At 36.4% G+C, this 68,377-nt stretch overlaps 2 protein-coding genes across 2 annotated transcripts; one reads left to right on the top strand and one right to left on the bottom strand.

Annotated features, from left to right (window-relative positions):
- Positions 1-8,514: 8,514 nt before the first annotated feature.
- KBTBD3 (kelch repeat and BTB domain containing 3) lies at positions 8,515-28,273 on the bottom strand. The gene is made up of 3 exons (XM_063095524.1): positions 28,069-28,273; positions 14,135-14,379; positions 8,515-10,214 (listed from the first exon to the last, which is right to left on the bottom strand). The coding sequence occupies exons 2-3, from the start codon at positions 14,365-14,367 to the stop codon at positions 8,612-8,614; spliced, it is 1,836 nt and encodes a 611-aa protein (XP_062951594.1). The 5' UTR covers positions 14,368-14,379; positions 28,069-28,273; the 3' UTR covers positions 8,515-8,611.
- A 138-nt stretch (positions 28,274-28,411) lies between these two features.
- AASDHPPT (aminoadipate-semialdehyde dehydrogenase-phosphopantetheinyl transferase) lies at positions 28,412-53,404 on the top strand. Its single transcript, XM_063093919.1, has 6 exons — positions 28,412-28,648; positions 30,354-30,579; positions 44,622-44,743; positions 45,349-45,510; positions 49,242-49,316; positions 51,308-53,404. Exons 1-6 carry the CDS (start codon positions 28,466-28,468, stop codon positions 51,470-51,472), a joined length of 933 nt encoding a protein of 310 aa, XP_062949989.1. The 5' UTR covers positions 28,412-28,465; the 3' UTR covers positions 51,473-53,404.
- Positions 53,405-68,377: the final 14,973 nt, after the last annotated feature.

The raw sequence follows: 68,377 nt of genomic DNA, 5'->3' as shown, positions 1-68,377 counted from the left end.
CAGGTTAAACAAGCACCAAACTTGGAAGAAATGCAAAAATATTTATCACGTGCAGTGGAATCTAACACTATAAATACTAGGATGACCTGTTTAATATTTATGCCTAAAATCTATTTTAAGATAGCTCCCACAGGTTTCTTAAGTTTTTTGTGAATATTATTAAGTTGACTCTCTTGGGTTTAGGCTCATTAAGCGTTACAAAAGGCTTCAAAATTACAAAATTTAATAAATACAAAGTGACTTTATCCTGGAAACATGGGTTTTATAAAAAGTAATTACTACCAAAGACTGCAGTTTTAAATAATTAATGTTCATTCTACCTCAAAATTCAATATTTTTGTATTGGTTTCAAAAACCTCCAAACACTTTATAATCATTTTGAAACTTTTTAGATCCATAATGAAAAGTGTATTACTTTTTTAGGATTATTTTCTCTGGAATATATACATATAAATCAATTAAAATCTGTATACTAGCTAAATTGCTCCAAATAGTTTTTGACGAAACATATTTTGTAACTTACACAGTGAATGCATAAAAGCCTTTGGCCTAGTATTATGTAACTCTTAGTGATTGGAAAGGGGACAAACTGGTACTTTAAATGCCTTTTACAATTTATTTCCTGTAAGAATGGAGATTAAAATTTGTCATTGAGGGGTTTCTGTCTTTTGTTTTTCTCCTGTAGGAGAGGAAAGGGGCTAATTCAAGCAGGTTCAGAATTAGGGAATGAATTTCAAATGCCAATGCATCAGACTGCGATGATCAACCATTCTGTTTAATGACTTAAAAGGAAAGCTTCACTTGGGACTGGTGAGTATTACAATGTTGACTAAGAGAGGACACCTCTGAGTGGAGGTAAGCATCCCCAGCAAACTTGTGGCAGGCTAATTCCTTAAGTTTTTAATAAACTCTGTGAAAGGCTTCTGTTTAGGGGAGTTCAATAGAAGGGAATGGGTCAATGTTTGAAGGCAAAGTGAACTGCAGAAAGCTGGAGGCACATGGAAAGTTGGAGGAAATAAGGAAAGATATCTGGGGCAATAAGTTTGGATCAAGGACTAACAAGTGAGCAAAAGAGATCTTCAGAAATTCGAAGACAGTTGGCTTTATGTAGTCATGTGGGATAGGGACAGAGTTCATTTTCAAAGGTTGGGTCTCCTGGGCTGTAGTCTGGAAGAAGGACTTGAGAGAAATCACAGCTCATATCATAGAGAAACCAAAAGCATGATAGAAAATGGCACTGTCCAGAGAGAAAAGTCATAGGAACTAGAATTAAGAGAGCATCTGTTCAATGCAAACACTTAAAAAACCCTTTCATGGTACCACTTAATCTCCCAGACTTTGGCCCCCTTCACTAGTTCCACCTCATGAGCATCAAGATGAGGTAGGAAAGCTTACACCCTGACAACTGATTGGTCCTTGCATGCCTGGTGACCACTGAGGCAGGGTTGGCCAGTTCCTGGTCCTGTCCATTTGGCTAGATTTTGCTGCTGTCATTTGGGGCTCAAGGACATTTTGTTCTTTCTTAGCTCTGTCAGGGCCTGAAGGTCTCTTCTCAACTATGACTCACCTGAAGTCTGGTGTTACTCTATTCATTTCAGACCAGGTTGTCTACCTTCATGTCTATGTTGCCAGACATATCCCAGCTACAGAAGCCCCTTCTGACAATGTCCCCACCTCCACCACCATAATCTCAGTAGCTCTGAGACCTGTCAGAGTGACTCAGGAACCCAGGACACATGGAAAGGGAGAGGCAAGAAAATGAGAGCCCTGGCATCCACCTTTCTCTACCTCTTTTATTTCTAATAACAATAAATACAGGCAATATGTATTTTTTTCTGAGGTACATTTTAATAAATTAATAATTATTTCATAAAATTGAAATGTTTTATTACATGTTAATATGGTTAATATGGACCTGCAAATTGCTGATGTTTTTTTCTCATAACACATGGCAAAAGCCCACATTCCATTAATAGAGAAATGAAGTAAGTTACCTGTGTATGCAATGTGAATAGCTTTGGGAACTATCCTTTCCTCCCCGCTACCAAGTGGGAAAAGGTCATTGAAGTTGTTATGCTATTGTAAGAGAAATGGGGGTTGCATGTATACTAATGAAACTTGCAGTCATTGTCTTATCTATTATTGCCTTTAAAAGGAAACACAGAATTAAGTATTATAATTAGGATTCACTAAAAACAAATAATCCCTAAACACTAAAAAATTAGGTAGATGACTTTGAATCTATAATTTATCTTTTAAGAACCAACTATATATATACAACTATACAATCATTATGCATGCTCTTCAAAGGTGGGCAATGCAGTATGTAATGCAATTTCACTCTCAAAAAAATGCATCTGATTAACTTTTCTGCATATTAAAACAAACTAAAGTTGCACAAACTACCAATTTTCTCAGACTTTGAACACAAGCCAGATATCAAATATTACAAGAGAATTAATACATACATAAGATAACTAAAGTACAATATGGTAGCATTCTAAAATGTAAAATCCTAACATAAATGAAAATAATTTCCTTTGCATATGAAGCTAAGTTGCACAATGTACTGATATATCAAACACATTCAGTAACAACATAACTATAACAAATACATTTTGCTTCACATATTGGCTCAATAGAATATTAGTTTATTGGATGCCTTTTTTGTATGTCAAACACTGTGCTAAATGCTGTCCAGAAATGATGAAGATATGTCCCTATTCCTAAGAGCTTCCAGTTAAATGAGGAAGACAGACATGTAAGGAAATATTGATACTACAATGTGACACTCATTAACAGAAGACTGTACTCTGAGTTATTTAGCAATTTGTTACCCTTGTGATCAACAGCATAATTTTTTTAGCTAGTTAGAACCTTTATGGTTGGGGATGTTGTAAAAGTTAATGAAATGAACAAAGCTACCTGACCCACAGAGTTCTTTAATTATGGTCTTGTTTTACGAAAATATCATGCTCTAACCAACTGGACTTACAGCACAGATGAATCTCCAAATTTAAATTATTATTACCAAAAGGCTGGTCAATATTGATTTCTGAGCAAATTGTCCTCATTAACCACAAAGTATGTGATTGCTTTGTTTGGTTTCTATTTTTTATATATTTTCTGGAGTCTTTTTTAGAAGTATTTTTAGAATTCTGAAAACCATACCTAATGACAAATGATTGACTTATTAAAATTTGGCTTTAGAATTCCTTTCCCAGAAAATGTGCTTGTGATTATGTTGATTGTGGAGGGTAGATAGGAGAGAGATACAGCAAGGCTTAGCCCAAATGGGATTTGTAAGAGCTAGAGAGCTAGGCGAGGGAATGCAATGTCTGAATTATCAAGTACTCTGAGAATAGACAGTGAGGCAAAATCCATACGTGAAACAGATTCTGCTGTGACAGTAAAACTCAATCCACCAAAAAAGTGATAGAGTAAGGAAAGATTCTCTGAGGCAACTGTACAAAAAGAAAGCATGTAATCCCAGTCATTGTGGAAGATGTTAAGGTGCTAAGCATTTGAACAAGAAGGAAAATGAGGTCTTGGTTTTGGAGAAATGGGAGACATGATATGATTTCAAACACTTGAATGATTGGCACGTGGAGACGGCAACCTAGGACCAAGGGCTGGAAGTTATTACAGGGAGGCAGGGTTACTTTCAGTGTTAAGAGGATCTTTCTAATAGAGCTGTTCAAAAATGAAGATATGACTCTTTACCCCTGAAAGAACTGAATTAGAAATTGGAAAAAAAAAAAAAAATCGTGACAGGAATGTTTTAGAATTTAGTGGAATTTTCTATACCAGGTTGGAAGCTGCTTAGATTCCAAGGTTATTTTAAAATTTGAATGAGCCTATGATTTAGAAGAGTTATCTTTTGATAAATGTGTAATAGTATCATCCTGTGGTTTAATTCCCTATTTTGATATTAATTTTGATTAAGCATAATAGAGTCATCAAATATAATTTGTAAACACATCTAGGTTTTTAAGATATAAAGGCAGTTGTTCAAAGTATAGAATATTTAGGGCTGCCCCGTGGCGCACTTGGGAGCGCAGCAGCGCTCCCACTGCGGGTTCGGATCCTATACAGGAATGGCCGGTGCGCTCACAGGCTGAGCGCGGTGCGGCCGACACCAAGCCAAGGGTTGCGATCCGCTTACCGGTCACAAAAAGACAAAAAAAAAAAAAAAAAGTATAGAATATTTAACTAAACTCACATTTGACTATATAAACACATTTCCACGGAAATAGGAACAACAATTCAGGAGAAAACTTTAGGTACTGATCTTTCATTTTCTATTCACTATAAATCAAAAGTGCACCTATGGTAATTAGAAGAAAAAAATCCCAATTAACAGCTCACTATAAATGTCAGCACCATTTACAGACTTTTCCTGAGTGATTAGAAAAAGAAAAGAAAAAAGAAAAAAATCCCTTAATAAAAAACACTCCTCAAATGAGGTAATTTTGAACTCAAGTTCTATTGAAAAATCTTGAATATGCAGAAACACTGAAATAAAGTTACTCAGAAAGTCTGAAATGCTCAATAAGTCGGAGGAGGAAGCAATTCATCATATATCAGAAAACTATTGAGGTCAAAATAGAATGTAGAAATCTTAGGTCATGATATCCTGTGTTAGAAATTATTGGAGTAATAATCTGCCACATGCCACAGTCTTTAATAACCACTCTTATTCTAAAGTACGATTTTATAAAGTGGAATAAAGTTGTTTCTTACACTGAACAGAAATCTGCTTCTCTATATATTCCAGCCCTTGTTTTTGAGATTGCCTTCCAGAGCTGCCTCCTGGAAGACATTTTTGAGTCTTACACTTTCAATTCTAAATATTAGAGAAGAGTTTCCAAAACAGTGGACCCAATTAAACTGAGAATGATGATCCTAAAGTAATATTATATATTCAACTATATATTCAATCATTACATTATAGTGTCTATTGCTTCCAAATCTCAAAACATAAACAGATGTGTCCCTCTGTGCTTGACTCTGATTTTCAAATGGTATTTCTTAAGCTAAGCACAACGAACACATATTCAATTGCTCTTGGTATCTGGGAAAAGTGGAATCATATCACAGCACACGGTCACTTTCAGATAATATTCTAGCCTGAAGGGTAGCATGAATGAATAATGCTGTGATAAGGACCTCTTTCCCTTCCAATACCAGAGTTGTATATTAAGTGAATGTAGTTAATTTTGATTTTGCAAATATTCTTCATTTTACTTAGCCTCAAAGGCTGTGGATGAACAAAAGATGCTCCACATTTTAACTCCAGTTTGAAGATTGCTCTAGGAATGTCCATTAACTTTAAATTGATCTCATATGTTAAATTTAATATTTTTTATATTTAATAATGCCATATACCTACTTTCAATTTTAGAAGACATTACACATGTTAAAACATTTTGCATGCATAATCCAAATGTAGTGGAGCAAGATAAACAATAATGGATTTAAAAATGTTAAACGAGCTTTTCCACAGGAATTAGAGTAGTCTGGATAAGGAGCAAAATTATTTTGTCCCTTACACTACAGCACTGACTGAAGGATATGATGAAAGGAAAACAAACTTGAAAAAAAAAAAAAAAAGACTAAGGGATCTGGCATAAAGGGATGACATTTTCTCGTATCGAAACTTACAAACAGGAAAAACAGCTCCTTTTGGAGGTACTGAGAATAGGCTTGAGGAAGCACTGAGATTTGCATGTCAGAAATCCAGAATAAAGGGTGAGGGCAGAATGATATATATGGTTCTTAGACAATGAAGCCAGTGATTAGCAAGACCAGAGGATGTAACAAGTTTAGTCACTGACCTTGTGTGTTGGGTTCCTTGAGGACTTTGAAGATGCATAGAACCGTTTTTCAATAAGGCAGACAGATCAAATGAAAATGCTACCTTTACAAGAGATGAAAAATTAAAGAGAAGTCAGTTAGTGGAGCCAAGCCCAGCACATATTGCTATGGTGACAAAGAAAAAGAACAGTAATAAAGGAACAGTTTGGAGTTTTATGACTAGAGCTTATTTTTCTCACAGTGTTGACTGGTGAAGTGCACAAAGATACAGATGTAAAGGGAAGAGGCAATAAGTGAGAATGACTGAAAAGTAATCCACAGCAACTGTAAAAACTAAGGCAGAAAAACTTCTGCATTAGAAAATGTATTAAATCAAACACAGAGGGAGACACTAGGCCTTAATAACAAAGATATTTCTAGAAATATAACCAAAAATTGAGGGTCAGTGAGAAGAATGGTGGAAATCAAGATGGTACAATAATGAAACAATATCAGGAGGGATTCAATTTTGCTTTAGTTTCTCCTTTCTGGAAGAGATGAACAATTCTTAGAGTTGGTGATTAAACAAATAACTATTTTTAACATACTCTATTTATATATGCTTAAATTAACTGTTCAGCAAGTCCACTTATAAGGTCACTCACTGTGTTATGGTCTTTCTCAAGTAATTTTTTGTTGTTTTGCTTTTGTTTTATTTTTGGCAGCTGTTGGTAAGGTGATCCGAACACAACCTCGGTGTTTTAATAATTTTTTTTAATTCCAAACATACACATACAAAAGCCTCTGCTGAATTTTATTTTTTTCTTAAACACACACACATAGAACAAAGGACAGAGCCAATTAATCATGTGCTTAGATAGGAAGGCCACCAATTCTACAGAATACTTTTAATGTAACTGTCATCTGATAAGGAACAGTCCCTGATTTTGAAATTGCATGAAAATGTACTCTAATACTCTATTCAATTTTGAAAAATATATTTGAAACTTGCATAAATACAGTAAAATAAAAGAACCTTCATTTATGTATATTTACATTTATGAACACACTTCTAAAGAATATGTACATTTAAAACAGATGAACATTTACTACTGAGTGTAGGAAACTACATTTGGTTCCAGAGAATTCCAATCTACATATTACCTGAGATTTAAGTCAGGGGTCTTAAAACATAAAATGACTACTGAATATCTTTTAAACTGATTAAAGAAACATACCCTACTGCAGAGCAGAATCATCTAGCTGAGAACAAGGATAGCCAATACTCTTCCACTGTTTGGATTAAAAATTAAACATCTAAACAGATGCAGGTTGTGAATACTACTATCAATTCCAAAAGCCTAGTCACTTTTTTTTAACTTAGAAAGTCACTCATTATGAGTAATTTACTCAAGTAGTAAACCAACGTGGTGCTTTACAGTTGGTATATATAATCACAGAAAATTTGATATGGTAGTAATTTAAAATTGAAATTTTATTTATTTTTATTAAAAAAGATGACCAGTAAGCGGATCTTAACCCTTGACTTGGTGTTGTCAGCACCGCGCCTTCCCAAGTAAGCCACGGGCCGGCCCCTGAAATTGAAATTTTAAATTAATTTTTTTTTTTTTTTTTTGACTGGTAAAGGGATTGCAACCCCCGGCCCGGTGTGGTCTGCACCACGCTCAGCCAGTGAGTGCACCGGCCATCCCTATACAGGATCCGAACCCGTGGCTTCGGCGCTACCAGCGCTGCACTCTCCTGAGTGAGCCACGGGGCTGGCCCTAAATTAATTCTAATTAATCGAAATTTCTCATTGTAGCTCAAATTTGGACAAAGTGTAAAAAATGTAACAACAATGATCCACTTATCTAGAGGTCAAATTTTCTACATCTTCAATTATGTTGGAACATGGCAATGATACAGAAAAAGTATTTTAGGACTACCATACCAGAATCCAAGAACTTTACCTAATGGGTTACATGTTAAGATAAACTCAGGCCTGGTATCCTTAGAACTACTAATTAAATTAAAAATATTCATTTACTAAAATTGCACCCGAAAATACAAAGAGAGATATGATGCTAGAAATTGAAACCAACTGACACTGAAAACTAATAGAATCAACAATTTTAAAAACATTTAAGTAACTGCCAGTGGCATTATGACATTATAACATGATACATGACGCTCTTAATGAAGAGTTGAATCATAAAAAAAGTTAAACTATGTTTAGTGTATTGTTCAACAGGCTGGGGAAATATAATGCATTTCAGAAAAATTTCTGACCAAAAAAATGGAAAAAGAAAAGAAGTGCTTAAAAGAAGTTAACCAATGATCAGAAAGGATAGGAATGCAACAACTCTTTCACCTACAGTAACAAGGTAGGATTCACATCCCAAATTTATTTTTCATTTTATATAATATAGAGTGTAAATAATTCATTTTTACTACCTCAAGAGATTTCTCCCACATAAATAGTACCAATCTGTGAACTTGGATTTGTTTTTACTAGTCTTTCATGGATAAAGTGCTTTAAACATCAACGCATCAAAGCCTATGACATTTACATATGAACATACTAAATATTCTGGATTCTCCAAGATTAAATTATTATATTCAATATAATTTTTGGTAAAATGTATTTTGTATTTTAAGTTTCTGGAAACTGTTTATTCATATATGACACACATACATATTAATTCTCTAGTAGCAGGAAATTTTTATTAAGACCTTTTTACCAATCATGGTTAACAAATTTACTGTAGGTTACTAGAACTGGAATAATTTTAGAATATCGAAGCACATACTACTTTTAGAAATGATTAGAAAACCATGGGTCCCTGTATTTATTAAACTGAATCACCTGGCAGTGAAATTCAGTTAAGGCTCTTGGCATTGGTGAAACTTCTTCCCACTCAGACCTGCTGCTGTGGTAGACCTGCACTTCATCAGTGATTTCGTCTGGTGCATAATCACCACCTAATATATAAATTTTATCTTCAATTCCAATTGCACCTGCATTAAAGCCTGCACATTCAAAAGATCCTTCACCCTTCCAAACACAAGTATCTGGACAAAAACTATAAACCTTATAGGTGGAAAGGTCACATATATACAGAGTACAGTTTACTGGGACGGCTTTAATCAGTGTTGCATGGAAAAACTGCCCAAACTCTGCTACTAGTTCAGACCACTGATCAGTTGTAGCATTGTACTTAAAAAAGCAATCAAGTGATGGGTTAAAGGCATCTGTAATTTCTACCTCTGATCCAAGAACATAAATGACATTTTGGCATGCGCTTGCTTCTGGATAGTATATGCCTCTGGGTAACGGGCTAACAGATATCCATTCTTTGGAAAGAGGGTTGTAAGATTCAACATCTAAGAGACTTTTAATGTCCTGAGATCCTCTAGTCTTTCCACCTATAACAAATAATCTATTGAGAGCCATAACTGATGCATGCATCGTTCTTGGTGTTTTCATAGTTGATACCAAGAAGAATTCATTTTTGACTGGACAGTAGCACCAGGTTTGATCAGTGGCATCATGGTATGTTTCAGCAATATGAAGTCGAATTGTTCTACAACACTTCCCTTTGCAACCACCTGTCAAGAATATTTTCTCTCCATAACTAGACAGACTAGATCCTGGCAAATCAATTAGGTGTGACTGTGGCAGTATTTTCCATGAATCCATTTTAATATTATAGCAAAATGTATATTGATTTTCTCCATTTTCCTCAGTTTTGTGAATAAATATATATTTTTCAGTTGTGGATGGTCGGGCATCAGGGAAAAGTCCACCAGAACCTTGTACACACTTAATTGAATCCATGATTATGTCAAAACAGTTTGTGCTTTTGAGTAAACACTCTTCACTGAGCAGACAGTCTTGAAGTGTCTCCTCAGATAACTGATGCAATCTTACTTTTTTAATCAAATGAGGCAGATGCTTTTGCCTTGATTCTAAGTTATGTTTAGTCCAACTAAGGACGACCTTCAGTACTGTTTCTTCTTCGGGAACATTTAATTCATCTGATTCCAGACATTTTTGCAGTATTCCAAAACTCATCTCTAAGAAATCACTGGATTTAAATAATAAAGAAAAATGATGTTGTACAAAGTGTAATGCATGATCAAACAAACGGGTAGAGCCATAGCTATCTGATATAGATAATAACTGTAAACAATTGACAAGATTCATACTTTTTATTAAAAAGTCACTGCAAGCTTTGGATAGGAAGGAAACTTGAAGAAATGACGACAACTGGAAGAACATTTCCACATTATCATCTGTTATTTTTGTTTTCCCAGTATAGGCATAATCGAGAAACGCTTTTACTGCTCTGGAGGACAAATTAGTAATGGTAACACTTCCGTCATCTCTTTCTTTCATGTTTACTTCAAACATAGCCCTGCAAAAATAAGGAACACAGAAGAACAAGTAAACAGAAATATTTTATTCCATAATTATTTTCAATATTACCTTAAAGAGGTTTCCTTTACCCTTACGTTGATTTAAAATATATTTACAAAATAATCTTTTAATAATCATACTAGTAAATTATTTTAAAATCTAGATTATAGACCATATTACTTATCTGCTAACAAACATATTACCTAATTCCCATATTAAAAATATATACATTTCAGCTGAGCTATAGCAACTAATCCAAAAAAGACTATAAGAAGTTCAAATTTTTTATACTGATTATTCTTATATATTATTCATAAAATTAGGGAAAAATCTCTTTAATGGAAGAATTTCTTTATGGGTTAACTTGCATCAAATGTGCTTATGATAACTAAAATTACTTAAAATATAATGCTTTTGGGTTTAGGATTTAAAAGTCTCTTTCAAATGAATCTTCAATTTGACAGTAATGAAACAAGGAAAATGGCACACAGTGAGATACCAGATGTCTCCAGTGAACCTGTCTGTGTGGGGAATTCCACCAAATAAGACACACTTCTAAAAAGACACATTTTATACAATGGTCTAGGAAAAAAGGAACATATTTATAAAACTAAATAATAACAGCATATCACACTAAGTCAAAAAGCCAAAAAATAAGGTTTTGTGGTAATAGTCACAGAGCGATGGAGATGGGTTCTCACATCTGAATAAGCAGACCAGCTTGAAAGTTCTTCATAATATGTTCTATTTTATCCCCAGATAAAAGTTGTTAAAGTTGACAGAATCTAAGCAATTGACAATTTCTTTGATTCAGTTTAGGCAAAAATATAAATTATTTGTAAATGTGTGGACAGGGACTAAAATGCATTTTATTATTGATTAGGTTTAATAATGGTTTGTATTTGTGCCAGTGTTGTCCAGGATACCTTTGTGAGTACTGCATCTAAATGCCCAAGCACTTTGGGAGAAAACCAATCTACTTACTAGAGTTACTTCAGAGGGTGACTAAACTATTTAAGAAGCACAGCATCCAACTGAAAAATATAAGGAGCATTGCAAATAAGGAGTACCTCTTAGCAAAATGAAGGATGACAAAATGACTTACTACTAGGCTGTTCAGTAGTCCTTAAAACAAAACCAAATAAATATAATTAAAAAATTGTGTACATGCTACACATTATGCAGGGTTTATAAAATAATCTATACCAAAAGTAATATTAACCTGTGATTATAATTATATTAGATTATGAATACATTGATAGTCAGTTTAGGGTAATATTAAGAGCACAACTTCTAGAATCTGGCTGCCTGGGTGGATACAGCTATTCTCTGCCACTTATTAGCTGTGTGACCTTGGGGAGGTGACTTAACTTTATTGTGCTTCAAATTCTTCATCTGAGAATGGGAATACCAGTAGTATCTATCTTACGGGGTTGAGAGGATTAAATGAGTTAATCAATGCAAAGAATTAGCTGTTATTGTTATTATTTTAAGAAAGCAAATGTTTTCTATAAGATTCCATATATTTTTAATTTACCATCAGCTTTCACATTTTCTTAGAGAAGACACAAGTAAGATCATATTTCTATACTTAATCCTACTCATCTTTAAAGTATCCAGTTAACATCTATCTCGAATTTACTATTTTATCATAAAGTGATAATAAAATGTCTGTGATTCTTTTTCAATTTCTTGTCTTCCATGACTTTACATCTCAATAATAATTTTCATTTTCTAAAAACATTATAAAGTGAATTTACCATGCATTGTACACTTTTCTGACATTTTTATTTTACATTTCCCTTCCAATATTCTAGTGAGTTTAATCATAACACAAATATTATAAATTAGTGGCCTATGTAAGAGTGTAAATTATCAAATTTCTATCTACAGTTGTAAATATTTTTATGTGAACTGTGCACTCATTTAACAAAATACTACATATAATAAAGAATCTGTCATTTGTGTTATTTAAAAGACAGAAAATTTTTAGAAAATATATTGTTATAACAGTAATTTTAAAAATTAAAAGCAGACCCATAAAAAACTAGAAGCAAGGTGAACAAAGTACTATGGACAAAAATTATGTGCATGTACATTTAAAAAATGTATTTTATTAAATGTATTTTTTAAAAAGTAACTTCAACAAGAAGAGTAGAGGACTGCAAATTCAAATATTTACATGAACTTCTTATTTTATTAGCATGAAAACATAACGGAAATAAAGTTGTATGTTTACACCATATTATTTCCATTTTTTGCTAGGTTAGAAATAATAATCATCATGATAGCAGCTAACATTAATTGAATGCAGTGGGCATTGTGCTAATCATTATTTACAAATTATTTCATTTAACACACATAATGATCCTAGGAGTTAGGTCCTATTTTTATTATCTTAATTTTTTACAAATGAGGAAACTGAGGCCTAAAGAGGTTAAGTAACTTGCCTAAGGTCACATGTCTAGTAAGTGGTAGAGTTGGGATTTAGATTTCAGGCACATGTATTAAGAGGACAAGTATTTAACAATGATACTACACAGCTTCCTGTGATGAAGAGATGACACGAAGAATATGGGAGCAGAAAAGAGTTAAATGGAAGAAAACCTGGATTAGAAGAGAAGCAGGAAGACACTGGTAGAACCTGAGAATGGCAGAGTACAAGAACGGTTAGGGACCCAATAGAGTTCAAAGAAGAATAACTCAAAGTACCTGTGATAAGAAATGAAGAGATGAAGGCAAACAGCTAGTTTAAGACTGCTGTAGCCAACCTGTCCTCCAGTAAACTGTGATGCAGCACTGAGCCACTGCTCACAAATTCAAAGCAAGAAAGCCTATAGGAGCAGGTGTTTAGCAAGTAGTAGATCTCAAGAGATGTTTGCTGAATGAAGTCCAGCTTATAAGAATTACTCCAGAAAGCAATAAGGGTGAGGTCTAGACATTGGTAAAAAAATAGGTGTTGAATTAAGGATAAAAAACAATATAAATTAACTTGCATCTAGGTGTTTCTATATCTTAAATCTTACTCCATTTTTATCATGTTTATTTATTGGAGATTTAAACCCTGCCCACTTTGAATTAAAATTGCTTCCAAAATTGAACACAATGCAAAATACTGCAATTAGGATTTAAGTTTATTGCAGTAGGACTATAAGAGCTGAAGGCCAGGGTGTCAGCATGAGAGGCCTGTCTGTTGACCAAAGGGCTGTACAGGATGCATTACCTTGATACAATTACCACAGTACTAAGATCATGTGTCTGATCCTTAACCTTGCAAAATCAGAAACCTGCTGTCATCATAGCAGATTCTTGCACTGTCATGACTAAGACATTCCCTGTAAGGTGATCTACACTGGAAATTAAAATATATTCAGAAGGCTGCTTAGAATCAGAGCAAGTTGGGTGCTCTTAAAAAACGTTTCATATCTAAGAAGTACTTTCCCTTACTAGTGATATCTTTGCCAATGAGAGGAGAACTTTTTAAATTCTCTGGATTAGAGCCCCTCCCATTAGATAATACAGGGCTATACTACACAACTAAAATTTATTTTCCTCTCAGACTAATTTTCTTTGAACTTTCTTTCCATTTTTGTTTAACTTGTCTTTTGCTCATAGTACAGGATCCCCAAACAAAGTTGACCCCAGATGAAAAAAAATTTTTTTTCCCCCAGAGCATTTCAAGGGACCAATATTCCACAGAACTTTGGGAAATGCTGGCTTGGGAAGATCCAAGCTTTAAAAAAAGATAGCATTAAACTCTCCTACTCAAAAAATTGCTAATCTTTGTTCTAATTAGTTTTTTTGTTTTAATTAAAAATTACTATTGCATGCTTCTGTCGGAGAAAAACTGAGTATAGTTATAAAATATAACTTAATTATCTATATCATAAAATCTGAGGCATAGACAAGGTAAAGTACCTGAAAAAGTCACTGCATGCTGCTAACACACAACGATGACATGGGATTATTTCATCTTTCATGATTATTTTGAAATCATAAAAGACATTTTGTTCTCTAAAATTCTGTAGTACACTTAAGATTTTCTGTCCATGATCTTCTGACACAAGGAAGTTGTTTTTCTTCTCAGATGGAATTCCATTACATGAGCTTTGTTGACTGAAATCATATGAATTATCCATAGCCAATTCCATCCGTTCTTAGAACTAGAATGAAAAAAAAAAATTACTGATGTAGTACAGAATGGAAATTTTCAGACTCCAAAATTTGCCCTCTTTTTGTCAATTACATACAATGCTCACTAAGAACAATCATAATATAGTAAATCTTGTTATAAACATTTATTTTTATGACATTAAATATAAATTCCTTTATAATTTCATAAATGTTGAGCTCATTGGAATAAAAAGTATACTATCAAGGGATAATGCTCAGCTATATAAATGTGTTAAATGGTAAAACTTACAAGTTGTATAAATAGCTTACATAGGATCTCAATACATGACTGGTCTTATTGTTATACATAAGAGGTGTTATTTCTATAGTAGTTAGTATTTGAGTATATACCCAACATATCCCCCTCCCATCCCATCCATTTTCTTCTGGTAGCAAAGCAACTGTCAAAATGCTGATTTGGAATATAGACTACATACCTTCTAAGATTTGACTTTTACAAGAGAATTGGTTGAAAAAGATCGGAGTGCCAGACTGTATTAAATAGTTGTGACCTTTTGTAAGGTCCAATATGGTAACCATAAGCCATGAGTTATTTGAATTTGAATTACTTACAATTAAATACAATTAAAAATTCAGGTCCTTGGTTGCTCTAGACATATTTTAAGTGGTCAGCCACATATCGTGAGATAGTTAATTTTATGTGTCAGCATGTCCAGGCCACAGGGTGCTATATATTTGGTTAAACACTTCTGGATATGTCTGTGAGGTGTTTCTGGGTGAGATTAGCACTTAAATTGGTAGACTGAGTAAAGCAGATTGCTCTCCCCAATGTGGGTAAGCCTCATCGGCTGAGTAAGAATTCTTTCTCTCTGTCTGACTGTCTTCAGCTGGGATACCATCTTCTGCCTTCAGACTCAGACTGGAACTATACCATCAGCTCTCTCAGGTCTCTAGCTTTCTCACTGCAGGTCTTAGGACTTCTCAGCTTACATAAGCAGGTGAGCCAATTCCTTTTCTCCCTGTCTCTGTCTCTCTCTCTATATATATATGTATATACACATCCCCTATTGGTTTTGTTTTTCTGGAGACTTCAGACTAATACATGTGGGCAGTGGCTATTGTACAAGGAACAAATATAAAACATTTCCATGATCACAGAATGTTCCATTAGATAGCTGATGTACTGTGTGAAAAATAGTTTGCTTGTGTGTGTATGTGCATGCGTGTGTTCAGGGAAAGTAATAGGATGAAATTGGCCATACTGTCAGAAAAATAAGTTATCTGCAGAAATAATTTTGTGAGTAGTGTTCTAGGTAATTGTGAGGAGGGAGACAATTAAGAATGGGAGTGGGTGTCATGAAGGGAAAGAGATAATGACAGGTTTGGGGGCAGTTCTGAAGAAAAGCAAGCCAAGAAACAGAACCAATAGGAAAATGTGTGTGTGTGTGTGTATGCGTGTGTATATATATATATAAATGTGTGTGTTTATATATATATATATATATGCATGAGTATATGTATATTTACACAGAAATAGATTATAAGGAATTGGCTCATGTGATTATAGAGAATGAGAAGTCCCCAGGGTCTATAGTTGGCCAGCTGGAGATCCAAGGAGAGCTGATAGTATGGTTCCAGTCTGAGTCCAAAGGCCTGAGAACCATGACAGCCAATGGTATAAGTTCCACTCCAAAAGCCAACAGACTTGAGACCCAAGAAAAGCTGATTTTTTGATTTGACTCTAAAGGTAGGAAAAGACTGATGTCCCAGCTCAAACAGTGAGGCAGGAGAAATTCCCTCTTACTCAGATTTTTTATTCTATTCAGGGCTTCAGTTGATTGGGTGAGGCCCACCCACACAAGGAGGGCAATCTGCTTTACTTGGTTCGCTGATGCAAATGTTCATGTCATCCAAAAATACCCTCACAGACACACCCAGAATGTCTGACCAAATGTCTGGACACCCATGGCCCAGTCAAGCTTACACATAAAATTAACTATCACAACAGTTCAAATCTTTACTTAAGAATATTGATAACATACTATCTAGGATGGAAAAAGAGTAGCCCAAATTGGAGTGAGGTGTAAAGATAATTATGTATGGCTAATGTACCAGGACTAATTCTTCTCCTCACAAGGCATACTTCTTAAGTCACTTGAAGACTATTTTTTAAATTATACATGGTTTTTCCTCCTTTTCTAATACCTATAAAATACAAAGAATTGAAATATTGGCTTGTCTGAAAAATCATATATTTTCCCAAGAGCATATGATGTGGTAAAAGCAAATAAGGCCGTTAGCCTGAGGTTGTCTCTGTAACCAGAGGTCTTATATAAGCAAACTGGAAGTTAACTTGGAAAAATTTCTTGTAACTTTAAAAAAAAAAAACAACCAAAAACCAAAAAGTGAGCCTTGGCCAATCACAAACAGCCAACAAGCCAATTGGTTATACAACTAGGGACCTCCCTTCAGACCATATCCAAATAGGGCAAATGCCTTGCTGTAGCCAATCAGGCAATTTCTCTACTTTGCTTCTTTGTTAAGCCTATAAAAACTTAACTGCTCACACTGCTGGACTGGAGGTCTCTGAATCTCTACTGGCTCTAAGTGATGCCCGGTTCATGAATTGTTCTTTGCTCAAAATAACTCTTAAATTCACGTAAAGTTTTTCTTTTAACAATGTGAAAAGGAAAAAGGAGTATGGCTTTAGAATCAGATAGACTTGAGTTCCAATGCTGGTTCATCAATTTACTTGTGATATATTAGATTCAAATATCTTCAAAATCTTTGATTCTCATTTTTTCATCTGTAAAATGGGAATAAACTATACCTATATAGTTGTGTTGTTGAGAAGATTAAAAATAATACATGATTTAGCACATAATATGTGCTAAACAAGTAGAAGTTAAAACTTATTTTCTATAAGAAATTTAACATGAAAGGTAAGCAAATCCTTTAAATGACATTAACCAAAAGGTTCACACTTATAAAGTGGTATGAGAAGGGAAAGAAGTAGCTCTCTAATAATTCCTAAAGGCTTCAAAGCAAAGTTAAACACAAGAGCCATCATTGTAAAGTAGTTTTATCTGGAGTGTCAGAATCACTGGAAAGAAGAAAGAATAGGTGAGAAGTTTGAGCCAGCCTTTCTAACCAACTCCATGATGATGGAAAGGAAAGTTTAAAGGGAATAGCCAGGGAGTATTTGTACTATGCAAAAGGGCACACAAAGCTGGTAAACAGACCGTATGATTTTAATTAGTCTACATTAGATAGACAGGCATGAGTCAATGTTGTGCAAAGAATCAAAGCATCTTCCCAATAGCACAATGTGGCCCGGCTGTCACTCCTGGTCTAGTTCTCCAGCCTAACAATGGGCTGGAGCATCTATAACCTGTAACAGCAATGTAGAGGTCTCTCCACAGCCTGCCTCAGAGAACCAAAGAATTGTTTGGGACACTCAGTCTAAATCACCTAGACACTCCTTGGAAATGCTACATATTTTCATCAGCTAAAAGATATGTATTTAAATCCCTCTATGTGTTAGAGAAAGTTAGATGATGAGGATCAAAAGATAAATGTATCTCCTATAACCTTACATTCCTTTGGGTTTCTAAAAGGTCTCTTACAGATTAGGATCATAGATGTTGGCAAAAATATTTGATCCATCATCCTAAAGCAGTAATTACTACCCTAACTTCCAGGCCATCCAGCTGGGGAGGAATGGGCAAAGGATGTGGGTAGATACTGAATATTTGTTTCATAACACTTTAATTCCATACGTGACTGATATGTATATGTTGTATATGTGTGTGTACACATATATACACATACATATAATTTAATTTTAATTTTCAGTTTTAATATATATTTTTATTCATTGTGCATTTAAGATTTTCTCTGTTTACCTGTTCTATAATGTGGCCATAATTACTACTGGAAACTACACAGTTTAAATAATATCATCCTAAATTTCTTTTCTCCCACAATTTTTAACTAGTATAATTTACACATAAGTATTTATAGATAATTACACATACATAATTCTATAGAAATAAATAATTTGGCACTTGTACTGGATTAAATCAAGGTTCATGGTACATGAATAAGAAGTAAACCCAACGATATATGTATTTTTTATTCCCATGAACAGTAACATAAGTAAAACAACTTTATTATAAGTTTTCAATTATCAAACTAATACATTAGCATTATGCACAGATATTCACTTTTATAAAGTGGTTAAAAGTTAAAGCCTGCCATGTTTCTTTTACACAGACTGGCCAAGCAGAGAAGCTGAAATTTTCTGTTTTCTTAATTTAATTTGAGTAAATTTCTATTTTTAGACTTTGAGGAATCAAAATAATTATAAATGCTATCAAAGAGAAAGGGTGCTGGAAATTGAATAACAGGGGGACTCAATCCACATGATATGATAAACTAAATCCAGTGAAATTGATAAACATCACTCAAGGAGCATAAGTAGAATTAGTAGAGAAGAGTGTCCAGGATGGAACACCAAGGAGAATTAACCTTAAGAGACAGGCAGTTTAGTTGAAAAATTATTTATGAAGCACAAACCAGATGCTGGTCTAGATGAACTGAAAATATAGTGAAAATACAATTTGCAGAAGACAAGATAAGCATGTTATACGGCTGAGGAAGAACTCATAAACAACAGAGACAGAAATGGAGGTAAAAAAGGAGAGTTGGTAGAAACTAAGGGAAGAGAGTTAGGTCCTAATGATTAAACAGAAGTCACTGATGATTTAGGGGTGGGGTGGGGATAGAAAAGATTACAGTGGGTTTAAGAAGAAATAATGAGCACAAAAGTTCAAAGAAGAATTAATACGAATTTTATACAAGTTCTTCCAGGAAATAGAAGAGGTAACACTACCCAACTAATTCTATTTTTTTGTTGGTGGCTGGCTGGTACAGGGATCTGAACCCTTGACCTTATAATACCATGCTCTCTCCAACTGAGCCAACCGGCCAGCACACCAACTAATTTTATGAAGCCAGTATTACTGTGGTACTCCAAAGAAAGCAGCCTAAGCAAACAAACAAACAAAAAATCTAAACCCTACAACTAGAGACTAATATTTCTCAAATATAGCTACAAAAATTCTTAAAAAGATATTAGCAAAAAGAATCCAGCAATTTATAAAAGGAATTATACCCTCTAACTAAGTTTATGGAAGGATGTATCAATCAATGTAATCCACCATATTAGAAAGCTGAAGAAGAAAAATTACATATCAATTGACACAGAAAAAGCATGTGACAAAATCCAACACCCATTCACGAGAAAAACACGTAGCAAATAAGGAATGAAGGGGAAGTTCCCCCTTCAACTTGACAGACAACATCTACAAAAAAACCTATAGCTAACATTATACTAAATGGTAAAACACTGAATGCCTTTCCCCTAAGATGAGAAAAACGGCAAAGATGATCACTCTTACCACTGCTGTTCATCATAGTGCTGGAGTCTGTAGCCAGCACACTAAAGCAAGAAAATTCAATAAAAAGCATGTACATTAAAAAGGAAGAAATAAAACTATATTTGTGTGGATGTCCAGATAGTCTACGTAGAAAGTCCCAAGGAAAAAAGCCTCACAGAACATACGTGAATTCAGCAAAGCCACGTGATACAAAAGCAACACACAAAAATCAACTGTATTTCTATATACTAGCAATGACCACACGAAAACCAAACTTTAAAATATAATAGCTCAAAAAAAAAAAAAAAAAGAAAACAAAACAAAAAGAAGTACTTAGGCATAAATCTAACAAAATATGTACAGGACTTCTATGCTGAAAACTCCAAAATACTAACAAAAAAAAATCAAAGAAGAACTAAATAAATGGAGAGACATGCTATGTCTGCTGACTGGAAAAGTCAACATAGCAAAGATGTCAATTCCCCCAAATTGATACACAGGCTTAACATAATTCCTACCAAAATCCTTGGAAGATTTCCTGACTGGAAAAGTCAACATAGCAAAGATGTCAATTCCCCCAAATTGATACACAGGCTTAACATAATTCCTACCAAAATCCTTGGAAGATTTCCTAATAGATATAGATGAGATTACTTTAAAATTTACATGAAATGATAAAGAAACTAGAATATCTAACACGATTTTCTTTTTTCTTTAAAAAGATGACCAGTAAGGGGATCTTAACCCTTGACTTGGTGTTGTCAGCACCATGCTCTCCCAAGTGAGCTAATCAGCCATCCCTATATAGGGATCTGAACCCATGGCTTTGGTGTTATCAGCACCATACTCTCCCAGGTGAGCCATGGGCTGGCCCTCTAACATGATTTTGAAAAGAATAATAGTACAGGAAGAATAAGTCTACCTGATTTCAAGACATTATAGCTACAGTAATCAAGACTGTGTGAAACTGGTAAAAGGACAGATACATACATCAGTAGAACAAAATACAGAAATGAAAAAAATAGCCCACACAAGTACGTACAGCCAAGTAACTTTTGATAAAAATGCAAAAGCAATTCAATGGAGGAAAAATAATGTTTTCAATAAATAGTGCTGAAGCAAATGAATATCCATGGACACGAAAATGAACCTCGATTTAAACATCATACTTTATCAAAAACTAACTCAAAAGGGACCATAGACTTAGATGTAAAATATAAAACTATAAAACTTTTAGAAGAAAATATAGGAGAAAATCTTGGTGACCAGGGATTAGTCAATGAGTTGTTAGACATGACATCAAAAGTACAATTCATTAAAAAATAAGTTGATGGGATTGTATCAAAACTAACATTTTTCTTCTATAAAAGTCCCAATTAAGAAGATGAAAAGACAAGCTACAAGCCAGGAGAAAATATTTGTGAACCAAATCTGATAATGGTAGACTACATAAAAAACTCTCAAAACTCAATAGTAAAAAACCAAACAATCCAATTAAAAATGGAGAAATGGCATGAAGAAATATTTCACCAAAGAGAATATACAGATGGCAAATAAATGCATAAAAATATGTTCAGGTGCTGGCTGGTTTAGCTCAGTTGGTTAGAGCATGGCCTTGTAAGACCAAGGTCAAGAGTTCAGTTCCTTGTTCTGGCCAGCTGCCAAAAAAAAAAAAGTTCAAAATTATTAGTCATTATGAAAATACAAATTAAGACTAAAATGAATTACCACTACCATCTATCAGAAAGGTTAAAACAGAAAATAGTGACAACACCTAATGCTCCAGAGGGTGTACAGAAACACTGAATCACCCATATGTTGCTGGTGAAAACAGTCGGGCAGTTGCTTAAAAAACTAGACATATGCTTACCATATTATCCAACAATACTGCTGGGTATTCACCTTAGAGAAATGAAAACTTATGCGTGCAGAAAAACCTATATGTGCTGTTTTGTAACAGCTTCATTTGTATAGTCAAAAACTGGAAGCAACCAAAATGTTGCTCAGGTGCATGAGTAAATAAACTGTGCTACATCCATACTATGGAAAACAACTCACCATTAAAAAGGCACAAATTGCTGATACACATGACAACTTATACAGATTTCAAAAGCATTATGATGAGTAAATAAAAGCCAATATCAAAAGTTCACATACTGTATGATTCCATTTATATAACATTCTTGATTAAAAACTGTAGACTTGGAAAACACATTAGTGGTTGCCAGGGGCTGAAGGTGGTGGAGGGTGGGGGGTGAGGGAGGTAATTATGCACAGGGAGACCTTTGTAGTGACCTACAGTATTCTGCATCTTGATAGTGATGATGGTTACAGGAATCTACACATGTGAGAAAATGACATGGAACTACACACACACACACACACACACACACAGCACCAACATCAAATTCCTGGTTTGATTTTGTGCTATAATTATGTAAAATGCAACCATTGGGGGAAACTGGGTGAAGAATACATGGGAACTCTCTATGCTATGTGCAACTTCTTGTATATAATTATTTCAAAATAAATATTAAAAGATAAGAAATTATCAATTCAATTTGGAAACTAATTTGATATTCCTGTTTTGTTCTTGCTCAAAATATTTACAAATGCAAAGAAAACATCACTTTATTTTTGAGATGAAGAGGCTCCTCAGTATTTTAAAATAAGTAGAAAATAAAACAGCATAAAGGTACCCAAATCAGAGACTTTCAAAGGGATAAAAATAATATTTCTGCATAGTGGCATAAGTTTTGAGAACATCAACTTAAAAAACCCCAACCACAAACACTTTTTCATTAACTTCAATGTCATTAAAAACATGTATGTAATTTAGATCTTGTGTTGGATTAAGTCAACTATTGAGGCTAATGGTTCATGAACAACAATTGAACCCAATGATGTAAGCATAAAGTAATTTTTATTTCTATAAATTGGTGTAAAAACAAACTTAACTAAACAATTTCAAGTATAAAAATAATAAAAAATAATAAATTATACTAATAATAAACTATACTAGGATCGTCCACAGCTATTCACTTTTATAAAGTTGTTGAAAAGTAAATCCTGCTGTGTGTATTCTACACAGAATGACAAATCCAAGAAGCTGAAAGTTTCTATTTCACAAATTTCGTTTGACTACATCTCTACTTATATTAGTGTACAGTATTTTGCAAATAACAAAGAACGTGAGATTTGGAGCAGGAGGGAAGAGGGCCCTAAATGGTCCATCACTTACTAGTGACTCCTACTTAGGCTCTCTGAGTCTTTGGCTTCTTAATCTGCAAAGTGGACACACTATCACACTGGACTGCTGTGATACGTAAATAGTATCATGAATATTAAATTAATATTATCAGTGGTATATAAATATTAATGATTAAAATCAATAACATTATTAACTGTTAAAAAATTCTTGATTCTTGGCAAAAGATTTACAAGCTAATCATTTTTCTCCAAATATTCTTCAAATTCAATTACAATATTTTATTGATTTTTAAGACACAAATTTTTTCACACTTATAACTGAAATTGACAGGCATCTTATAATCGCTTTGGTAGGGTAGTATCCACGACATATTTGTCATTACGTGTTTATTAAATCTGAAGAATGGTTATCAGCGTCTTGGAAAAAAATCTGGAGATAATAATGGATGCTCATTTAAGAAATGATATATCACTAATGCTCTAAACAGAGAATATTATATGGATAAAACATGGACATAAAGCCTCTTGAGTTGAAAGTGAATCAAAATTGTTAGACTTTGAATGTTAAGTTGTAGGAGTACCTCAGTCAATTAATTTTGCTTACATTTTTCTTTCTGTGTATGCACAAGGCTGTTATACGATTTTTTTTTAAAAAGGGGCTCTTTGCATAAGTATGAAAAATTCCAAGTGACAAAAAGTTGTGTCACAGTTAGGTTGGTAACTTTTTCTTAATAGTACATAAAATAATAATGTAGTTTATAAGATTGCCTCTCAGCTTCATTGAAATACCTTCCTGACGAAAACACTGAATTAATATCAAAATTATTCTTATTCTTTCTTTTAATGTCTTCCACTAAAATTCGATTTAAATAATTGAATAAATAAAAGTACAAGAGTCAAGCCTAAGAACCAAGCCTTTGATACAAAGTAATGACAAAAACACTGCTTGATAGAAGTAGCATATTAAACTAAAGCTCTGCTCTGACTGATCTGGGCTTTGATTTCACTGTGTCCTCCAGTGATATTACTTTGGTCACCAATGTTTCGATACAAAGCATGATTTCTGGCCTAGTCTATTCAGTATTTATTATAGATGCTAACTATTTGACAGGCACTAGAGATAGCAAGGAGAATAAAAGGCAGACATGGTCCCTGCTTCTTTGTTCAGTATCTGGTGAGGAAGACTGACAATAAATAAGTGACACAAATTAATAATTGTAAGTTGTTATAAACACTGTAAAGAAACAATAGGGAAATGTAAATAAAAATGAACAGTGGGGGACATTCAATTTCAGATAATAACGGTAACTGGGAACACTTACATAGTGCTTACTATGTGCCGGGCTCTGTACTACATGCTTTATATACTCTTCTAATCTTCAAAACAACTTTATAAGCAGATACTATTATTTCCATTTTACAGACAGGGAAAATGAACTTAAGTGATTTGCCTAAGATCACACAGAAAGTAAGTGGGGAGCAGGGATGTGAACTCAGACATTCTGTCTCCGATCCCTTGCTCTCATCTACTACATTACTGGGAAAGCCTTTCTGAGAAGGTGTCATTTAGGTTGAGACCTGAATGATGAGAAAGTAAGTGGCTGGTGAGAGAACTCATGTGTAAAGCCCTAAAGTGAGAAAGGAGTACTTCAGTTTTAGGAAATTAAAGGTGGCCAATGTGGCTGGAATATAGTTAGTGAGAGCATGTCAGGAGCTAGGGCTGCAGAAGGCAGGCTCGACCTCATGTAAGATCCTCCAGGCCACAAGGAGCTAGGCTTTTGTTCTAAGTGCAATAGGAACCTACTGATGACTTTAAACTGGACAATGACATTATCTAATTAAAAAAAAAAAATCTTTCTAGCTGACCTATGAAGAATGAGTTGAAAGAACATAAGATAAGCAGAACCCACATCGTCCATTTATTCAACAAATATTAGAAAGTTTATAGAGTAGCTATTATTGTGGCAGGTACTATTCTAGATATGGGGTATACAGCTAAGAGTAGACATGGTCCTTCACACTGGAGTGCACTTTAGAGTGGTGAAAACAAACACACACAACTACCCACATCTCCTACTGTAGTGGATTGAATTATGTCCCCCCAAAACTCATTGAAGTTTGAATTGTGTTCCCCAAGTTTTATTTATTAGAAACTTAGCCCCTACTGTGACTGTTAAGAGGGTGGGAAATCCTATTATGGTAATTGGAGCCTTGGTAATTGAAGAGGTGACTGGATTGTAGGACCATGCTGTAGTGAATAGATTAAAAATGGTGGTCAGGGGAGTGGTTCTGAGGGCTTTAAAAGAAGATGAGTGTCTTTCTCTTTACTCTCTGCTTCCACCAGCTTCCAATGTGAGATCCCAGAATCACTGTCAACACCACCACATGGACTTTGGACTTCCCAGCCTCAGAAACTGTAAGCAATAAATTTCATTTTCTTTATAAATTACCCGGTCTCAGGTGTGGATTGGAGCAAATGTGTTTCACGGGGCCTATTTTCCAAAGCCCTGTAGTCTCAGGTTTAGCTTAATCTTTTGGAATTACATATAGAAATGTTAACCTTGCAAAAGACAGGAAACTTTCCTCAGGCTAAAGTCTTTGTAACACAGCAAAGTTGCTGGCTCAAAGACAGACAAGTTACTTGACTGATATGTAAAATACTGGGGGAATTGCTGTAGGGAAAAACAGTGTCTGCTAAGATCAAGCTTTTGTTGGTGGATTGACTTAACCTTTTGCAAATTGCATTATGGAATGTCACTTTGCTTGTTCCACTGATGTTACCAGCCTCTACTGTTAAACTATTTCTAGCCATAACGCCACCTATGTTCTTTTCCTGTAACTTCCTGGTCTGGAGAATAAATGCGGGGAGAGAACCCCAGTTTGTGGTTAATTTCCAAAGGAAGGAATGCCTCTCTCTTGAGGGTTCCGGGAAATTAACCCCTTTGGGGTCTCTCACTGTTCAGAAGAAATGGGTTTTGAGTAATCCTTTTTGCGGCTCCATTACCCAGGGTAAGAGAGGTGACAAATCCATGTGAGGCAAAGCAACACTCAGGTATTCTGTTATAGCAACACAAAACGGACTAAGACACCTACATCAACAATTTCTTCCACTCTACTTGACATTTTTCATCAGCATGATTCTTGTATCTCCTATCTTTAAACAAACATCAAACAAAAATCTATCTTTTGACCTTTTACCTACCATTCCATTTTTCTATTCTTTAACCCAGAAAAACTTCTTTAAAGAACAATCTGTGGGGCCGACCGCATGGCACACTCGGGAGAGTGCGGCGCTGGGAGCGCAGTGTCGCTCCCGCCGCGCAGGTTCGGATCCTATATAGGGCTGGCCGGTGCGCTCACTGGCTGAGCGCGTTGCTGCGGACGACGCCAAGCCAAGGGTTGCGATCCCCTTACCGGTCACGAGTAAAAGGCAAAAAAAAAAAAAAAGAACAATCTGTGGGAGCATCACCTCCAGTTATCATCTCAACCCACTATAATCAAGTTCCTCTCTTTTACCCTTTTAAAACTGTCCTTGGTCAATGTCACCACATTACCATTTTGAAGTCAAATGCTCACTTCTCTCTCATCTCATTTAATCTCTCAGGAATATAAGGTGTTAACTAGTTCTCCCTTTTTGAAACACTTGTCTCAGGATCTGTGCCACAACACTCCTCAGGTTTCCTACCTTGCTGGACTCTCCTTCTCAGTCTAATAACTACTGCACATGAACATGCAAGAAGAACATGCAAGATAATGTACATATAAATGTTTTAGAAACATAAAAGTAATATGCCAAAATTATAAAAAAATCAGCTCAAAGACAGAAAGAAAAAGTTGTAACACGATGCTGAGACACACAAAGTTAAAATTGGAGAACTGAATTATGACTAGTAGAGTACCTATTTATTTGACATCTTATTATTTTCTCGTACTGTAGCTTTATTTATATATGTGCCTTATCTGCCTTGCCAGATTAGACTATAAGCTCCCTGCAAGTGGTAAGAAGACCTTAAATATGGCACCTGACATAGGCTTTCACTAAGTATTAACTGAATTGATATATTACGCCATTAATTCATTTTACTGTCCTTTAAGGGTTTGTGTGTGTTCAAAATCCCATCTACTTGCACAGGATTCAAGGGGGCTCATAAAATTACAACAAGTTAATGGAAACAAACATAGATTAAAACAGAATAGAATCCATCCTGAGGAGGATAGAAATAAGCAAGTAATCATGTTAACTGCTACTGCAGCCTTTGGCTGATATTTCCTGGCAGCCAGAAGAAGAAGGGAATTGGCTGAATCCCACAGTATGGCATTTAATCTACCACCAAGTTAGTCATTTGCATTCATCTGCAGAGACCAACTTTTCCCTGGACCAAAACCCGCAGGGGACTCTGATCGAGTGGGCTCTCATATAAAAGCCACCAACAGTCTACACGAAACTATGAAAACTGAGACATACATCAACACGACCCTTCAGAAGGTCCTGAGAAAATAACTGAGCAAAGGCACAGGGTAAATCTGAAGGGTCGCTTAAGTTATTTACTTGGTTCTGCTGCTGTTTAAGGAAGGACCGAATCACTGATGCCTCAACAACAGAATCCTCAGTTTTCTCTCTGAGGATCCGGCCCAAGTTTGACAATCCCAAAACAGCACCTGGGCGTTTTGATCCCGCAGTAAAGGGTCGGCATTAGCTGGCGGCCTCGGGTTCAGGCGGGGCCAGAGCCCCACACTGGGATAGTGTCTTAGGTCGGCCCTCAATGGAGGGTTTCATGGTGGGCGGCTGCTAAGGGTAGGGAGTGTCCTGGGTGAGGGTGGGTCTTCAGCCGATAGGGTTGAGGCGGAGGGGAGGAAGCAACTTAGGGCCGCCGCGTTGTACAACTCCAGGGGGCACCAAGGCAGTCTCCTCCTGGCCGCGGACACCTCTCCCATCCCCAAATATGAAGGAGCGACAGAAGCAGCCGAAGCCAAGGAAATCCTTTTCTGTGTGGGTCGTAGGGGCCAAGTCCCCGGGGATAAAGTGCTACCACCCCACTCTTCCCTCAGACCCCGGAGCTCACCCACCTGCAACTGCAGTCTCCGAAGTCTCCACCCCAGTCTCCTTGCCTCCAGAGGACTGGTTACGATTGGCTTGCCCGGCTGTCCCGTTAGTTCTTCCGCAAGCGTGAGTGGCGTAACGGTGCAGCTCTTGGCCTTGGTCCCTCCCTTCGCTCGCCTCCGAAGGCACGCCCCAATGACGTCACACGATGCCGCAGAGCGCCTTAACCGGCTTCCGTCTCCGCCCCCAGCCGTTTTCTCCGAGAGGAGGAGGCCGAGGCAGTGAGTGCTCTTATGGGAAACGTGCCGTTGACGCAGCGCGACGCCCCGCCCTCCGCGCACAGACGCCGGGAAGAAGGGGGTGGGGCCACGTTCGCAGCCGCGCCATTAGTCTCGAGGTGGAGGCCGGGTCCGTTTTCAGTGCATGGTTTTCCCCGCCAAACGGTTCTGCCTCGTGCCATCCATGGAGGGCGTGCGCTGGGCCTTTTCCTGCGGCACTTGGCTGCCGAGCCGAGCCGAATGGCTGCTGGCGGTGCGATCGATCCAGCCCGAGGAGAAGGAGCGCATAGGCCAGTTCGTCTTTGCCCGGGACGCTAAGGCAGCCATGGTACTACTCCAGGTCTTTGGTATTTGGAGCCCAGGAAGCAGATGTTGGGGGAGGTGGGCCGGCAGTGGACACCCCCGTCCCGCCCTAGGGTCGACGCCCGCGCTCTAGACCACTTGTGGCTGGCCCCGGGGCGAGAGTGGGCGGTGCTGCCGGGTCTCAGACGTGCGCAGGGCCTGGAGTCCACGGTCTTTGTAAGCGCCTCCGAGGCCTCGATCGCTGTAAAAATTAGCTCCTCCCCCGTGTGATTGAAAATAGAGACCCTACTAAACCGTAAAATGTGTGTAGGGAAATTTAACAAGTAATCGGTTTTTTTCGTAGTGAATGTTTTTATATTTTTATTTTTAAATGCTATCAAATTCTATTTTTTCTTTTCCCAGTTTCATAGCCCATTCTTAATCTGCCTGTTAAATATCCCACTACTGTCCAAGGCCACCCTGCACGCGGTAGGCCCTAGAAAATATTGACAGTATGACTTAGTTTACAAAGCCTTGCGCACCGTAGGACGGGAAGAGGGCTAAACCAGCTGCCTTTTACCAGTGAAATTGAAGCCCAGGGAGGATACAGTCTTGAGCATACCTTCCTGACTAGATAGCTTGGGAAACAGTATTTTAAATAGGTTTTTTAAATTTTCAGTTATGTATTTTTAAGCAACAAATGGAAAATTGGATTTCAAAATAAATACCTCTACTATATAATGCAGTTTGAAACAACCTTTAATTGCCATCACTTCAAAGATAGTTGTTTCTTGAAAATGTCCCTATACTGAGAGACCTTTCTAGTTGAAATGTGGGCTAGTTGATAATGTTTTGCGGGCATATTGATGAATAGTTTTTACACTTTCAATTTTAATTTGTAAGAAATTTTGAAAGGAGTGAATTTCAGAGTCTTGAAGTTTTTAAAAATCAGCGTTAGATGATAGCGTTATATAAAGGAGAAAAAATCCTGAGAGGTATTTTTTTAAATGTTATATACTTTGTCATCTTATATCTTCAGGGTTCTTTTGTGTGTTTTTAGTAATTTCTTTATTAATTAATGGAGGTGAGAGAGAGTAGAACAAGATAACGTCATGCCTTGCTAATTGTTGAAGGTGAGCCATAGATATGCAGGATCTAAAAATACTTGCACATATGCACAGATGTAGGCAAGGTAGGGCTGCTCACTGTAATTTTTTGTAACAGCCATCCAGCAAATCTAGAGCCAGCCTAAAATGTCCAATAATAGGGGAGTAGTCAGTACCCCTATTGTACCTCAATACTATGAAAACTGATTGCTGCAGTTAAAAGTGCACAGACGAGATGGGTATGTACAGATATGAAATAATCCATAATACTTCTAGATTAAAAAGTTTATACATGGTAGAATACTACATATAATATGATCTTATATATGTGTTTGTTTATGCATAGCGTTAGCAAAAACATGCAGATGCACATATATTTAAATGCTTAAAAGACTGGAAGGATGCCTGCTGTTAACATTGGTACTGGTTAAGGGGAAGAAATTGCTAAGTGGGACTTTATTTAAACTTCTTTCTACTTAGACATTGCTTAAATCTTATTGTACTATATTTAATACTGAGGTACTTTAAAAACTTTTAAAAATGAAAATTTTAGAAACCACAAAAATATACTTTGTATGTTACAGGCAATGTATCTGTATCTTTAGTAGATGTTGATACATACTACATGTTTTACGTATTTAACAGGCTGGTCGTCTGATGATAAGGAAATTAATTGCAGAGAAATTGAATATCCCTTGGAATAATATTCGTTTGCAAAGAACTGCAAAAGGAAAACCAGTTCTTGCAAAGGACTCATTGAATCCTTACCCCAATTTCAACTTTAACATCTCTCATCAAGGGGACTATGCGGTGCTTGCTGCTGAACCCGAGCTACAAGTTGGAATTGATATAATGAAGACTAGCTTTCCAGGTAGTATTGCATTTTTGTAGTATTGAATTTAAGTGTCTTGATGTCTCAGTTCTTGTCTATTGAGTAATCTCATGCCAGAGATATGTTATAGCTATTCATGTTTAGGGAAAATGTGCTCAATATTGAAAAATAATATATCTGAAAAGGCATATTTTCTTGAAAATTAAAAGACTTCTACATAAATAGTAGAGTTTTCTTTACTGGGGATCCATATAATGCTTTGCCTATAGGCAAAGTGAAATATAAATATTTTCTTTTTGAATTATACCTCAGCTTGTTTCACTTAAGCATTTTCCCATGATTCATCAGTAGATTGTTGGTTTGTTTTAAAAGATAATCTCTGGTAAAAAAAATTGTCCTTACAGACATAATATTTGTGCTATATCTAAATACAGCTGTTTTTAGCACATTTATATGAGTAAAGATGAAGATCAAGCATTATTAAAATATTTCAGTTACTTATATATTGCCTTAGAAGTTTATTATTGGTGGCTTTAGGAACTTCTGACATTTATTGGGGGTTGAGTATACCTGGGCAATTTTAATATTTACATACTAAATACAGGTTCTCTTAACTGCTCTGTAATTGTTATCACTAACATTTAGTGAGCACTTGTTACATGCCACAGCATTTTACTGTGTGCCTTACGTTTGTTCTCTGATATAATTTTCTCAACCACCCTATGATGAATATAGTAATATTTTTATCAGAAGATAAGTAAGTTTGAGAAAGCTATTAATAAGAGAACCCACATCTTCCTAAGTTTTTCGTACAACTGCCTAATATCCGCCATAGTATCGTTGCTTATCTTCTTTCAATCTGGAAGGCCTGTATTTCTCTCCAGCCCCCATTTCTGCATAGGTGACTCTTATTTGCTGGTTAGATTTCATTTTTTTTTTTTTTTTTGTCGTTTTTTCGTGACCGGCACTCAGCCAGTGAGTGCACCAGTCATTCTTATATAGGATCTGAACCCGCGGCAGGAGCGTTGCCGCGCTCCCAGCGCAGCACTCTCAACCTTACTTTTGTAAGCCTTTTGTGAACCTTTAATCTAAGCTTTTAGTTCTTTTTTTGTAGACCCTCCTAAAATATATCTCCTTTATTCCTATAGCATATCTCAATTTATTATTATTCATCAGAATGATTGTCTTTCCCTTGGTGCTTATAAGCTACATGACAATAAGAACCATGTTAGTTATGTTAGATTTTGATCACTAGTGCTCAATAAATATTTATCAAATGAAGAAAAAAACAGTGTTTCTATAGTGCAGGCTTCAGAGTATGCCTGTGAATCTCATCTCCCTTTTGTTTTTATTGTGTTAACCTTTCATTTTACCGCCAGTTATTCTTTCTCTGACTTGCTCATAAACCTTTCCATTACAGCTCTCTTCTCTAGTTGGCTCAGAAGGAGGCTCTACTAGTTATTTTGGAAACATTATAGTGGGTTCTTGACCTACTGTATTAGTTGGTTTCTGTTGCTTATAACAAAATACCTGGAACAGGGTAATTTATTAGAAAATGAAATTTATTGCTTTCAGTTTCAGAGGCTGGGATGTACAAAGTCCAGGGAGCACATCTGGTGAAGGCTCTCTGGTGGTGGCTTTACAGCAGTGCAGGGGTCTCACATGGTAGGAAATGGTAGAGCAGAGAGAGCCATAGTTCCTCATGTATTCTCCTTTTAAAGCCCTCAGAACCATGCCCACCATCACCATTAAACCTTGAATTTAATCACCTCTTCAAGGCCCCACCTTTCAATGACCATAATAGGATTTCCTGCACTCAACAGTTACAGTGGGAATTAAGGTTCTAATATATGGACTTTGGGGGACAGAATTCAATCAGTCCATAGCACCTAGACGCCATGGATAAGCTTCAAAGCATTTTTTCTTTTAACCTGAAATTGTTTGCTACATTTTGTATGAATGTGCATATATGTTTTTCTCAGAAAAGGGTCTGGTATTCAGCAGGGTCATGGAAGACTTATTCTAAAGAACCACTGCTATAGAGGATTCAGAGTGAGCATGGGAATGAATCCATATGTTTTTATAGCTTTTTGCTGTCCTTAACATGAACCTTTCCTAAAATCAGAAATCAACGGTCATTACTCTTTAGAATGCAGTCAGCACAACTGCATAGTAACAGCTGGTACACAGTTGGTTGTATCTACCTGGAAATATGATGACAGTGAGAAACAGATTTTCTTATTAATTGACTTGATGGGAAATGGCTATGGTCAATACTGGGTAAACAAATAATTTACTAATTGAAGCTTTTAATAAATAATGAGAAGATAGTGAAGTAAAAATTGAAGATTCAGTTTCCTGTTAATTATATTTTATTACAGCTTTTTTCCTCCAGCTCTTTTGATTGATCTTATTTGACTAATCACAATATCTAAGCCTTTTCCTTTCCTTAGACTATTTCATTGCCAAAAAGCTGTTGCTGTGCCCAGTTACACATAGAAGAGATATTTTCCAGTTGTCACTAGGATTGTTACCATGTCACTAATTTCTGAGGTATGAATGGACACAGCGTGCTTTCTTAGTGAGGATGGGAAGTAGACACTGGTTTGCTTCATTGGCAATTCATTTGAGTGAATGATTCAAATGAATGATTTACTTAAATTTTATATATATATATATATATAATTTTTTAAAAAAATTATATATATATATAATGACTGTAGTAATTAGTTTATTACACAGATTTTAATCATTCTTGAATGTACAAGCTCCAGAGGAGCAACTGGATCTTTAAATATACACAAATATTTCCATCAAATGAATTTTCACCCTTACATCCAAATAGATCTAAGAAGTTGAAAACATACAAATAAGAGCTGTTTGCTGTTTATTAATGGAGAAACCACATACAAACCAAAAAATATGGAAGAGAGAAAGAGAAGCTGAAAGGATGGAGGATAAAGGGGTGGGGAGATGTGAAGGAGTTGGGAACAAAGCCCATCACACTTTATGTACTAATAGTTCCAGTCCATTTAAATGTTGACCAGTTAATCTTAGATCTTAAAATACAGGATGCGGGTAGACTTTTAATCTGGTTGGGTGTAACTTTCACCTCCAATGTAGATCCTTTGGAATAAAACACGTACAGAAACAGCTTCTACTTACCAGAGTAAGTGAGGAAATCGAGCAAGGCATGTTCCTAAGAGTCTTGCTAACTGATGAAAGATAAAACTTAGAATAACAGAAATGGAAGTGCTGTACTTGGTACTGGGCGTTGTGACTAGATTGTCAGCTGTCATGACAGAGTCAGCTTTTGTGGGGCATCATTAGTATATTGGAAGAGTCAATTCCATTTTCCTATCTTGTATCTACAGGTAAGCATCATGTAGAAACTCAGGGATGTTTTCCTTTTCCTTCTTGTTGCATTAGCCATTTTTACTAAGTGCAGCTTATTTCCCTCTTTTTTCTGGTTCTCCCATTGCTGCTGTGGCAGTGCAAGAGAAAATATTGATGGATCCATTCTTTCTTCAAGTTGCATGTCCACTATTAAGGAAATTATTGAAACCACCACTTTATTCTCTGCTTAATGAAGAAAGTAACAGGAATCTTATACAAAAGTAACTGGTACTTAGTCAGCACTCAATATATATTTGTTCAGTGAATGTCCAGAGAAGAGGGTTTAAATGATAGTGGGGGTCTTAGTATAGCTATACTGCTAGTGCAGTACATTCCGAACTCTGGGGAGAATGATGTTTTCCTGGTCATCATAATTTGCTGCCTTTATTAAGGAGATTCTGGTTGGTTTTTCTTTCATTTTCTAAGTTTTATCTGCCATTAAAGGTATTTGTAGTTGTAAGTATATAAAGAAAAGATAGTTTTATCAAGTGTTCTATTTTGTTACTTTATTTACAAAACTAGGCAAGGTAGGCAAGATACAGTATAAAAATTAAGATTTAAATTTGGGAAAAGATAAAAAATTTTTCCCCATGGTTTTACATTTTCATGTTTACATTTTTATTAGCAGGACAAAATAACATAAAATATTTTGGGATTCAATACTAATTTTAATTAATTTCATCAACTTGAAATGACTATATTATGGAATTGCTCTCTAGAATAACTGTTAAATAGTAAGTATAAATTAAGTGCGGTAAGTATAAATTGTGTTGGTATTATATGATAGCTGGTAAGATTACAGAGCTTATTTCTTGTCTCCTTCCACCATATCATCTCTCCTGTAGTATTTAATACTTTCCTAATTGATTCCCCCTTTTCACTTTTGTCCTCGACCAGTAAGTACATTCTCAGAGTAGAGTGGTCTTTTGAAATATCTGTGGTTGTTTTCTTAAAACTCTTAAGTTGATTCTCATTGCTCGTAGAATAAAATCCAAGCCTCTTAATATGACCCTGTCGTCTTATTCTCATCAGCCTTTCCATTCTCTTATCTGTCTGCCACTCTCATTGCAAACTGCTCTCTCTGCTCACTATTTTCTGTCCACACTGGTCTTTTGTTTCCTTGAATGTAGCACACTTTTCTTGACTACCTGAGACTTGAAGTCTCCTCAGAAAGGACTTTCCTAACCACCTGATCTTCTTTTCCTTTATAGCTCTTCTCATTTGTAATTACAACTTAATTACTGGATTATTTATTATCTGTTCTCCCTCATGGAATGGGTTTAGGAACCATGATTGTTTTGTCATTTTCACTACAGTATACCTAGTACATAGCAGAGTGTCTAGTACATAGCAGGAATTCAATAAGCCGTTATTGAGTGTACAACTGATGCAGAGGAGTTCAGGGGACCTCTCTCCTCAATTCCTTTTAAAATATTTCTTAAATTTGTTGACAAATGAAAAGGTATGCAATCACAATGAAAAACTATCTAGTCATATCACATTCTAGTTGGGATATAAATTATTCTCATTAGTGAGTTTTGATTAAAAAGTTCTTTTGAGTCTTCTTCTTCACTTCTTTATCTACCTAGCTGCTTCTCTTCTCCATTTTCATCCACCTTAGATTCTCTTTTCAGCTTTGTTGCTGCTGCAATCTGTTCCGCTATCATTTGTGTTTAGGGAGATCTGCATTCTTCTAGATCTGGATTTTAGTTAGACAAATTTTTTTTTTTAAGCTTGGAGATTTAGAATCTGTAAGTAGCTTTAAAAAGTCACTCATCCCCTTGTACTCTGAATTTCTTACTGGAAAACCAAGTCTCAACTTTCATGCAGTTTTCCCGCTTCCCAGTTACAGGTGGGTGTTTTCCATTATGAATAGAATTTGACTGTGGAACTAGTATTTTTTGAGCAACTCCTATGAGTGTGACCCTGTGTTAAATGCTTTGTATATATTATTTTATTTCATCCTCTTAAAACAAGGCTATAAATACTATTGTTAATTTACAAAAAAGATTAAGAAATTTCCCCAGGTAACTTTAACTGCTGGACTCTACAGTATATGGCCTCTTAATATGAGCTTTTATTGGTACCTGTTTAAGGATTTGCAGATATGAAATGTATGAAAAATTCTCTGCAGCTAGGTTAAATAAGTTTATGGGAAGAACTAATATCTAAGAATATGAAAAATACAGTAAGAGGGGCCTTGTGATACCATTTTTTAAAACTTGTATTAGACACTGTAAACAAAAGTGAATGGTGTTAGGAGAATAGACAACTAGGAAAGTTAAGAACTAGAGTCCAGTATATATACATAATAGTTCAATTCAGTGGATAAAAGACTAGTTTATTTATTTAATGGTGCTGGTGGAATTGCTTAGCCATCTGCATGTAAAATATACTATAGACACGAATTCTGGAAGAATTAAAGATTTAAATATAAAAAAATTTACAATTTTAGCACAAAATGTAGGAGACTATAGCTAGGGTTGGAGTAAATCTTTTTACTAATTATTTTTTCAAACAAGACAGAATTCAGAACTTATCAAGGAAAAGATAGATATTTAATTGTTTTGAAAGTTTATATGGCAAAAAGTAAAACAAAATTCAAACATAAATAAACAGAATGGGAAACATACTTGCAACAGATTTGGTCGATAATATGTCAATATCCATAATATATAGGGAGCTTCTATAAATTGATTAGAGAATATTAATAGGCAGTTTACAGAAGAACAAATTCAAGCAGGCAATAAGTTATTACCCCAATGATTAGAGTAGTACAAATTAAATTAACAGAGATGCCAATCAGATTTGCAGAAAAATTGGAAAAAACAACTGGTGCTGGTGAGGATGTTGGAAAAGAACAATCGTACATAGGTGGCAGAAATATAAATTGCTGTAGGCTGTTTTGGAAAATAATATTAAAATTGAAAATACACATACCTTTTGATTTAGCAGTTCTGTTTCTAGTACTCTGTCCAAAAGATGTGAGAATACTAGTGGGTATATATGTAATGATGTTTATGTATAAGAACAAAGCCTAACAGGAGTTGATTAAATAAATTATTGTATGTGCATTCCACAGGCCATTATTAGCTGTTATAAAAGAATGAGTTAGTTCTACATTAACATGAAGGGACTTAAATGTATTGTTAATTAAGAAAATCACATCACAGAAAAATATATATAGTATATCCTATTTTTTAACACAAATTCCTCTCAATCTTTTTAAAAATGAAACAACTATATAAAGTAACTTTTAAAACTTAAAATGTTAGAAGAGATTTTAGAGGTCAGAGGAAAAGGACTTAAAAGAAATGTCTTTCTCTGAGATAAAAAATCTCCATGAACCTTTGGTAGTTGTTTGGGAGAAAATTAGCCTCATTACTAAATTCAAGTAAAAAATGCAACTCCACCCTGCCCCATGCAAGATCCTTAATCTCTCTTTCCCCAAAAAGTCAGTAATGAAAATAGAATCTGTACAAGAAACTAAAAAGACTAGTCAGTGCAGAAAATTGAATTGGTAATGTATAGTACAAACCTGAGAAACATCTCCAGGATGAAGAGGAAATGAATAAGAGATAAAGAAAACTGAACATAGAGATTCAGTTTATGAAAATACATGTTACTGAAGAAGACATTAAATGGATAAGAAACAAAAATGAACGATTTCATAGGAAACTGGAAAAGATTTGGGATTAGACAGATTGAGTTTCAGTTTAAAAAAAATAAACTTCTGGAAATGGATAGTGGCGATGATTACACAACAGTGTGAATGTGCTTAATGCTACTGAACTATACGTTTAAAAATGGGTAAAATTATATATATTTTACCACAATAAAAAAAGAAGAAATAGCATATAGAATAGTATAAGTTTTGTAGGGGATGGAATAGTTCTGTTACTTATCCAAATAATAAAATAGTTTATCTTGAAAGGAACTGAAGTCAGTTTAGCCTTAGATTTATTTCTCTTCCGTGATAGTAATAGAAATATAGAATGTTGTTTCTAAAATTGTGGTCAGCATAACAAAAGTCATCCTGGATGTGTATTAGAAATGTAGGTTCCTTGAAATCAACCCAGAACTACTGAGCCAGAATTTCTGAGAACACAAAGAGGGATTCTATATTTAAACAATTTTCGCAGTTGATTGTTAGGCATATTAATATTTGGGAAACACTGTATTGGATGTAATTTACAGTGCCAACAAAGAGAAAAATTGTAATCTATCCACTTTTTTTAATGAGTGAAATCATTAGAAAGCCATTAGATCCTTGCCTCATGTTATACAACAGAATCAGAGTTAAGTTTTAGTAACAATTATGGTACACACTAGAATTGTATATTTGAAATTGTATATCTGAAAGAATGATGCCTTTTTAAGCTTAAAGGGTAAGAAGAAACCACAAAGTCAACAGGTGTGAGTGTATATTAATTCATCTTTCATAAACCAGGGAATATATTTGTGGCAATATGACAGACATACATGAATATTATGATATAAAATTTATAAGTATTGCTAGGAAAATCACTTAAGCTTTTATAGATGCTGAAGGACCTGATAAAATAGTTGACAAAGAGGATTTACCTTTAATAATAATTACCACAACAACCCTAGAGCTAATATTTATTAAGTACTTGATAACTCCAGGTACTTTACACATTTATTGTTTAATCTACTCAACTTTTTGTCCCTCTTTTACATTTTAAGAAGTAGTCATAGAGATGTTAAATAAATAACATAGCTAAGAACATTTCACTCCAGGGACATAACACTAACGCTCTTAAGAGGGTGTGAGTATGTCTACTTATGTATAATTTAAATTGTGTGCATGTGTGTATTAGTTTCCTAGGGCTGCCTGACAAAGTACCACAAACTTGGTGTCTTAAAACAGCAGAAATGTATTCTCACAGTTCTGAGGCTGGAAGTCAGTCAGGGTGTCAGGGGGGTCATATTTCCTCTGAAGTTTCTGTGAAAGAGTCCAACTTCCCCTCTTCCTAGTTTCTGATGGTACCTTCTTGCTTTGCCTCCCATGGATTTGTCACCCCTTTTCCCTGGGTGACGGAGCTGCCAAAGATTACTCAAAGCCCATCTCTTCTGAGCAGTGAGAATCCCTGAAAAGGGGTTAATCTCCTGGACCCCTCAAGATACAGGCATTCCTTCCATTTGAGAAATTAACCACAAATTGGGGTTCTCTTCCTGCATTTATTCTTCAGGAAGTTTCAGGAAGAGAACATAGGTGGGGTTTTTGTTAAGTATAGTTTAACAAGTTTAACAATAGAAGCTGGTAAAATTCAGGAAGACAGGCAAGGAGGTGACATTCCCTAATGCAATTTTCAAGAAGTTGATCCAACAAAAGCTTGATCTTAGCAGACATTCTCTTCTTACAGCAATTTCCTAGTATCTTTACATATCAGTCAGTAACCTGTCTGTCTTTGAGCCAGCAACCTTGCTGTGTTACAATTCTTTATCTTACAGCAGAGACTATAGCCTGGGGCAAATTTCCTGTCCTTTGCAAGGATTTTTTTTTTTTTTTTAAAGATGACCGGTAAGGGGATCTTAACCCTTGACTTGGTGTTGTCAGCACCACGCTCACCCAGTGAGCCAACCGGCCATCCCTATATGGGATCCGATCCCGTGGCCTTGGTGTTATCAGCACCACACTCTCCCGAGTGAGCCACAGGCTGGCCTCCATTGCAAGGTTAATATTTGAAACTGCAAGGCTTTGGAAAACCAGGCCCTGTGAAGTACATTTGCTGTAAGCATACTCCACAGTACCTAACAATCATTGGCTTGTAGTTGCATTACTCCAGTTTCTGCCTCCACCTTCAGAGGGCTTTCCTCCCCATCTTCTCTCTGTCTGTCTGTCTGTCTTTATAAGGATGCTAGTCATTGGAATCAGTGTTCACCCTAATCAAGTGACCTTATCTTAACTTTATTACATCTACAAAGACTGTTTCTGCATAAGGTCACATTTGGAGGTTCTGGGTGGATGTGAATTTTGGGAGCCACTCTTCAGCCAAATGTAGGCCATCCTCTGGCCCCTTAAAATTTATATTCATCCCCGTTCCAGCATTCCCAAGTATTATTAACCCATTGTAGCATTAACTCATCTAAATATCATCAGCTCAAAAAGTCTCAGATCTCATCATCTGAATCTAAGTCAGATATGGGTGAGACTAGGTAAGATTCATCTTGGGGCAAAGTTCCTCTCCATCTGTGGGCCTGTGAAACTAGAAAACAAGTCATTTTCTAAAATAAAATGGTGGGAGAGGCATAGGATAGATATTCTCATTCTGAAAGGGAGAAGCTGGAAGGATAAACGGGTCATGTTTCCTAACCCGAGCACGGCAAATTCCTCTAGATTTTCAGGCCTGAAAATAGTGGCTGCATACTCTGTCCTCTGTCCCCTCTGGGGCTGCCCTACCATCTTGGCTCTCTTCCTTGCTCTCTGGAGTCCTTTGAAGAGTAACACTTGCAGCCCAGTAGTTCTACCTCTGTTGGTGTGTTTTGTTGTATGCTAACACCTGTATGTGTTGATATATGTACATTTAAATAGACACATATAAGAGCAACTAAAGTTTAGGACTGCTTAAATGATGAGTCTCAAGCCTAGGTCAGTGTATTTCAACCTAGTTCTTTGTCTGGTCCACATATTGAGGGCTTAGAGAGATCCGTTGTCAGTATCTTAGTCTGTTTTCTGTTGCTACGGCAGACTTCCTGAGACTGGGTAATTTATAAAGAAATTTATTTTTTATAGTTCTGGAGGTGGAAAAGTCCAAGATCAAGGGTACAGCATGCAGTGAGGGCTTCTTGGCGAAAGAGCAAGAGTGTGCTTGTTAGCTCAGGTCTCTTTTCCTCTTAGTATAAAGCTACCAGTCCTGTCATGTGGGCTCCACCTTGATGACCTTATCTAATCCTAATTATCTTCCAAGGCACCACCTCCAATCAACATATGAATTTGAGTTTTAAGTTTCTAACACATGAAATTTGGGGGACACATTCAAACTACAGCAGTTAGTAACATACAGGAGGCTTTGTGCATATAATTTGTGAAACCTGTACTGGCAACTCAGACATTTTTGTTTTATTCTGGGTTTGTATATGGATTAATTGCTGGACAAAGCTAAGTCAGGCATTTCTGTGTACATATTCACTCAAATTTTAGAAGACTGGCACCTCCCTTAGAAGCAACACTATATGTAATCTGACTATGGAATCCAATATTTAGAAAATGAAACTATTAGAATTTCTAATAAGATTTATGATCCAAAGCTAAATTTTGATACTTGAAACAAGCACACAGATGGACATTGCTCAACTCCTTCCCTTCCTTGCACCCCCCACCCCCAAAAAAAATAACTGGCCTATTTTCTTGAAGAAGAATGGTGAACTGTAACTGAAATGCTGAGATTTTGTTTGTTTGTTTTGGGGCAGCTGGCTGGTAAGGGCATCCGAACTCTTGACCTTGGTATTATAACACCATGATCTAAACAACTGAGCTGATAGGCCAACCCTGATGCTGTTGTAGATGCACATTGGTGACCTTGTTTTGGAGAGAGATTGATGTAGGTGGGCTTTAAAGTTCTGGTACTAGTAGGATTTTTTTCATGGGCCTGCAGTAGTAGCTAAAGGTACAGTACAGTGTTGGCTGTAAATTATTTTGTTGTAGGTTTACTACCATGTTTAAATAAACTTTTTAGTTGCTCTGTGGTATTGATTAGATCATTGCAGAACTCTTAGTTAATATCTAATGCTGGTTTTCCCTAAACATTAAGTTATAAGAAGGGAGGATCAGGTTTCCTAAACTTGGCTGGTGGTTCTATTATATGTTTTTCATTCATTTTATCTTTCTTATAAATATATTTATTAAGTTCTTAAATGTTCGATAGGATGATTAAATAGAACATTGCAATAGACAGAAATATGTGATGGTATTAGGAGAATTTGTGAACTTATATGTCCAATAATTGTGCTGTCTTCAGATAGTTTGAGGAACGATTTACTATTCTACTGATACTTCTTGAAATTTCCTAGGTAGACTATGTGCATAACAGAATATTCACCCACTGTGTAATTCCACTGTAATGCCACAGTGTGGTGCTGTTGTGCTTCGTCTGAATATTTACAAAATCACCTTTTCATGTTGCTGTTAAATTTCTTATTTTGTGGATTCGGTAAGATGCTCTCAAAAGTATAAGAAAATACACTTTTTTTTTAGCTGTACATAATGAGTTATGTGATTGCTTTCTAGTGATTGTGCTAGATTGCCTTTTATGTTAATCAGTTTTTTATTAGCATGCATATTTAAAAATTTTTTCCTTTATTGCCTTGTCGTATTTTGTTAAAAATCAGAGGGCTTCTTGGAGGTTATGAAATTAAAACTTGAAGAAAACAACAAACAAAATGACACTATACATGCATGACAACTGGCATATCTTTTTAAATTTAGGTTTTTGGATATTCCATCAAAACTACAGTTCCACTCAAAATATGTAATGCTGTCTTCCCAATCCAAGATAGCTATTTCTACCATTGTTATTACTTATGCTATTTGTGCCAGAATCCATTCAAGAGGAAACACTTTATGATTTATGTAGATACAGTGCTCCAGTATTTTAAAAAAATCTCCAGATTTACTTTAGTTTTGGAAGCTATCTTTCTTTACTTTCTTTAAGATGTTCTTTAGAATGTTATTTACCAAGCCAGTATGTACTAGTGATGGTGCATTGAACAAAACAGTTTTTATTGAGAGGCTTCTAGTTAGTTTCAGTAAGGTGTTGAGGAATAAGCACCAGACTATCAAAGGGGCCTATCAAAGGCATCCATAGCCTGAAAAGGATAAAAATCCCTTACCATTGACTTAAGATCACAGTTTAAAATATTTCAGTTCTCAAAGATGAATGAGGATCTTTGTCTTGATCTAAAGTTACATATACCATTATAGAATCATCAAGTATTTCCTGGCTAAACAAAAAGAAACTATTTTGATTCTTGAAGTAGGGTTAGTGGAAGAATCATAAACAGTTTTGTGAGTGAACTGATGTTTTATTAGCATGCATATTTAAAAATTTCTAACCTTGGGGTAACTATAGGAAAAGTATTTGGTTACTGTAGGAGAAACTAAACTCCCTTTGAAGGCAAGGACCATGTCTATTTTGCTCATCATGATATTCCAGCACCTAGCACTTAGATGTTTTTACTGAATGATCATAATGGAATTCTAATTGTTGGATTCTTATGGGATGAATTAGTGATTTGACTAAATGCCAATAAAGCATTAAGTAGGGGAATTTGACATCTTTTTTTCCAGACATTTCCTCATAAGAAGTGCCCATAGAGAGTGTGGAGGCAACTATCACCTTAGGAGTTGTAGTCGACAAGTTGGCAATGTCAGATTGTGCAGTTGGGTATTTTAGAAATGGAAGGTAGAGTAGACAAGCAGTGTTAACAGAAGTTGCAGAGGGACTGTCTTCAAAAGGCTTAATGGAAAATAATCATGAACTAAGGATACAGGGCAGTAGAGCATTTAGGGAGTAACTTACCAAAGACTAGTTAATATTCATTTACTCAGCTGGTAAGTGTTTGTGGTTCACCTACCTTGGGCCAGACTCTGTGATTAGCACTATTAGGCTGTAAGTGTATGAGGGCAAGAACCATGACCAATGTGTTTTTAACCATTGATTTAATACATATTTGTGTAATGTTTATACATATTCTGCATATTTGTAGAATAAATAAATGCATGATGATAGAAAGTTCCTGCCTAGTGGGAAAAATGGTAAAACACATAATTGAAATGTTTTGGGAAAATGCAATATGAGGAGTCCCACCATTTATTTTAATTTGCATCTTAGCCCTTAGTTCTGGGAATCGTATTCTTTGAGTTGTGTCTTTTGTCATTTATTTTTAGAATGCTATGTAATATTTTATTGTCTGTGAAACAGTGAAGCTAATTATATGTTTTAGATTTTTTTTTAACAATGTTATTTTATAGTAGCATCCACAAAACGATAGAAAGTAAAATGTTTTTATTCGGCAAAGTCATATTAGAAAACATGTTGAAAAACAGTTATTTTGAAGGAAATAAATATATATTAATTTTCCAGTCACAGCAATAACTTGGAATAAAAGAACTGTCAGCTTCCTACCAGTTCCTAAAAAAAATTACTATAAAAGAATCATCCCTTTTTTTATCTGTTAAATAATAAAGTAAAATTTTACACCCTAGAATGGTGTAGATCTGTTTTAGCATTTTTTGTTGTGGATTTCTGTAAATGTTCTGTCATATATAGGAAATTTCCTTTTAGTTATTTAGAATTTATAACAGGTTTGGCTGTTAAATTTTATCAAAATTCTTGGGGGCATCTATTGCTGTAACTGTGTAGTTTTGCTGATTAATTAGTTAATAATTAACAGAATTTCATGGATTCCTTTTAAACTACCCTTCTGTTTCTGGGGTAACTCCTGCTTGTCATGGTATTATTATTTTAATTCTCAAGTTATTTTGATTTGCTGATTTTTTTTTTTTAGGATTATCGTGACTGTATTCAAAAGTAAGATTGGACTGTAGCTTTCTATTTTGTGCTCTTCTTTAACAGTTTTAGTAGTAGACCAGCGTTTTGTTTTGTTTTGTTCTTTTTTTAATAGAACAGCTGTTTTTAATTCTGTATTTCCTCAATTGACAGGTCGTGGTTCAATTCCAGAATTCTTTCATATTATGAAAAGAAAGTTTACCAACAAAGAATGGGAAACCATCAGAAGCTTTAAGGATGAATGGACTCAGCTGGATATGTTTTATAGAAATTGGGTATAATTTCTTTCTAATTCTGAAAATAAAAGTCTGTAATGATTCCATTATCTATGCTAAAAATAGGACCCAGTAGGTCATATAGTGCTTGAAGTAAATGGGTTATTGCTTGAGCACTTTTTGAATTTTATGTATGCAGCATAACATTGTAGTGACATTTAAGAAAGTTTAATCTGTATTTAATGTTCAATTAGATAGTGTTTATTCTTAAAGCTAAAATAAGATATTTCATTTATCACCATTTATGAATAATGTTTTCTGTGTTAAAGGAACTCACACATAAGGCCTTATTTAACAACACTTATATAATATTTAGCACATGCCAGAAGACATTACTTCAAGCTCTTTATAAGTTAATTTAATTTCCTAACAACCCTATGAGAAAGGTATTGTTACTATCATTGTAGGTAACAGAGGAAATAGAGGCACAGAGAGCTTAAACAATTTGCGTTAAGGTCACATAGATGGTTTGTCTCCATTCTACTACAGTGTAAAAAAAAAATAGCTTATAGACATAACGTAGCATAGAGTTAAAAATCCAGATGTATTGGGCCTGTAGATTTTATACTGAATACGCTAAGAGAAAATGTCTCTCTGTATTGTAGGCACTAAAAGAAAGCTTCATAAAAGCCATTGGTGTTGGACTAGGATTTGAATTTCAACGGCTTGAATTTGATATATCTCCATTAAACTTGGATATTGGCCAAGTTTATAAAGAAACACGTTTGTTTCTGGATGGGGAGGAAGAAAAAGAATGGGCATTTGAGGTAAGAAATTTATCAGAATTTTTATAACTAAGAAGTTCCATACTTGGTGCATGTATATGAAATTATTTGGTGGAGGCTGGTCATTGAAATGAGACACAACTGGAATCTAGTCCTGGTGCTCTGAAGGTGAAGTCACAGATACTAGAAGAGCCTATAACATTTAAATGTAATTAAGTGATAATTAAATGTATCATAGTCATAGAGAATAGTCACAGTAGAATGGGAGGGGAAACGAATTCCTGAAATAGAGCTTTGCGTCTGTGAACAGCCAGAGGAAGCCACTTTGGCTAGACGTTGATGAGATTTGAAGAGATTTCAGATTAGGCTGATGGATAATGTGTGGGGCATTATTGTTATGGTTAGGTTTTGGCCTAGGACAGAGCCCTGAGAATATACGCTAATATTTAAAAGTAGAGTGTGGAGGAGATTGAGAAAGGAATGACCAGAATGGTAAGACATAAAATAAGAGGGTAGTGTCAGAGGATTAAAGGGCAGAAAGTATTTTGAGAAAGAGAGCTGTGTTAAAAACTGCTAGGATACCAAGAAAGGTAGGGATTCAGAGTAAATTTTACTTAGAATCCTGTATTTTAAAGGGTAGCAATTGTAAAAATTGTGAACAAAATTATTAGTGAATGTTTTCACACTTAAAGAGGCAAGCCTCAACCATATGAAAACTCTCTCCTGTGGAATCCTTTATTCTCAGTGATGCCCGATAAATGTTTTTACTGTACATTTAACATTTACCTTTAGCTCCTGCATTCAGTAGAAAGTAAGTTGTATGTTCATTGCATCATTTTTTATAACTGGAAGAAAATGAGAAACACCTAATAAAACTGAAGCAAATTATTGTTTTTAGCCTTTTACTGCAGCCTTAGTTATGATGCCTAATAATAATTTTTATTGATATGGAGAAAACTTGTTGTACATATTGTTATGGACATAATGCTCATATTCTCATGTTCAGAGGAAAAAGAATCTTTATAGTTGGGAAACATTTATGTATACAGAAAAGCTGGCTGGAAGCACTCAATGGTGTATGGCAGGCAGTGGTGGAAGGCAGTTATGTTTTTGAGTTAGAGGAGGGTTCAGATCTTAATACCAACTTTTTTTATTTTAGCAAGCATTACTTCTCTGAACATAGCTTTTCTCTTTTTATTTTTTAGCATATCCTCCTATTTTGTGAATTAATTGAAATTTTGTGATTAAACTAAATGTAATTAATTTTAGGATAGATTTGATCTAGCTTGTTTTAACAATTTACTTCTAGGTTAATTCCATTTAACTTTTTCTTCCAGTAAGTACTTTATTCTTTACAACTTGTTAGGTAAAAATTTCATTTTTATAAGATACATATTTTAAAGTGGTTTATCTTATGTACATTTTCCAGGTTAGACCAATAAAAGTTTTATGTTATGTTTAAAAGATAACTGAATTAGCATTAGCTGGAAATCTTTCTGGTTTTTCAGGTTTAATTCAAAATATTTTGAAGTCTGTTAGGAAGCCAACAACAATCACCTGAACAACCATTTATATTGTGTTATTTAAAGAAAGTAAAAGTATTACAGCTTTTCTTTTCAAAAGTAAATATAAAGGATGTTAAATGGAATTTCTCCTTTTGACATAAAGAGAAATGTTAGGTACATCTATGCAGTACTTACTAGAGAGCAGACTGGTCCGGTGACCACCACTTAAGCCAGCCTGTGTATAAGAGAAGTGTGTTTATGTGGGTACAGGAGGATGATCTTGCTAAGATGACATACCAGTAGGCCCATCTTTCTGAGGCCTCTAAGTAGAGGAAAGATCATTAAGAGAGTTTGTAGTTAAACGTGGCTTGTGTTCCCAGGGGTTTAGAGATATGTGTGAAGACAAACACTTTTCAACTGAAGAAATTTGAAGGCAGGATCCTGTCTGGAGTAGCCATTGTATGGCTCTCATGGATCCATCCACTCATGATTAGCAATCTCAAGCACTTCACCTTTCAGTTTCTTCCACTCTTCAGACTCTAATGTTAAACTAATCTCTAATGCTAAACTATCTCCTGAAAAGATAAAATATCCTGTTCCCTTGGGGTTTAGTTGGGATGATAGGGAAATGTTGGTATTCACAGTGATTTTATGGGTAAAAAATTACAGATTCAGAAAATTCTCGAAAATTTCGAAAGATTTGAAAATTAAACTTACCTCTCAAGTTCAATAGCACTGAATCAGCTAGCTTAACTGGCTAGCTAGCTTGCTATTTCATTTTTCTTCTCAACTGATATTTATTATAGGCATTGTCCTAGGCAAAAAGGATTTAGGACAAAGTCTCTAAGCTCCATAGAGATTTCATTCTAATGGAGCACTGAGTATTAATAGTTAACATTGTCAGAAGAGAGCATATTATAACAGTGAAGTATGTGACACAGTTTCAAAACTGTTATTCTGTAGTTCTGCTATGTCAAATTTCATATTTACATGATGCTGATAAGGTCTGAGAAGACATGGTGAAGCCTTATTTTGAAATCAATCTCATTGAATTTTGGCTGGTAACAAGATAAATGGGTAAATTAAGCAGGGCACGTTGGCATTTTAGCTACAAGTTGAACAAAAACTGGGTATTGCACAGTTAACTCTGACATTTGCCTACCATGCAGATGCTACAGAACTGCTAATTTGAGTGCTTTTCCAAAAGTAATTATAGCGAAAACATCTGTGTATTATAATGTTCATATTAACAATATATTCAGTGTAAAGAATGGGAGGAAGACCATGTATCAAAAAGAGTAATTTTGTTTATAATAATAAATATTATGAGCTTGTTTTTTAGTTCAAGGGAAAATACTTTCCTTTGGGGGCATGGTAGGAAGTGACAGTCTCTGTTATCTGTTAGTATCTCATACTGTTAGAAGTGCTCAAAACAGTACATCCATCAGTAACATTCTTTAGTTTTCAGCCATCAGTCATTATCGTACATGTAATTGTATGTTAAGTGTGATCTTTATTTACTAAAATATTTCATACATATAAAAGCTATGTCTTATGGGCTACATTTTTGAAAAACTTAGATATTTTTTAATCTAAATATTCAAGTTACTTTGTTTAAAAAAAAGTTTCCGCCATGACTTTTCATAAGCTATAGTACGTAGTTAACCAGATGCTTACAGACCAATGCTGCAACCTGATTTTTTTTGGTTACTGTATACTTTAAACATATACAAAATTAACATCACCAGTGAGAGGCAGATAGCTAGCATGTGCCTATAGATAGTGCAGGCTCATCACCTATTTTGATTCTGGTTGAGCATGCACAACCTAAATCTGATCATTAAGAAACATCAAACAAACCAAAAATGAGCAATGTTCTATTAAAGGGAGGGTGGGGTTTGTGTTTTAAAATGTTAATGTCATAAAAGACAAAAGAAGGGCTGACAAGACATGACAACTGAATGTGGTATCTTGACACTACTTGCCTATTACTTGGCTCCAGATAATAGATTAAAGTATTGTTTCAATGTTGAACTTACTGAAGTTCAACCACTTGGGTTACGTAAGAGAATATCTTTTTAGGAAAAACATACTGAAGTATTTCAGAGTAAAGGACCAGAATGTATATAACTTCTTAAATGTTTTAGGGAAGGTGTGGAAATATAAATGTGTGTGTGTGTGTGTGTAGACGGAGAATGTGATTTAGAAAAGGTAAACAAAACTATATCTTGATTTACATATTTAATAATCTCTACTTTTATTTTTTAGGAAAGCAAAATAGATGAGCACCATTTTGTTGCGGTAGCTCTTAGGAAACCTGATGGATCTAGACATCAGCAGGATGTAAGAATTTAGGATTTCTCTGTCTTTATTCTAAAAAGCATGAATCTATTTTAAGTTTGCTTTTCATTGATGGAAGCAGTCACTTGCATTGTATCAGGTTATGGGTTTTTTTTTTTTTTTTTTTTAGGTTCATAGATTTCAAAGTATTTTTCATCATCATATCTTTAAGATCATCTGGGATTTCACAGAAACTTTTTTTAAAAAGCATGTTACTTCTTCACATTTAAATATACTTCACAAAGAAAAAATTTTGGTAGTATTGTCATAGTAATATTTCCAATAGAAATTCAAGGTAATTACTCAGTCATCTTAACAGTAATTTATTACAGTAATTTATTTCCTGGTGAATGGGACTGTGTTGAATATAAATGTGCCAAGTTGATAGTTGGTGAGTAATGCAATTACCTTTCAAATTGAGCCTCTTCCCCCTTTTAAAATAATATTCTAAAGTTTTCCCAAACTTATAGTAAAACATATGAGAGACTTTATGTCATATTGTGGCATAACATGGATCTCAATTAAATTCTTTCAATCACAATCTGTTTATAACAAGGGTATTTCCAAGTTTGTGGAAAAATAGAATTAAAAGGTAATACTTATCTTCCAGGAACTTTTATCCTTGTATTTTCTTATGCTATTATCTACTAAATGAGTGGAAAAAAAAAAAAAACTCGGGGTCAAAGATTCTTAGCCTGCATATAGAGATTCTACAGGAAGTATTTATTGAAGGAATACCAATATGTTATAATCAAAACTACATGCATCCTATTACTTTTAGGGAACCCATGAGAGAGAATGTGGTATGATCAACATATATGCATCATTGCTTTGAGAAAAATAGCTCAGGCCACAGACCAGGCTTTTATAGATCAATCTAAGGGTTAAAATTCTTCATAGATCTTCCTTAAAAAGAGACGGCATGTTAAAAGTGACGTGTTATTGAAGATATTCAGACTCAGGTTATCTGTCCTCTTCTCTAGCGTCAGCTTTACACTCCCTGCAAATAGCTTATGTTGCCATAGAGCTTTATAATTTTGGAAACATTTGCACCTTCTGTACTTTGATTTTATTTCCCTGGGTAGAACCTATTTAGACAGTTGTGGCATATTGAAAAGACTAGAGTACAGTTCAGAAGACCTGAGTTCCAGGCCTAGGTCTACTATTCAACCTATGTTGTGAGCTGGAGTAAATTGTTTGAATTGTTTGATCTTCCTGAGCCTCAATTTCCCCATCTATAAAATTAGATAACTGGATGACAGCTTAGCTATAAAATGTAAATCACATAAACTAAGTACTGTACCTTTTTAAAACACTACACAAAGCCCAAGTATTATCTTTACCAGAATGTATAGAATATTAAAGAAGGTCTGTACTGAGTTGAGTTGTGAACAAGGGCTCTATCTCACAGTGTAAGATACAGTTGAAATTTAGCATTAAATAGAGGCTGGCCAGTTAGTTTACTTGGTTAGAGCATGGTATGGATAACACCGGGGTCAAGGGTTTGGATCCCTATACTGGCCAGCCGCAAAAAAAAAACTTAGTGTTAAGTAAATAATAGATACTAAAGAAGCTACATCTGTGTAGTTGTGGCAGTTTGATCAGTTCCACCCTCTAGAGTAATATTTTTCAGAAGTTTGCCTGTGGCTCATTTCTATCAAAGTAGCATGCCTGCCAGATTTTGGGATCCCTTTTAACTCTTGTGTACGGAATCAGACTCTATGGATATGGGACTCAGTAAGTCTACATTTTAAATAAATACCACAGGCTGTTGTTATACAAAAAGTTCAAGAACCAGGTTTTCTTTTTCATATTTTTCTTTGATTTGTTATATTGACAACACTAATATAAGGAGTAAAAATAATATTCTAGAATATTGTAATTTAATACTGCTGAAATATAATTTGGTCTTATTTATTATTATTATAATTATAAAATTGATTAAGATTAACCTGCAATATAACAATGAAGTAATCTATTTTTTTCACTTTTAGGTTCCATCTCAAGATGATTCTAAACCATCCCAGAGGCAATTTACTATTCTCAACTTTAATGATTTAATAGCATCTGCTGTTCCCATGACACCTGAAGATCCTTCATTTTGGGACTGTTTTTGCTTCACAGAAGAAATTCCAATACGAAATGGTACAAAGTCATGATATAATCCCCTAAATAGCAAAAGGAAATGAAAACTGTAATCTTCCATAGCCACTGAAAAATAAATGCCTGACAGTATCAAATTTTATTTCACAAAACAGTTTTTAAAAAATAATGAAAACTTTTCCTTATTAAAAAGCAGACTTTTCAGTTCAAGATAGCTGACTAGAGTACGTGTCTTACCTCTACCTTTTCAAAATTGCATTGAATTGATAGAAAGGGTGGCAGAATTTTAAAGTGATACATGTTCATTGTAGGAAAAAAATAGAAAATGCTAATGTGCAAGAAGGAAACATTTAAATCCTGTCTTTCAGAGATAACTACTACTCTTAAAACTTTGAGTATCTTTCCAGACCTTTTTCTTGACATATGAATCCATATTAACATATTTGTTGTTTTTTTTAAAATGGAACATCCTGTTTTGTAATTTTTTTTAGCTGCACACCTACCGTTTATAAATATACCTCTGGGACATAACTTTTAGTGGTTTTGAAGTACTCTATTGTGTGGCTAATATCAGGTAGGATGCTTTTGACCAGAGGTAACAATGTCCAAATATAATTGGCTTGAGTAACCGAGGTTATTTATTATCTCACATAAAACACAGTTCAGAGCTGTCATTAAGGACCCTGGGGTTTTTTTTTTTTGGTTTTTGCCTTAGGGTCATTCCCTTCCCAATCACAAGAGCTGCTCTTGTAACTTCCAGTTTTATATCTTCATAAAATTGCATCTAAAAGGCAGGAAAGGCCATTTCTTCTCTCGTAATTGTTTTATCAGTGAGGAAGAATTTTCCCTAAAGCCCTCAGAAGATTTCCTCTGTTTCCAGTGACTCAGATCTGGTCACAGAGAAAGGCCATGTCTGACATTTTTAGCCTCTGAAGTAGACCCCATTGGAAGGGAAGAAGCTAAGGTTGGTTTGGGAGAATGGCATTGAAGAGAAGCCCACTGCCTGCCATAAGAAAGATATGTCACAATTTGCTCATCTTTCTCTGTGTTTTTTTGGTTTTTTTTGTTTTGGCCACTGGCCATTATGGGAATCTAAACCTTTGACCTTGGCAGTGTTATCGACTCTGTGCTCTGACCAACTGAACTAACTGGCCGGCCCCTTGTGTTAGACATTTTGATTGTCTATGGTTTTTTACTATAAGCATTGGTGCAGTGATCGTCCTCTTACATGGTAGTGCTTAATTATGTCCTTAAGAAAGTTTTTAGAAGTGGAATGACTGCTAAACATTTTTAGAGCTTTGAAGAATGTTACTATGTTGCTCTCCAAAAAAGGCTGTACAATTTACATTGCCAGTTAATAGTATATGTGTGACCACCCCCTTTCCCACCTACATATTCTATAGAGTCAACTGTAGGTATTATCTTTTTTTTTTTTGTATTTCATCTTTGCCAATATAACTGAAAAATATGTCATCTTTTAAATTTGTGTTTCTTTTGTTACAAATGAGGTTGATATATCATTGTTGTTATTGATTGTATTCCTTTTTTGTGAAGCGCCTGTTCATCGTCTTTAAGTGTTTTTATTTTAGTAAATACGACTTAATTTAAAGTGGGAACATAATATATAAAATGCCAAGACCATCATATTGATGACAGAATCTATTATATGATTATAATGCATGTCTTGGGGAGTTAAAGTCTTATTAAATATCAAGAAGTAAAATAATTTGTTTTTATTACTAACATTAAAAAATGTGCATAAATTGTATAAAATTAGGTACTTTAGGGGAAAAAAAAAGGAATGTTTTATAATTTTTCTTTAATTTTATTAAGCATGCCCAGTTATTCCAAGCATAGTAAATATCTGTTTTGAAAAGATCCAGTGGCATTTATAATAGAGGAAATATTGTTATCCCTAGCATGAGTTGTAATAGTGATACAAAAACCCATTTATCTTGTCATTAAAGTAATAAAACAATTAACATTTATTATGCAACTTTTATGAGCCTACCATAAGCTAGATTCTGCTTTTTTCAGAGTTTTTGTTTTTTTATTATTTTTTAATCAAAGTTACACGTGCACATAATTTAAAAAGTCAAATAAACCTGCAGGGGTTTTTTTCTTAAAGAAAAATACGACTACTTTGACTTCCTTCTTCCATTTTGTCCCCATGGCAAGCACTTTCAGCTCTTTTAGCTGATATTTTTTGTTATTTATTACTATATCTCCAGATAACATGTTTATATTGCTTTTACTTAATTTTTCCATTTTAGGCATTGTTTCTTTGATTCCTAAGATAAAGTGTACCTCTTCTGCTTCCCAACATTACATGTACCGTTTGTCCCCCTTTCTCTTCCAAACGTGATTATATTGTAATTCAGTGTTTACATTATTGACTCTGATTACATTAAGAATGTTTACATTATTAAGATTATGTATTATTCTTACCCTATACTACATTTTTTTCTTGAGTTAATAATTGATTTTGCATAGATATCTAGCAGATGTATGAATGCCTTCTCCATATGTTCAGACATATCTGTTATTCTATCAGTTTCATTTGTCATCTTGAAGAAATTGTGCCTGTAGCAATCTGCTTTGTCCAGTCTGGATGTGTGGATTGCTATACAGCTGTCATCTTGGAATCTTTGCCATCATCCTGAGGATTGTTTGCCTCTCCCCTGTGTTGGATTTCCTGTTTTCCCATTTCTTTCTTAGATTTACTTCATTTGTGCGGACCATATCCTCAGGTAGCTTTCTGAGAACAAAGGGAGCATGGGAGATACATTTTGAGGCTTTATAAGAGGAAGAGGCAATCCTCTTATACAATTGGTATAGAGATCTAGCTTTTTTTTTAAAAAAAAAAAAACAATATCAACCAACTTTATTTTCAAAATATTTGAAATTCATTTGCTTTCACATTGACATGTGTGGGGTCTATTTTCTATCTTTGGAAGCTCAAGTAGTTGTCTAGGATTTCACTTTAAATATTGATACTTTTAATAAAACATGAGAGGGTGCAGCTTTCTTTTATGCATTTATGGCACATATTTATGAAAACAGTAAATTTATTAAAGGCAAGCTTTTTTTCAAATTTTTCCCACTCAAATTTTCTTTTTCCTTTTTAAATTTTTTGTTAGACTATTAATTTTTACAAATCATACTTATTCTTTATGCCCCTTATCCATTCTTTCCCCTTCCCTTTCCTCTTTTTTCCCTCCTCTTCCCCCTTCTCTCTCCCCCACTCCCCGTCTAAGAACCATAGATTTGTGATTTGTTCTGTCCATCTGATAGAGCAACTGTTTCTCTGTTGGTTTGTTGCCTAGATGATCTGTCCATTACTGAGACAGGTGTGATCAAGTCCTCCCCTATTATTGTAAATCAGATGCTTCTTCTATAACTCTGGAGTGTGCTTTGTGTAGAGAGAGGACCTCTTTTTTCTTTTTGGTTTCCACTGGTGCCTCTCCTTGTGTCAGTGCAGTTGACAGTCTGGCATGTCGTCTGCTCAGTGGCTGTGCCTGCTTCTATAGAGACTATCTGCTTTTATGGCAGCCATGGCAATTATGGTGGCTATGGTGGGCTTCCTGCATGCAAATGGTGTTTTTGGTGTGCTCTTTACTTGGTTACAGCTGGGTTCCGCTTCCCCTGGCTCTCCGCCTCAGGTCCCGGTGGGGGCCCAGGGCGATGGCAGCAGCTCACCTAGTTGTAGCTGGGTTTGGCTTCCCCCTAGCTCCATGCCTCATTGTAAGATGTTGTTGCAGATTAGTTGTGGGGGAGAAGGAGAAGGGAAGGGGGAGGGGAAATAGGGTGGGAAAAGGAGGAATGAGGGAGGAGCGTGATTGAGGTCTGTGACCACCTCCTCATCCTGTCAGGGGAAATTGGGGCTTCCAGTGGCAGGCAGGTCATCACTAGGCTGGATGCAGATGTAAGGGGTGTGTGGCTGAAGCCCTCAGTGCCCCACTGTCCCAGCTCAGGAGCCTGGGGCACTACTAGCAGTGGCTTGGTGGTCGTCACCGGGCTGGTTGCAGATGTTGGGAGGGCATGGCTGAGGCCCTCAATCCCCCACTGCCCCTTGGGAGCCTGGGCTGCTTCCTGCGGCAGCTTGGTGGTTGTCACTGGGCGGGTATAGTCATTGGGGAGACATAGCTGAGGCTTTCAGCCCTACCGCACTCCCTGGATTGGGAGCCCAAGGGCTTTCTGGTCCTTCTAGGTTTTAGAGGTGTTCTTTGGTGGTGGTAGACCTTTACTAGTCAATATCAAACTTTGTCTCTGATCCATGGGTGTCTTGTTTTTTCTTTCAGTTCTATGTTGGACTATTTCCTCTTCCCACCACAACTAATTTGTTGTCCTTCTAAATGGAAGAATTTCCTTTTGGGAGCAGCACTTGAGCCCTGTAGCTGAGCTAAGCTAATTGCTTCATTGCTATTGATTCCCTGAGGAAGACTTTTTGTGCAGCTCATTTTTTAATGGTTGACCTTGTACATACTTCTTGGTCTTGTGAGGTTCGGTATACCTGGGTTGTGTGGAAACTCTGTTCTGGGCCTGAGACTTTTCAGCAAACTGCACCCTCTGCAGTTCTTTATGCCTGACCAGTCTCCACTGAGTGGTCCTGCACTAATTGGAGGGTAGATCAGCTGTCCATGCTGTACCTCAGTGTTCCCCTGGTGGCCTGTCTCCCCCATCCCCCGCACTCCAAACACTTCTCATAGGAAGAGCCATGCGCCAGTCCCTTGCGATGACTCACCAGCCTCTGAGTGGCTCCTTTTTTCAGTTGTCTGTGGCTTCTTGCTCCTTTGTGGGTCCATGGGAACCCTGTTAGTGGTCTTGCTGGCCTGGGGGCCACTAGGGCCCTCTTCTCCCCTGCCAACTCCAAGCAACTTCGTCCGAAGGGCACAGCTATGGCTTTTGCCAGCTCTTGCTCTGTGTGCTCACCAGCTCCTGCCTTGAAGCAGCTGGGGCTCGCAATGGTGGGAATGGGCCTTTCTTTCTCTCATCATGGCTTCTCCTGCCTTCATGAATTCCGTAGGTCTCTCCTCCTCTTCCCTTCAGCTCTAGTGGCCCCAGCTTGGCTGTCATTACTTTTTGATAGTTGTAAACTGGTTGATTTGTGGGAGAGAGTGGCGCTGGGGACCGTCTGTTCCTCCATTTTGACTGTAAGCTTCACAAGTTGTTTTTTTAATTAGTTTAAAACAACACAGGAAAGCAAAATTTGTCTTGGAAATAGGCTTTTTCCTGGAGAGGCACACTGAGGACCTAGCATCTAGGAGGCCCACGCTCTGGTGTGTCCACTAGAGTTGAATCATAGCATCTTGAAGTGAAACCCTAGGGCAGGAGTGGCAGCTGAATCTCCACCATCTTCTTTCTGCTGACCACCGAGGCTGCCTGCCGTCTGCAGGTCCCTGATGGCTCTGCCATCGCTCTCTTGTGCTCCTGCCGACCCAGCAAGAGCCAGACAGTGGCTCCCCATGTCTGCTCCCTTGCCCCATCACCAATGCCACTTCCAGTACCTGGCCGCCACGCTGCACGAGCCGAACTCCAACTGTCTCCATCTGCTGCACAGCCTGGGTGCCTGGAGCTGACGGCCTCACTCCTATCCATTTCTTAACCAATTATTCCGTTTCGCTCCACCCTAAACCCACACTGTTAACTCTATGTTCATATGCACTTTTCCCAAGTATATGGTGCTGCCAATTACTGAATCCTCTGCTGCTTTATATCTATGTCTGCTGGATCCAAAACTATTCTTAGCAGTGTAACATACAACCAAATGTGTGGCTTTCTTGGTGTCTTAGTACTTTCCTGCATAGGAGCTCTCAGAGCTTGATTTTAAAAATGGATCTGTGTATATATGTATCTTGCGAGTCATACTCGAATAGATTTGGACAAATTTTCAGTTAAATTTTTAACTATCAGAATTCTTACTATTCAGTACCTGAAACTTAAAAACCAATTAGGTTTGAGTAACTCAGCAAACTCTCACTAGTTCAACCTATTGCTGTCTGGACTTGAGAACCAAATAGATTCATATGTACATGTATTTTGATCAAAATATTCCTGAAAACAATTCCAACTGTTACTACTATTAATTAAATTAAAGAGGATGTGAAGAGAACTAATGATGGATTTCATTTTCATAGGGAAAATAAATATGCCATCTTAGTATTTGTGAATTTGGGATTGGCAAAGGTCTTTGAACATATCTCCAGCTTATCAGTTAATGTCATCTGATTACTTTCTATGTCTAATGGTATTTATATTAGAATAGCTGTCTTCCATCCCAAGTGCTATCACATGTATCAGGCTATTATGATATTTTTATGGAGTAGGTTCTATTATACTGATGGGGAAAATAAAGTACTGAGATATTGAACAACTTACTAGAGATTATGTATCAATTGAATATTGGAGCTCATTGTTTGAACCTAGGTAGCCTAGATCCGGAGAGCCTGAACTCAGCCACCAAATTAAACTTGGTGGTATGCTAGTAAATGTTTATCAGCCGGTAATTCCAGGGCAGGGATGGTAGGGATCCAGGAACCTTCGTTTGTAGCTTTTGTTTGCTGATGCATGAAATAATGCCACTTGTGTAACCAATCCCTACGGTTTAATACACGATGCCATTTTGCCATATTTGCTTCAGATCTTTTTTTTTTTCTTATTTCAGAAATAAAACAGATGTAGCTAAATACTGCCCAACTCCCAGTCACGAGTCCTTTGTCCTCCTCCATAAGAGGGGATACCCTCTTATGATATGTATTTTTGTGCTCTTACTATTTGTATATGCATCCATAATTAATGCATAGTGTTTGTGCTTATATCTGTATTTCCCAATTAGGATTGAAACATGAGGATGGAATCTGTTTGAGTGTTACTTAAAAGTGGCAACAGTGTCAGAATTTAGCTCTTTGCTGGCCTAGAATCCTTCAACAGTGGGCGAGCAGAATCTCATGATTTTGGTTCTGATAGTCCTTCACTCTGTTTTCTGTTGATGCTTAGCATCCTTTAAAGCCCTTTCTGTGCCTTTTTTGGTATTGCCTGAGCGGGAAGCCTGCTGAACTGGTTGTTCTCTTCCCCTCTAAGTCCATTCTTTACCTTTCACCCTGATTTGGAAATAGCTGTGTTCCTCAGCATCACAGCTTCTGACATAGCCCTTTACTCCATATATAGATTTCACGGGTTCAGGAACCACTTTTCCTTGCCCTTTCATTTTGTGAGTAGGAACATCTTATTTTTGCTTAGCCTGGGCTGCTTCACCATCTCTTGTAGATTTTTTTTCTTGCCTACACTGTCTTCACTCATTCCTTTTGGTGTGCCATCTGTTTCCTGCTGCAACTCTTACTAATAATTTGTACCACAAGTAACGCCAGGAAAGTGCGATTCTGGGATTGGAGTGCTCACATATTTGATGCATATATAAACAACTTCCTTGTTGGGAGAAGTGTTTGCTTATAATTGGCGATGTCACGGTTAAATTATCAGTGGTGGTGTGCGGTGAGGAAATACAGGTGGACAGTGGTGTGTTGGAGGATCAAGTAGCTGTGGCACTTGGTCACTATGGCTGTGGTGAAGATTACAGAGATTGTTGTGATGTCTGGTTCTTTTGGATGTCTAGAGCATATACACGGAAAAGGATAAATTGAGAGCAAAGGTGCAACATCAGAAAGCCTATGTGACTTTAAGGGAATATTTTTTCTTTTGTAGCCACAGAACAAAAATGGCTTAGAATCAAGCCTAGGGCTTTATTGTAGGAGTTGCAGAATTGTAGTGTCAATTATTGGTTAGTACTAAATTTCTCATGCTGAGTTAAGGGCACTGGTGTGGAAGAAGTGGGGCCTTCAGAAATGAGATGGGGACATTTGGGTAGACATAGGCAAGGCTGAGAAGAGAACTTTGAATCTCCCACATTCCCATGAACCTTCTTGCTGACAGAAGTAGCCCCTCCTGTCTAAGAGAAACAATAGGCTCCTCCCTCCACCCAACCCCCTGCAATGGAAAAAGAGTTTCAATGAATTCACTTAAGACAGTTTTCTTATAAGGGGATATCACTTATGCTGAGGATCCACATCCACTATCCATGTTTACTTACTGGAAAATAACAAATTATATGCTAGCATACCCCAAACAGAGAAGTATAAGATCAGGTCCAGGAAGAGGCACCTATTCACGAGAGTTGCAGGATATTGTCATTTTGTATTGGTAGGAATCTGGGGAACAAGCATGGGAGTGGATTCTAAGGGCATTAGATCAGCAAGGATGACATAAAATAAGCCAGGTGTGCTCACATAGGAAATATGAGTTAATGTGTTGCCTTGAGAATCTGTGAGTAGTGACAACAGTGTGTCAGATTGGTTAATCTAAACCTAAACTCAATAGTGGTTTACAATTAGGTAGATTGAAACATCAGAACTTTCCTAACATGCTGTAAAGGAAAGAGTCCAAAGTCTTAGGGAGATGGGAATGTGGATTTGTTCTTTGCAAAGCTGCTCATTCATCCTTTGAGGGATGAGCTTAGAGGACAGTCACTTCACGGATTTTTCTTTTTTTTTTTTTTTTAATGCATTAGTGAATGAGTATCAGCATCCTTGAAAGGCCTCATGGTGTCATCTCTAGGTGAGAGATAACTGGGAGAGGCTACAGTGGATTTGAGTTACTTGTTTTTAATGGGAATAATAGGATCACAGAATGGTTGAGACCATGAGAAGGTACTTACAGAGTAGTAATCAGAGGGTCTTGTGCCACAGGGATTTCTGGTGATGGCTCATTGACCACAGGATGTTCAGCCTGCTAGGATCTGTTTGATACATTAACAAAAATTCTAGGTCTGCTAAGCAGATTACCTGACTGAAAACACTGTGATGATTCACTGTTTTTTTTCAGCCATTTTGTAGACTCAGGGTCTCTTAATTGAGGAGGTAGCAACCTTTGACAAAAAATGAACAATGTGGCCACAAGCATATAAGATAAATCTTCTGATCTTTTCCTGGGATACCTGTGTCCAATTACCATGGTGAATATTCATTGGGAAAAGAGAAATACTGAGAACTTCAGGGGCCTGTTAGATACTGCTTTTGAACTGATGCTAGTAAATGAAGACCAAACTACCATAATTTTACTTGTCAGAATGGAGGCTGAAAACATCAGGGATAGATGGAGTCTTGGCCCAAATCTGTGACGTAATGTGTTTATTTCCCCAGTTACTGAATGTGTAGTGGAACAAACATACTAACCTGTAGATGCCCCACATTGGTTCCTTGCCTTGTGTGAGGTGAAGGTTGTAGTAGGAAGGACCAAGTAGAACCCACTAGTACTAACTGCTCATCCCTGCCTCCAGTTAAGGCAGTAAACCAAAAGTAATACTGCATCCCTGAAGGAACTGCAGATACAGAGGTTGTGATTTCTGCCGCATTCCCATTAAACTTGCCTGTTTGGGTAAGGCAAAAAAATTAGACTTGGAAAATGATTGTAGATTATTGCAATTTAAATGGTGATGTCAGTTTGGGGTGTTACTACTAGAATAAGTCAACACAATCTGTGGGACCTCAAATGAAATTATTCCTTTAGCAAGTGTTTTCTTTTTAATTCTTATCAGAAAAGAAAATCAGAAGCAGTATATCTTCATATGACAGAGAAAGCAGTCACTATTTTATAGCTCTCAGGCTCTTTATAACAATGTAGTCAGGAGGGGCCTTGATCTGTTACACTGATGGCATTCTGTTTTCTGGTGACTTTGGTGGTGAAATACATGCATGTCAGAGGATAAAAGATAAATACTGTGAAAGTTCAGGGGCTTGCCACATTAGTGAAGTTTTAGGGTTCCAGTGGCTTGGGAATAAAAGAGTTTCCCCTTATAATGAGCAACAGGGTGCATTACGTGGCACCAAACACTGTAAATAGAACTGCACAGTGCTTGGTGAGCCTCTGAATTTTTGGATGCAAAATAACCAGGTATGGTCTGTTACTCTAATCCACTTACACGGCAGCTCCTACACTGGCTGCCAGTTTGGAGTGGAGCAGTGTATCTGTGAGAGTTCTGTTGGGAAAATGGAGATACTACAAATGTAAGAGGAATAAAGAGTTTAATGTAGGGATAAAGCCCACATGAATGTGAGAGGAGCAACTTTCCAATTCACTGAAAGCTAGCAGTAATGTAACCTGACATTAACTGTTCAGCCCTTGCAGTAGTTTTGTTTACACCTAATTACCTGTATTAAATTCATTTCTGGACACTTCCACTTCTGGAAAGCTGGAGTTGACATCTTTTCCCTGTTCTTCCTGTTAAGTACAACTAAGTACCCTGAATATTTGTATTAGTTTCCTGTGGCCGTTATAACAGATTATCACAGACTCAGAGGCATGAAAGAACAGAAATTTATTCTGAGTTCTGGATTCCGGAAGTCCAAATTTAGTTTCATTGGTCAGAGAACAAGGTGTCAGCAGGGCTGTACTCCCTGTGGAGGCTCTAGGGGAGAATTTGCTCCTTTCCTCTTCCAACTTCTGGTGGCTGCCAGCATCCCTTGGCTTGTTGACATATCACTCCAATCTTTGCCTCCATGGACACTTGCCATCGCCTCTTTTGTGTGTGTCAAATTTCCCCCTGCCTCTCTTTTATAAGGATGCTTGTGCTTGCATTTAGGGCCTACCTAGTAATCCAGGTTACCCTCTCCAGCTCTAGATACTTAATTAAACACATCTGCAGTCTATTTTGCCATCTAAGGTAATACTCACAGGTTCCAGAGATTAGGAGTTGATATCTTTGGGGGCCATCAGTCAGCCTATTATACCATGTCCATCAATAGGTAAATGGTTAAACAAACTGGTACATCCAAACCTTGAGACACTACTCACCTGTTAAAAGAAATGAACTATTGATACACACAGCAACCTGGATGAATCTCCAGAGAATTCTGCTGAGTGAGAAAGCCAATCCCAAAAGATTACCAACTGTATTGATTCTATTTATATAACATTCTTTAGATGATAAAATGATCAAGATGGAGAACGAATTCGTGATTTCCAGGGGTTAAGGAGGTGGTGGAGGCAGGAGGAAGGTGTATATAGCTTTAGAAGGGAAACATGAGGTATCCATGTGGTGATATTAATGTTATGTATTTTGATTGTATTAATATCAAAATCCTGTTTGTGATATTGTACTACAGTTTGCAAGAGATTACTGTTAGGGGAAACTGGCAAAGGGTACACAGGATCTCTCTGTTATTTGTTGCAGCTGTATGTGAATGTATAATTATCTCAAAATAAAAAGTTTAATTAAAAAATCTCCTTGAAATAAGAAGAGTGGTTTCTCTTTTCCCAACAGAACCCTGACTGACGTAACCTCCACTTGCCATGCTGTCGAATTAGCAGTCTTCCACCGCTATTTGTCCATGTCAGTCATCACAAGCCTATAATTCTCAGGTTATCCCTCATCCTAGATTTATCCTCACATGTGTTTTCATTTCTCACCCCTCACCATGTACTGAAACCCTTTGATGCTGCCGTCAGGAATGCATGAGCAGTTATTACCTAAATCCTCTTTATCCTCAGTCTTCCTTTGCCATTCACCTCACCCATATGCTCCAGTTGAAACCTGGCTCTCCTCTGAAGGCACCTTTTCCCCTCCAGTCCTCTCAAATGTGACTGCTTTTACTCCCATCTTCCTAATGTCACCGGGCCTGGAGGTGGCATAGGTGCTCTTCTTGTTTCTTAATAGCACCTTTAGACTATTCTCCCTTCTCCTCTTCCTCACATCATCAATCTATACCACCACCATTGCAGTGCAATAATTTTTGACCTGGAGTGCCCAGATTCCTTGGCCCAATTCCTCTCTCCATTGCATTAAACTCAGCGGGTCTAATGCATGTGTACTTGGTCAGTGACACTCTCGTCTGTGGGTTCCTTCACCTCCGGTCCTCCATTAATCTTACTCTTCATTTTATCCCAGCTACTCTTCCATGGGCAATCCCTGGTCTTTATTATTACCAGTAGCTATAACCAACCCCTCTATAATCTCATTTGCAAGCATCCCACTCTCCAACCATTTCCTGTTTTTCTAACTCATTTCCTCTACTTCATGAATTCCGGTAGTCTTTCAATTCACTGGGTTCTTTAAGTCATTGATCCTGTCACATTTTGCACTATATCCTAACCCCTTCATGTCTCCTTTTCTTCCTTGTTCAAAAACATTAAAATACTTTTTTGCATATACCCTTAACTTCCCTGCCCTTCTTTTGTTAAGCATTTGGGTAAGCCACAACCCTGGTTAAATCCATCTGTTCTTGTTTTGTGCTTGCATCCACAAAACTGAACCTGGCTGGAGAAAACCATACTGCTTGGTGTCACTTTAAATTCATGATAATTCACCATAAGGGGGCCATCAATACCACCTAGCCATCATACTATATAAATAATTTATTCCTCCACTCTTCTAATACCTATACCTACCTTCTCTCTCTCAAAACCCTGGCACTTAAACTGGCTTTACTCTCAGCTAATGACATTACTTTTTATTTAGATCAAAAATTGAAGCCATCGGAAGAGAACTTCCACAAGCACTCAGCAACATCACATCTGCCCACCTCCTAGCATCTGTACCCACAACCCTGGCTTCTCTCCTGTTGCTATGGGTGATCCATACTCCTCTCTAAGGCCCATCCAACCTCTCTCACTACTCAAAAATATGGCTCTAGCAGTTCTTCCCTCTCTTCTGCATCACCATTTGTTTCCTCTGAACTGGATCATTCTCTGCAGCATAAAAACTTGCAGTTGTTTCTCAAAAGAAAAGGTAATTAATCCCCATCTGCTACCACCCCATTTCTCTTGACATTATGGTATTGTGCATACTCAGTGACTCTGAACTCTTTTCTCTTATTCTCTCTTAAATCTAATTCTGTTTGGGTATTAACTACCACCTGTCCATAGAAATGGTTCTCATCTCATTTATGTATGATGTTTGCATTGCCAAAGGTAATAGTTAATTCTCAATCGCCAACTTATTGACTAATTTGACAGCATTTTACAGACAGTTTTCTCTCTTCCTTTACATACTTTTTTTCACTGGGCTTGAAAGGCACCATTGGCTCCTCTTTCCACTCCTCTGGCCACCGCTTACCAGTCTCTATGTTGGTTCCTCCCCATCTTCCCAAACTGTAGACCACCCCAAATCTTGACCCTCATACCTCACCACTTTTCTATCTATACCTACTCTCTTGGTGATCTCATCCAGCCTCAGGCTTCAAATACTACAGACGTTCTACTGCCTCCCAAATATTTAATGTCTGTCCAGACCTCTCCGACCTCTACCTCTCTCTAGACTCATTACAACTGGCTATTCAACATGTGCACTTGATATCTACCAGTAGCTCGCTCACACATAATATATTTAAAACTGAGTTCTTAATATTCATTGCCCCACTCCCACCCACTCAACCCTTCAACATCCCTGGGATTCTTTGTTCTTCTGTCCGTCTATCTTCCTCTGTCTCAGTATATGGGATCTTCATCCTTTCAGTTTCTTTTCTCATGCTCCACACACACACTTCTTTCTTACACACAGTACTCAAGCAAATCTGTCAATTCTACCTTCAAACTCCACATCCACAGTTTGGACTGCTTCCCACCACCACTGCTACCAGCCTTGCCCAAGCCACCACTGTCTCACCTGGATGACTGCCATGAACTCCCTACTTCCACTCTTTGCCCCTTTCAGTCTATTCTCCACATAGCAACCACTTCATTCACAGTGAAAGCCAGAGACTTTGTAATAAACATAAGAGCCTGTGAGATCTGGCCTCTGTTACCTCCCTGACCTCGTTTCCTACCATTCTCCCCTTGTTCACTACTGTAGCTGCCCTGACCTCCTCCTTGTACCTTGTATATGCCAGGCACACTCCTGCTTCACGTCTTTGCAATTGCTTTCCCTCTGGAATGTTCTTCTGCCAGATATCCACATGGTTCACTCCCTCACTTCCATCAGATCTTTACTCAAATGTCATCTCCTTAGTTGGGCCTTGGATACTCTATCTAAAATTGCACATTGCTCCCTTTCCCACCCCCAACACTTCTGATTTTCCTTCACTGCTTATTTTTTTCCCAGTACTGAACTACCATGTAACATGCCATATATTTTACTTTATCTATTATTGTCTCCAATCCCCACCAGACTATAAGCTCTGTGGGAGATAGGATTCAAACTAGTTTTATTTACTGCTATTTCCCCAGGGTCAAAGACACTCAATAACTATTTGTTGAATCAGTGAATGTTGGGATTTTGTATTAGTTTTCTTTCTTTTTTTTGTTTGGTGGCTGGCTAGTTGCAGAGCCACTGCTAATGTCTGGAATCCTGTCGACATCGCCAATTGTGGCGCAGGGGCTAAGGTAATGTCTTTAATCCTGTTTGTGATGCCAATTGTAAAGCTACTCGACCATGCTAGTTGTCGGGCTCTTTTACCTGCTGGTAATTCTGTATCGACCGTTCCAATTGCCGAGCTAGGGCTGGGTCGAGCTCACAGACCCCTCAAGCCCATTCACAGACTGGGTCACAAACCCTTCACACACTAGGCTGGGTCACCAGGCACATCACATAACAGGCTGGGTCACCAGACCCCTCACACGTTATGAGGTAGGTAACTGGCCAAAAGGTCCTTGGAGCCATAGGTTGGAAAGCATGGCTGCGCAGGGCGGACGCCCAAGGCAGACACCTGCTCTGCCTGCCTGCTTCACTAAAACTCCTCTCTTTCTCTCTCTCTCTCTCTTTCTTTATGTGTTCTCTGTGTTTGTCTCTCTCACTCTCACTCTCTCTCTCTGTCCCTCCCTACCGCTCTCTCTCTCTCTCTCTCTCTCTCAAGAAGAACACAAGAATAGCAACAAAACTAAGAAGATACTTTGGTGCACATGCGCACTAACTCCACACACACAACACACACACACACACACACACACACACACACACACACAAAATTTGCTTACAGAGGTTGTGCTAAAACCACACCCAACTGGACCCAAGGTGAGGGCTCTGACCAAACTATTCTATTTTCCCAACACTGGTACAGGAATTAAACCCTGGACTTTGGTGTTATTAGCACCATGCTCTAACCAACTGTGCTAACTGGCCAGCAGTTTTCTTTAGTTTTCTAGGGCTGCCGTAACAAAGTACCATGGGGTGGTTTAAATAACAGAAATTTATTTTCTCGCAGTTCTGAAGGCTAGATGTCTAAGATCAAGGTATCAGCAGGGTTGATTTCTTCTGAAGCCTCTCTCCTTGGCTTGTAGAAAGCCATCTTCTCCCTGTGTCCTCCTATTGCCTTTCTTTTCTATCTGTGTCCTAATCTCTTCTTATAAGGACTCCAGTCATGTTGGATTAGGGCACACCCTAGTGACCTCATTTAACCTTAATTGCCTCTTAAATACCCTATCTCCATTTGTAGTCACATTCTGAGGTACTAGGAAGTTAGGACTTAAAAGCCCATTCTCTTTCTTTTATACCACACTGTCATCAAAATGAATGATAGAAAACCATACTTCTGCTTTACATGTTGTAAGCGAGGCTGCCCTTGAAGCAGGTCTCACGTTTCAGGAAATAGAATTAACTTTAGAATCTGAATAATTATGCCCGTGGGTTGAATTTGAATCTCATATCTGTAAATTTTTTTACTGCTCCAATTTCTATCGTCCTTGATGATCATCTAAATTTATTCTCTCCTTTGCAAAATTTAGCAACTAAGAATATTAAAAGTTTGTTTCCTGATTAAAGTGTCAGATACAATGAATTCATAATGTCAAGGCAATAGCTGTAATTTTATTCTAAACTGCAGAAGAAAAGGTCATTGCTTTTGTTAGAAGAGTTTAACACATGTACTTGATGAAATGCCAGAGCTTTATTGGTGAAAACCATAATAGAGTTTGAAAGCCAGTAATTTATAGTTAGGTCAATATCATTCTCTCTTTGGATGTAGCTGATTATTAAAAATAGAAATTATTTTTTTTCGTAGATTTATATTTTAGAGTGAGCTTTGCTTTAAAACATATGTTTGCATCGAAAACCTTAATTCCACTGGATATCACTTTTGAGATCAAATTGACAAGAAAATAGCTGTCAATACTTTTCATTTTGATACATAGATGGAAATACTGTAGGTCACAGTGTTGACTACGTACAACTGTTGTACTCTGGTTTTCATTTGGCATTTTCAAACCACTGCTCTGAGTTTGTGGATGATGATTAAGAGGCCATTTAATGGTGGTTATTAAATTGGTGTCAGGAGGTAGAAGTGCAGAGAAGTTGCTTTCATTGACTCTTAAGCTGTGTATAAGGTAGCTGTTTATTGATTGTTAAAAATAAAACACTAGATCATTTTATCCAAATAAATTTAATTTTATTCAAAGAAAGTGCACACTGTGAATGAGCTAAAGATTTAGATAATAATCAGTACGTTTGAAATTTGATATTAATTTAGGGATTTAAAATAGGTGTAGAATAGACCTATAGACAATGAAACATTTGCAATAAATGGTAATTAAAACAAAGAAATAGCCTGAATCTTTAAACATAAATTCCTGTTGTTTCCCTAGGAACCCCTTATATATAAATGCTATATTTGCTTTCACAGAAAACATGGCTCAAATATCAAACACATTGCTTTTTGCAATTGCCTTTTGCAAAACCGACATCTTTTCAATCTTGGGCATGATTAATTTACTAATGAGACAAAAATGTTTACCTCTCTCTAATCTTTAATCACGTTTGTATTTAGAACTATCATTTAAAATGGTATTTCTTAAAATAGTTTATAAATTATATTAACATGAATTTACTTATGTAGTTCCCAAATAGAAAAATATTCCAAAATAATTATCTCACATTTTACAGGGAAATGAATCTTTTACATCCTTAGTTCATTTATGTTATATCCTAGCCACTTGTGTTTTGTACTATTTTTAGTATGTGCAGTATTTGATCACTTAAAAGC

Source organism: Cynocephalus volans, chromosome 4 (assembly GCF_027409185.1).
Source record: "Cynocephalus volans isolate mCynVol1 chromosome 4, mCynVol1.pri, whole genome shotgun sequence".
NCBI lineage: Eukaryota > Metazoa > Chordata > Mammalia > Dermoptera > Cynocephalidae > Cynocephalus > Cynocephalus volans.
Note: the sequence above shows the minus strand (reverse complement) of the source record. Positions and strands in the feature narration are given on the sequence as shown.

Bases quoted from the DNA above. Each gene is read 5' to 3' on its own strand.
- KBTBD3 (XM_063095524.1), bottom strand. From the start codon at position 14,367: ATGGAATTGGCTATGGATAATTCATATGATTTCAGTCAACAAAGCTCA. The intron at 10,215-14,134 runs GTACTTTACCTT...TTATTTTTGCAG, and splicing joins GCATGCAGTGACTTTTTCAG to GGCTATGTTTGAAGTAAACA.
- AASDHPPT (XM_063093919.1), top strand. From the start codon at position 28,466: ATGGTTTTCCCCGCCAAACGGTTCTGCCTCGTGCCATCCATGGAGGGC. The intron at 44,744-45,348 runs GTATAATTTCTT...TCTGTATTGTAG, and splicing joins ATATGTTTTATAGAAATTGG to GCACTAAAAGAAAGCTTCAT. The intron at 49,317-51,307 runs GTAAGAATTTAG...TTTCACTTTTAG, and splicing joins GATCTAGACATCAGCAGGAT to GTTCCATCTCAAGATGATTC.